This window comes from Schistocerca serialis, chromosome 6 (genome assembly GCF_023864345.2).
Source record: "Schistocerca serialis cubense isolate TAMUIC-IGC-003099 chromosome 6, iqSchSeri2.2, whole genome shotgun sequence".
Lineage (NCBI taxonomy): Eukaryota > Metazoa > Arthropoda > Insecta > Orthoptera > Acrididae > Schistocerca > Schistocerca serialis.
This window is the reverse complement of record NC_064643.1, coordinates 565,528,769-565,600,857: the sequence shown is the minus strand read 5'-3', so window position 1 is coordinate 565,600,857 and position 72,089 is coordinate 565,528,769.

Below are 72,089 nucleotides of genomic sequence, written 5' to 3'. Positions count from 1 at the left end.
CGATGACCTCGCTGTTTGGTTCCTTCCTCCATATCAACCAATCGACCAACTGGTATCGGTCAGTTTTACTCGTCCCTAGTTCGAGATGGGGCAGCCACATTCAGGCAGGGAGCGAGAAGCGTCAGGAGTGGGGGTGGTTCCACTCGCGCCTGCGAGAGCGCAACCCGCTAAGCGGCTGCCGTGGAGCCAATAATGGGGAATTTATAGCGGGGCCTGGTAGCGGCGGGCGAATGATAAATACTGCTTATCCGGTTTCAGGGGACACAGATAGCCGGGCTGGCCTCGGCTGGCTGGCTAATAATCCAGCCTCTCTACCGCTGACGTCACACTGGCTGGAGCTTCTCTTCCCGTTATTGCTTAATTTATACACTCGCCGCTCCGTAGTACGCGATTTACACACTCCAGTGCTTCACTGTCACAGGAAAAAGGAAGTTATTGTCCCGATAACACCACATATATGAAACGGTATTTGTGTGCAGTTTCATAGCTATACGACAGGTATATGTCACTATTCCGCTGACACCGAGTCCTTAATTCACTTCATTATCACTGACTTATTACTGAACGGCCTGAATATGGTTACTGCGATTACTTGTCTACGACGTTTTACAATTAATGTTTCACTCTGCGCTATTATTCAGAACTTCAGCGAAATTTGGAAAGGAAGAATGAGATACAAACTACATTGCTCAAAAGAAAAGTGGAAGTTGACCCTAAATAACGTAACGGGCGAGGTTATCCACGTGAGCGCTAAGAGGAACTTGTTAAACTTCGGTTACACGATAAATCACTCTAATCTAAAAGCCGTATATTCAACTAAATACCTAGATATTACAACTATGAACAAGTTAAATTGGAAGGAACACATAAAAATGATATGGGGAAGGCTAACCAAAGACTACGTTTTATTGGCAGGACACTTAGAAAGTGTAACAGACCTACACTACGCTTGTCCGTCGTCTTTTAGAATACTGCTGCGTGGTGTGGGATCCTTACCAGATAGGAATGATGGAGTAGGCCAACATCGAAAAAATTCAAAGAAAGGCAGCACGTTTCGTATTATCGCGAAATATGGAAGGGAGTGTCACAGAAATGACACAGGATTTGGGCTGGACATCATTAAAAAAAAGGCGTTCTTCGTTGGGACTGAAACTACCCACGATATTCCAATCACCAACTTTCTCCTCCGAATGCGAAAATATTTTGATGACTCTGACCTACATAGGGAGGAACGACCACCACGATAAAATAAGGAAAATCAGAGCTCGCGCGCTGTACGAGATTGGAATAATAGAAAATTGTGAAGGAGGTTCGATGAACCCTCTGCCAGGCACTTAAACGTGATTTGCAGAGTATCCATGTAGATGTAGATGTTAATTAGGATAGCATGAATTTGGGCTTCTGCCGTACTTCACTGAGAAGTAATTGAGGTCTGGGTGTATTACTAAATTACACCTTTATTTTTCACAGATTAAGTACACAACATTATTATATCTTCGATCATTTACATGAAAGAACTGAAATGTCCGATAGGTGTCGAAAACAAAGTGGAAACTCTGATTCATCCCATCATTCTGTGTACTTTCATTGACCTTTGAGAGCTTCAATAATGTGTTTGTTCGCTGTGAGTGTTTATCATTGCCTGACAGCTATGTGCCATGCTCCATCGACGGAGGGGACCCTGGGGTATCCGCTCCCATTCTTCAATCAGAGCCGGTTCTTGGAGAGTCTGTGCTGGAATAGGATGACCACGAATACGTCTATCAAGCACGTCCCACGTAATCAAGATTGGGTTGGGGTCGCGACTCACCGTCCGCCAATTCATTACTTCGATGTCCTGGCTTCGCAAGACATCCTTGCTGACGTCCATCACATGGGCCTCGCCATTAGAAAGAATTCAGGGCCGCCACCGTATGTAGGTGGCAACACATGTTCTAAAAGGATCTGTTAGATGTACTGCGTGACAAGATCCTTATGGCTGTCAACACTGAAGCCTCCCACGTCTTCAAAGAACCTTGGAAATCTGTGGATTTCATGAACAGTGTTTGGCAGGTACCGCTCATTGCGGGTCTCTGCACACGGAAAGGGTCATGGCCTTGCGCCAGATGATAATACTCGTCTGTGAATAATACGTTTCGCCAATAACGAAGTTGTCAGTTGGCGTGGGAGCGACAGTACTAGTTCGTAAGGTCCGTTCTCGTAAACTGTACATTACAATTTGAACTAACACAGCGACTCTTGTGGCCCTTCAGAAGTCGTCTTGTAGTGCTCTGGTGGTATCTGTACCACCCACAAAGCAGAGATGGTGGGGTTGTAGTGGTTTGACGACGTCTTACAACCCGCCTTGTGTACTGACCTGTCCCCTGTAGCGTGTCCACAAATCGTGGATTTCACATGGAGGGGCCTTGAAATATGCAGCAACACGACCGAAATTCCATCCTTTTTTAATCAAACCGACCAACCTGACAACTTGCATTGCATTTAGATGTCGCATTGCATGTGCTTAGTGATATACGACGTCCACAAATGACAATTGCCATTCGTGTACCTTATTAGAAAACACTGGCGCAGCGGTAGTCATTTCCTTCGGTGGGTTCACCTGGCACTGTAATATACACTGAAGCACCAAAGAAACTGATATAGTCATGCGTACTCAAATTCAGACATATGTAAACAGGCGGAATACGGCGCTGCGGTAGGAAACGCCTGTATAACACAAAGAGTGTCTGGCGCAATTGTCAGATCGGTTACTGCTGCTACAATGGCAGGTTATTAAGATTTAACTGAGTTAGAACGTGGTGTTATAGTTGGCGCACGAGCGATGGGATACAGCGTCTCCGAGGTAGCGATGAAGTGGGTTTTTCACGTACGACCATTTCACGAGTGTACCCGTGAAACATCAAATCTTCGACATCGCTGCTGCTGGAAAAAGATCTAGCAAGAAGGAAACCAAAGACGACTGAAGACAGTTGTTAAACGTGACAGAAGTGCAATCCTTCCACAAATTGCTGCATATTTCAATGCTGGTCTGTCACCAAGTGTCAGCGTGTGAACCATTCAACGAAACATCATCGACATGGGTTTTCGGAGCCATTCCTTGATGACTGCACAGCACAGAGTTCTACGCCTCGCCTGGGCCTGTCAACACCGACGTTGGACTGTTGATGACTGGAAACATGCAGCCTGGTAGGACAAGTCTCGTTTCAAATTGTAACAAGCGGTTGGACGTGTACGGTTATGGAAACAACCTCATGAATCCATGGACCATGCATGTCAGCAGGGGACTGTTCAAGCTGGTGAAGGCTCTGCAATTGGAGTGTTATGGATACGATTATGACAGGTGACACGTACGTAAGCATCCTGTCTGATCTGCATCCATTCATGTCCATTGTGCATTCTGACGGACTTGGGCAATACCAGCAGGACAATGCGACACCTCACACGTCGAGAATTGCTAGAGAGTGGCACCAGGAACACTCTTCTGAGTTTAAACAGTATGGCCACCATACTACCTATACATGAACATTATTGAGCATATCTGGGATGCCTTGCAACGTGCTGTTCCGGAGAGATCTCCACCCCATCGTACTCTTACAAATTTATGAAAGCCCTGCAGGATTCATGGTGTCAACTCCCTCCAGCGCTACTTCAGACATTAGTAGGGTCCATGCCACGTCGTGTTGCGGCACTTCTGCGTGCTCTCGAGGTCTCTACACGATATTAGGCAGGTGTAACAGTTTCTTTGGCTCTTCAATGTACAATATACCCAGTAGATGGGGAGTGATTTTAATTGTTACCTACATTGAAATCGAAAATCTCAAGCTATGCAATAAGATCACAGGTACTGCCTGTATGAAAATACATCTAACATACCGGAAGTTGACACATGTGTTACCCTCATTTTTTGAACAATGTATAAGGGCAGGTCGTGAGTCGTGTCGGATAAAACAGTCGGTAATGACATTTAACTGCTAAAAGTACGGTTCTGGATTCGAGCCCAGATGTGGCCCAAATATTTAACCTGCCAAGAAATTTAATTTTCATACAATCACTATTTACACGTTTTTCTGAAAGTTTAGCGACCATTCTGCGTATCACATAGGCTTCTGGCGTATTTCTGTCCATATATTCACTTGCCACGTATTATACGTGTCCATAGCAAGTAGAAGTCAGCCTGCTTAGCTGAGTAGTAACGTGCTTACCTAAAATGCAGGGGGCCCGGGTTCGATTACCGTTCGTGTTGGAGATTTTCTCCGCTCGTCGACTGGTTGTTGCGTTGTCCTCATCATTATTGCATCATCACCGACACGCAAGTCACCAAATGTGGTGTCATGTTCAATAAGACTTACAATTCGGCGGCCGAACTTCCCCGGATGGGGCCTCCCAGCCATCAATGCAACACGATCATTTCACTTTTTTTACAGCACGTAGAAAATCTTTCGCTAGCACCTGTACAACGAGACTAAATATGCAGATAATTTATGAAGCGCAAACTATGATCAAAAAGCTGTGTTTTCAAACTTTTACCACAAATTAAAAGAATAAACTGCAAAAAAGAATGTTAATTAGTTTCAGTTTTTAACAGCTGTGGAGCTATTGGTAATTTTACAGGAGCAGTGGTGCAAAGTGTGGTGATCAAGAACCTTACTCCGAAAACTATCTTCCCCTTTTGTGGTCACCCTTTCCCTAAAAGCAAAACCTCTGTAGTAACCACTGATGTAAACAAATTGTTATGATTATATTAAAACATTTCATGTATTGTATGGTTCTTCTTATTAAATTCTAGGCACATGTGGCACTTTAAATGGGGGTGTGATTGTTGGAAAGTGACCCCCTTAAAACAGAATTCTGGATTCGCTCCTGAAGAAATCACAGTCAATATACTTAAAGTACTTTTTGAATCACATTTACATTTACGGTATTTACATACATTACTGAGCTTCTCAGAATAAAATAAGGCACAAATTAGTTTAAAAATAGCAGTGAGGCACACATAATATTACAAGGCCAAAAGGATATTGTTCATTTCAAACAGAAAACATTGTTATGAATAAAGTAGGATGGACGACCACAGGACACAGAAGAGTTTTCGGCCAGCTTTCAAACTGCTCGGAAGAATGACGCTGGCTGGACGAGAAACTGAAACAAGTCTGCCGCGTATCTTCATCGGCCTGCAAAGAGGTACACGCCAGCACATGCCTGCCCTCGGTTACTGACGAAGCATGTCTTTCATAGCTCGCATGAAACCCACATTATTACTGCTGTTGTAATGTGATATTAGGCTGTGAGCCTCAGAACGACTCATGCAAAATCAAAAAAAGTGGAGGATGTACTATGATGTATGTTAGATTGTCTGTAAAACTGGGAGATTTCTTGGAATACCTCAGCAGCATCCCTAGCCACATCATATTTACGATGGTGGTTGAAAAAGACGTTGCCTTACTTTCCTTGATGTCTCTGTTTGCAGAAACCCCAATGGCTGTCTCGGCCACAATGTATACAGAAAACCATCTCTTATGGACTGGTGTCTGCACAGTTTAGCTTCCTGCACCCGGCCTAATGTAATATTGATCTAAAGACCTTTAGTTACCAAACGGAAAACGTCTTTGATGTCCAAAACTTTCCATACGGACTGAACCAATCACGAATTTGTTTTCGGTGAGAGTGATTGTAATATCTCACGCACTTTCTAGAAGTATCCGGAAGCATAATACTGCTGAGGAAAATAGTAAAATGCTTGTATTTGCCATTCCGTCATTCAACTGAAACTTTCGTTTACTGTCCGAATGTAATTTTCGTTCTTTTATTTGTTTCTGAATGGTAAATGAACCTCTCGTACTTGCACTTCCTTACATCTACATCTACATTGATACTCCGCAAGCCACCCAACGGTGTGTGGCGGAGGGCACTTTACGTGCCACTGTCATTACCTCCCTTTCCTGTTCCAGTCGCGTATGGTTCGCGGGAAGAACGACTGTCTGAAAGCCTCCGTGCACGCTCTAATCTCTCTAATTTTACATTCGTGATCTCCTCGGGAAGTATAAGTAGGGGGAAGCAATATATTCGATACCTCATCCAGAAACGCACCCTCTCGAAACCTGGCGAGCAAGCTACACCGCGATGCAGAGCGCCTCTCTTGCAGAGTCTGCCACTTGAGTTTATTAAACATCTCCGTAACGCTATCACGGTTACCAAATAACCCAGTGACGAAACGCGCCGCTCTTCTTTGGATCTTCTCTATCTCCTCCGTCAACCCGACCTGGTACGGATCCCACACTGATGAGCAATACTCAAGTATAGGTCGAACGAGTGTTTTGTAAGCCACCTCCTTTGTTGATGGACTACATTTTCTAAGCACTCTCCCAATGAATCTCAACCTGGTACCCGCCTTACCAACAATTAGTTTTATATGATCATTCCACTTCAAATCGTTCCGTACGCATACTCCCAGATATTTTACAGAAGTAACTGCTACCAGTGTTTGTTCCGCTATCATATAATCATACAATAAAGGATCCTTCTTTCTATGTATTCGCAATACATTACATTTGTCTATGTTAAGGGTCAGTTGCCACTCCCTGCACCAAGTGCCTATCCGCTGCAGGTCACTTATTGAGAATTAACACCACCTATCGGATGATCGCCATAAAAAATTTTCTTATAGTCCTGAAATGAATCAACAGTAAATTTGCTGAATGGAATCTGTCTGCCCTCCTGTCTTACTTCTTGCAGACTCATGCATCGATATACTTACCACTTATGGTGAGAGAAAGAACATTTATGTACCAGACGTTTGCAATGGTACGTAATATTTCGATAGCGTTAGGTCTACAAATGTTTAAGGTTATTGTATAATACTTGAGATCCACCATCTCTAACAGGAGTTGCCGCTACTGCCATCCATTGCAAAACGGAGGAAATAAAGTTGTAGACTTAACACATCAAAACACAAAAAGGCGAAATCGTGACTGTTAGTAAAGGTAGTCCGGGGATTACGGAACTATGAAGCGTGTGTGCGTAAACAGTAACCACAATTTCGAATTAATCTATATTGGGATGGATGTAAACACATTGGGATTCCAATCACGAGGTAAGTATGCACAAGGCCAGAAATTAAAAGCACATAGTGAGTGACCACGTGTTACATGACAAACTCTCACGAACTGTTAAATTAATTATAATCACAAGAAGGAATTGGAAAACGCACTGGGAATGGGTTTCGGAAAACGTTAAGAACGAATAGCGAAAGCAAGAGCGTCCATGTGGAAAGAAACACGTGTCGAAGTACCGAATATGCTTAGAATGTGTCTTATGTATTAACGGGTGATGAAAGTAATGAGAATGATGAGAAGCCCTTTCTTGAAACTTCGGCAAGGAAAATAAGAAATTACGCTACTTATAGCTTGCAGCGCAGCGCATCAGAAGTGAGTCCTCTAGGCGTCGCAATCAGTTGGAATGTCTCTTATTCACGTAAAACTTGTTACTTTGCCACCGGAAGTTCTCGTTCCCTTACTCTCTGACCAACCTACAAAAGACGCATGTGTTACTGACGCTCAAAGAGTTCCGTGCATCAGAAATATCTATGCTGACACTGTCTCTTTGCTTCAGCAGGTACTTCATCAGAAGGTCACTGAAAGTTAGTGTGGATAATGTGTTGTTGTTTATACTGGAAACACAGACAACTTGTACAGTGATAAGAAAGATCAGCTAGATCCTAAAGAGACATAATATCAAGTCAATCATGTTGCGTCTTGTTAAAATTCGTCAAATCATGTGGCATGTGAAAGATAGTTTAAAGACGCACTATGTACAAAATACCGTGAAAGTACAAACAATATTACGTAGATCACATCATGGACACGACAAAACAACGCCAGATTCAACGTGAGAGAGACTGCGCTATCCAGACAGAACACCTGTGTACACATGTATTGGAAAATGGAACATGAAATAAGATTCAACGACACTTTTGCACACGAAGGCTAATGGTTTCTGGGATCGCGTATTCAAACAAGCTGTAGAAATTAAAAGATGTGATGACAATTTCAATAAAGGTTGCGATTTGCCCTTGGATCCGGCTGATCGCTAGTTTAAGCAAGGTGCTGTAGACGCGGGACGAAAATATTCCCTGAACGGCGATTGACTGATGTCTGGTGACCTCGCGGCAAGCACCAAGGCGATATAAGAACGAGGGCAGAAACCACACTAAAGTCAACTGCCGTTTGATAACGGCCGAGCAAAAGCTGTTGGATGTATGACGAGGCTGGAAATCCGAGAAGAGTTTATTTGGTCATATCTCCGAGAAAGTAAGCACCATTCAGGAAGCTACAGTTCATGATCAAGCACATCTGGACAAATACACTACCCTCTATAAGCTTGGAAACACAAAATGATTGTGGACAATGGAAAGGAAAGACATAAAATTGCATTTTATAGTTTTCTAAATGTTTGTTAATTTCAAATAATACATAAGCAGACGCAATTATTGAATTTTAGATTCCTCAAAATAGCCACCTTTTCCTTTAATCACTGCCTTGCGTACCTTCTGCATCCGATGGGTCAACTTTGCCAAGGCTTCAGTTGGAACTTCCAGCTGGACCCTCCCGTAAGTATGTCCCACTCATGATTTCGGATCCTCCGGCCCATCTCATCCCATACTTACTCGTTGGGTTACGGTCACAGGACTGGCAAGGTCATTCCATGTTTTTCAAAATTTTCTGAACCTCTAGAGACTTCACATTGTTCTGGCACAAGCGGAATGCATGTTTCGGGTAATTGCCCTGCTTCAATACAGCCCCTTTCCCAATTAGACGCAAGCAAACCCTTTGGCCGGTATTACACTATCAAATTTCTTTGTCAAAGATTTGATCAAAGATGTGATCCAATATTCCGTCCAATATATTTGACAAAGATCTTTGACGTAGCGCTACAAGGGGTATTACGCTGTCATCAAATTTTTCGTCAAAGTTCAAGATGGCTGACAACAACTTGTTATTAACCGCAGCAGTTCTACGTACTCCAATTGCATTGTGTGCACATGCGGAAAAGAAGTGGGGAGAAAAAATGGAACCATACATAAGAGGTTGACAGTCTTAAAAGTCCTGGGATTACAACTTGATAATAAATTCAGTTGGGAGGAGCACACCACAGAACTGCAGAAAGGCCTTAACAAATCTATATTTGCAATTCGAGTGTTTGCAGACATAGGCAACATAAAAATGAAAAAGCTTGCATACTTTCATTCCATAATGTCATATGGGATAATATTTTGGGGTAAATCTTGAAGTCAAACAAAAGTTTTCAAGGTCCAAAAGCGTGTAATACGTATTATTTGTGGAGTAAATTCACGGACCTCCTGCAGAAACCTCTTCAAAGAACTGGGTATACTAACTACTGCCTCTCAGTATATTTACTTCTTAATGAAATTTGTCATATATAATATATCTCTTTTTCCAACAAACAACTCAGTTCATACATACAATACCAGGAACAAAAATGATCTGCACAAGGACTTAAAAGCACTTACTTTAGTTCAAAAAGGGGTCCACTACTCAGGAACACTCATCTTCAATAATTTGCCAGGAAACATGGAAAATTTAGTTAGAAATAAAGATCAGTTTAAAAGGAGCCTGAAAGACTTACTACTGGCCAACTCCCTCTACTTCATTGGCGAAATTTTTAATAGAAACAAATGATGTATTTATTCATACTATTAGTATTGTTATTTCAGCTTAAAAAAATCGACATGTTCCACATCCACGAGGATCTCCTCAGCACGGATCTATGGAACGAAAAACTAATCTAATCTGGGTGAAGCCGTGGGTTTTACGACGACACGATAAAAGCATTCAACAAAACTTGTTACGTGAGCTTACAGTGGAAGACGTCAAGTCGTACATCAATTACTTAAGAATGGATGAGCATACATTTCTGTATGTGCTCAATGAAGTGTATCCTCATATCACAAAGCACAATAATCACTTAAGAACTGCTACATCTTCAGAAGACAGGCTAACTATAACACTCCGATTCCTTGCTACATGAGAGGGTTATGTTAGGTTAGGTTAGGTCAGGTTAGGTCTCCAATCTTCTTAATCTATTTTTGTATTCAGGGTGCCTCACTTTGTAAAGCGCCTCATCAGCTTCAGACATTTCTATTAATTTTGTAGTTGTAGGCACACACCAATTGTATTTACCGGCAATGGTTATAAAAACACTACAGACGACAGAACGCTGCAGCGATGCTAGCGCTCCATGTGGTAACATGTCACATTGCAGTGAATAGAAGACAAGCGGTTTCTTTGATCAAATATACAGCGAGGCCCTAGATTTGATCAAATATTGGACGACATTTGACAAAGTCCCTATTACACTATCAAATATCTTTGACAAAGGTATTGGACAAAGATATTGGACAAAGAAATTTGATAGTGTAATACCGGCCTTTCCCAATTAGACGCAAACCAGTTGCCTTGGCATGACACTGGAGAATGCGCGATAATCCTTTTGATTCGTTTTCCATCTACTTTCACCGAATCTCCATGTTTATTCACTCTAAAAGATCTCCATACCATGACAGAAGCTCACCCATGCTTCACAGCTAGAAGTACACACTGAGTATTCAATCATTCAGGTCGTAAACAGTTACGAACTGACGACGTTCCGCACTTCGCCTCATCAGTCAATAATACTCTTTCCCAATCCCATGCTGTACAATGCTGGCGTCTCGTAACCGAATGAAGTCTTTTCTTGTTGTTAACAGGGCGCAGCAATGGTTTCCTTGGTGCTACATAGCAATGCATGTTGTTTGCTGCCAGGCGCCGCTTCGCTGTTGACTCACTGGAGTATTTCTAGTTGTGTTTAGTTCAGCAGACAATTCACGCACAGTATTGAACCTAATACGTATAGTGGTCACCACCAAATACGTTTCCTGGGTGCTCCAGAGAGACGAGACCGTCATAGGAACCCCTATCTCGATGCCAGTGTATGGTCTTGACAACTATGATATTTGTCGTACACTATTGCCTTCTTACTACAAAGTGATTATCATTAGCCGTGAATCATTACGAATCTGGCATTTTTGGGGCATTTTCATTTACTTTCGCTGCGTGTACTACATTCTTTCGCAGGGCGTCCTACCTTCATACAAGTGGAACTACAACTGAACAGAACTGTAAAGCCTGGCGTGTTTAGAGGAACTGCTTGTACAGGTGAAGTCAGTTTGTATAAAACTGAGCAATACTAGTATGAGCCAACATGTACGTATGTGTACAATAATTATCTGTACAATTCTGTAAGTGTCATTATTTATCGTTATTTGAGCGTACTGTTCTGTACTCTAACCAGTAACTGACATAGATCGCTCCCATCTTCCTCCGTTGTCATACGCAGCACAGCGTTTCCAAGCTAAATATATTAGTATCTTAATGGACGTTAGTATGGGGTGTATCAAGTCTGCACGTTTATGATGGCTTCAAGTCTGCTGGGGACCTTTCCAGTGAAATGTCTGAATGTCTGTCTGTGGAGGAATACCTGTTAGTTGTTCCTCAAGAGCCGAAATCAGAAAAGGTAGTGATGCTAGAAGTTAGGGTATGGAGCGAATTCGACATTCTAAATCGTTCCAAAAGTGTTCCATTGGGTTCGAGTTGGGACTTCGCGCAGGCCAGTTCATTTCAGATGTCCAAAATACATTACCCTACAGGTTCTGCTTTATGACAATGTGCATGGTCATGCTGATACAGTCAAAAATGGTTCAAATGGCTCTGAGCAGTATGGGACTTTAACATCTGTGCTCATCAGTCCCCTAGAACTTAGAACTACTTAAACCTAACTAACCTAAGGACATCACACACATCCATGCCCGAGGCAGGATTCGAACCTGCGACCGTAGCGATCATGCGGTTCCAGACTGAAGCGCCTAGAACCGCACGGCCACACCGGCCAGCGCTGATACAGTCATCATCTATGAGTTTTTCTACTGAACACAATACAGAATGCTGTAAAATGTGTTCATATCCTTCCGAATTTAACGTTTTCTTTACCGCAATACCTCCGCGGGCATCACCTCCTCAGTACTTCACCGCTGGTACTACACCTCATGGAAGCCTACGTTCCCCAGACATCCGCCAAACCCAAACCCTTCCATCGGATTAGCAAAGAATGTAGTGTGACTCATCACTCCAGATCTGTTCTTCACAGCCATCCACCATCTGCAGTGCTCTTTACACCTTCACAAGTGTCGCTTAGCACTGACAACAGAAATGTGTGGCTTCTGAGGAGCTGGGCGACCACTGCAAACCGTTCTCCTTAACTCCCTACGCACAGGCATTGTGCTAGTTGGACTGTTGGTAGCACTCTGGAACCCACGAGAGATTGCTTCTTTAGACTTCATACGATTTTCTTCAACCACCTTGCGCAATGCTCGGCAGTCCCTGTCCGTCAGTACACGAGGCCTTCCTGATCTTGGTTTAGTTGCGGTTGTTCCTTCGCGTTTCCGGCTCGCGATCAGTTCACGTACATTCATCTCGGATGCCTTTAGAAGGATTGAAATATTCCTGATGGATTTGTTACTCAGGTGACATCCAATGACTACTCGACTTTCGAAGTTACTGATCTCGCCCGACCTACCCATTCTGCTGTTACCGATTCTCTAGTGACAACACGACATTCCCCGCCTCCTTTTATACTGACGAATCCGCCTTGTAAGACATGTAATGATCAACTCCTCATTATAGATGGGTCTCCAGTGACTTTTCAATATACAGGGTGGTCCATTGATAGTGACTGGGCCAAAAATCTCACCAAATAAGCACCAAACGAAAAAACTGCAAAGAACGAAACTCGTCTAGCTTGAAGGGGGAAACTAGGTGGCGCTATAGTTGGCCCACTAGATGGCGCTGCGATAGGTCAAACGGAAATCAACTGCATTTTTTAAAATAGGAACACCCATTTTTATTACATATTTGTGTAGTACGTAAAGAAATATGAATGTTTTAGTTGGACCACTGTTTTCGTTTTGTGATAGATGGCGCTGTAATAGTCACAAACCTACAAGTACATGGTATCACGTAACATTCTGCCAGTGCACACGGTATTTGCTTCGTGATACATTACCCGTGTTAAAATGGACCGTTTACCAGTTGCGGAAAAGGTCGATATCGTGTTGATGTATGGCTATTGTGATCAAAGTGCCCAACGGGCGTGTGCTATGTATGCTGCTCCGTATCCTGGACGACATCGTCCAAGTGTCCGGACCGTTCGCCGGATAGTTACGATATTTAAGGAAACAGGAAGTGTTCAAAAAAATCGTTCAAGTGGCTCTAAGCACTATGGGACTTAACATCTGAGGTCATCAGTTCCCTAGAACTTAGAACTACTTAAACCTAATTAACCTAAGGACATCACACACATCCATGCCCGAGGCAGGATTCGAACCTGCGACCGTAGCAGCCGCGCGGTTCCGGACTGAAGCGCCTAGAACCGCTTAGCCACCGGGGCGGCAGGAAGTGTTCAGCCACATGTGAAACGTCAACCACTACCTGGAACAAATGATGATGCCCAAGTAGGTGTTTTAGCTGCTGCCACGGCTAATCCGTACATCAGTAGCAGACAAATTGCGCGAGAATCGGGAATCTCAAAAACGTCGGTGTTGAGAATGCCACATCAACATCGATTGCACCCGTGCCATATTTCTGTGCACCAGGAATTGCATGGCGACAACTTTGTACGTCATGTAGTCTACAGTTCTGCCACTGGGCACAAGAGAAATTACGGGACGTTGACAGATTTTTTGCATGCGTTCTATTTAACGAAGAAGCGTCATTCACCAACAGCGGTAACGTAAACCGGCATAATATGCACTATTGGGCAACGGAAAATCCACGATGGCTGCTACAAGTGGAACATCAGAGACATTGGCGGGTTAATGTATGGTGCGGCATTATGGGAGGAAGGATAATTGGCCCCCATTTTATCGATGGAAATCTAAATGGTGAAATGTATGCTGATTTCCTACGTAATTTCTACCGATGTTACTGTAAGATGTTTCACTGCATGACAGAATGGCGATGTACTTTCAACATGATGGATGTCCGGCACATAGCTTGCGTGCGGTTTAAGCGGTATTGAATAGCATATTTCATGACAGGTGGATTGGTCGTCGATGCACCATACCATGGCCCGCACGTTCACCGGGTCTGACGTCCCCAGATTTCTTTCTGTGGGGAAAGTTGAGGGATATTTGCTATCGTGATCCACCGACAACGCCTGACAACAGGCGTCAGCCCATTGTCAATGCATGTGCTAACATTACGGAAGGCGAACTACTCGCTGTTGAGAGGAGTGTCGTTACACGTATTGCCAAATGCATTGAGGTTGACGGACATCATTTTGAGCATTTATTGCATTAATGTGGTATTTACAGGTAATCACGCTGTAACAGCATGCGTTCTTAGAAATGACAGGTTCACAAAGGTACATGGATCACATTGGAACAACCGAAATAAAATGTTCAAACGTACCTACATTCTGTATTTTAATTTAAAAAACCTACCTGTTACCAATTGTTCGTCTAAAATTGTTAGCCATACGTTTGTGGCTATTACAGCGCCATCTATCACAAAGCGAAAAAAGTGGTCCAATTAAAACATTCATATTTCTTTACGTACTACATCAATATGTAATAAAAATGGGGAATCCTATGTAAAAAAAGCAAAAAAAAAACCTCAGTTGATATCAGTTTGACCAATGGCAGCGCCATCTAGCAGGACAACCATAGCGCCATCTGGTTTCTCCCTTCAAGATGGACAAGTTTCCGCCTTTGTAGTTTCTTTGTTTCACGCTAATTTCGTGAGATATTTGGCCCGGTTACGATCAATGGACCACCCTGTATAGCGTATATAATTACAGGTAGATGGATGGTGGTTTTTTTCCACGGTGTACGAACTCCAGGGATTGATCGATGAGAGGATGAGGAAGAAAGAAGGTCCAATGAACTTATGTCCCAAAATGCATGGTTTCCATGCTAGAGAGCATTTATTCAATCACACTTTGTTACAGAGACTGCGGTCTAATAAGCGCTCTTCCACGCAGCCACAGTTACAGTATGCATGGTTCCATCCTAGATGGTGGTACTCTTCCTAACACGTCATGCCCTACCGCCCTCTCCTGTCATTGTAGTTGGTAATGCTGTGTCCGATTCACTACTCTTGCTGATTAACCTTCTAGTGGATGTGATATAGCGTTGCACACAATATTTCCGTATTCGAATCGAGAGCTTGCCGACATGACGTTTACTTACGGAAAGGCAAATGGCAATGGGCAGCGGCCAGAAAGTTTATGTCAGGAGACATACTCCCGCCGACAATAATCACAGCATTCAATGTTTGCAACGGTGTATCACCGTTTCCCTGAGACAGGGTCGTTTCAGGAAGCAAGAAATCATGATGGACGTACCCGAAATTTTCGGACTCATCTACAGGAAAATATGATTAACCCCGTGGAAGGCGACCGCCGTGTCGGTACCAGGCACTTGGCCCGCCAGTACAGCGTAAGTCAGACGACTGTGTGGAACAGTCTCCACGACAATTGTTACTATCCTTATCATGTACAGTGTGTGCAGGGCTTACTAGCGACAGACTTTCCAAATCGGCAGCAGTTTTGCCACGAGTTTCTTCGCCAGTCAACCACGATTGCGGGACTTGTGCCATCCATCCTATCCAGAGATGAGGCCACCATTACGCGGTGTGGAATCTTCAACTTTCATAGCAGTCATCTATGGGACAGTATGTAGAACCCCCATGTAGAACCCACCATCGGTGCAGCCAGAATGTGTGGGACGGAATGATTGGAGACCATATTTTGGGACCAGTCTTCCTTTCACGTCTACGTGGCTCTTAACATGACTGTGCTCCAGGTACTTCGATGTTAACGCCCGAACGCATCTCAGTAGTGTCTTCCCTGGTCGATGGATCGGACGACGGGGGCTACTTGCATGGTCTGCTCGTTAAACAGATCTCAACCCAAGCGACTTCCGCTTATGGATCATTCGCAAAAGTATCGTGCAGAGCCATTACAGATGGGGCGACAATGAAGCAGCGTATTCGTGATGCCTTTGACACTGTTCGGTTGCAGCCTGGACGATGTGAACGCGTAAGACAGAACATGCTACGCCGCGTACATGCGTGCGTTAGGCGCATGGGAACCATTTTCAGCACATACTGTATCTGTGGCTGCATGGTACAGCGCGTATTAGACCGCAGTCTCTGTAACAATGTATAATTGAATAAATGGTCTCTAGCATGGAAACCATGAATTTCCGGACACTATACAAAACGGCCTTGCTGTGCTGGTACTGCGAATGGCTGAAAGCAAGGGAAAACTACAGCCGTAATTTTCTCCGAGGGCATGCAGCTTTACTGTATGGTTAATTAAGGAAAGACAAACCTACGTTTCTAGCATTTGTAGACTTAGAGAAAGCTTTTGACAATGTTGACTGGAATACTCTCTTTCAAATTCTGAAGGTGGCAGGGGTAAAATACAGGGAGCGAAAGGCTATTTACAATTTGTTCAGACACCAGACGACAGTTATAAGAGTCGAGAGGCATGAAAGGGAAGCTGCGGTTGGGAAGGGAGTGAGATAAGGTTGTAGCCTCTCCCCAATGTATATTGAGCAAGCAGTAAAGGAAACAAAAGAAAAATTCGGTGTAGGAATTAAAATCCTAAAAACTTTGAGGTTCTCCGATGACATTGTAATTCTGTCAGAGACAGCAAAGAACTTGGAAGAGCAGCTGAACGGAATGGACAGTATCTTGAAAGGAGGATATAAGATGAACATCAACAAGAGCAAAACGAGGGTAATGGAATGTTCAAAATGGCTCTGAGCACTACGGGACTTAACATCTGAGGACATCAGTCCCCTAGAACAGGACATGTTCTGAGGCATCACGGGATCACCAAACCTATCTAACCTAAGGACATCACACACATCCATGCCCGATGCAGGATTCGAACCTGCGACCGTAGCGGTCGCGCGGTTCCAGACTGAAGCGCCTAATACCGCTCGGCCACACAGGCCGGCATAATGGAATGGAATGGAATGTACTCGAATTAAATCAGTTGATGCTGATGTTATTTGATTAGGAAATGAGACGCTTAAAGTAGTAAATGAGTTTTGCAATTTGGGGAGCAAAATAACTGATGATGGTCGAAGTAGAGAGGATATAAAATGTAGACTGGCAATGGCAAGGAAAGCATTTCTGAAGAAGAGAAATGTGTTAACATCGAGTATAGATTTAAGTGTCAGGAAGTCGTTTCTGAAAGTATTTGTGTGGAGTGTAGCCATGTGTGGAAGTGAAACATGGACGATAAATAGTTTGGACAAGAAGAGAATAGAAGCTTTCGAAATGTGGTGCTTCAGAAGAATTCTGATTAGATGGGTAGATCACATAACTAATGAGGAGGTATTGAATAAAATTGGGGAGAAAAGGAGTTTGTGGCACAACTTGACTAGAAGAAGGGATCGGTTGGCAGGACATGTTCTGAGGCATTACGGGATCACCAATTTACTACTGGAGGGCAGAGTGGAGGGTAAAAATCGTAGAGGGATACCAACAAACGAATACACTAAGCAGATTCAGAAGGATGTAGGTTGCAGTAGGTACTGGGAGATGAAGAAGCTTGCACAGGATAGAGTAGCATGGAGAGCTGCATCAAACCAGTCTCAGAACTGAAGACCACAATAACAACAACAAGTTCATTAGACCTTTTTTGCTCCGTATCCTCTCATCGATCAAGTCCTAGAGTTTGAACACTGTGGAAAAAATCGTCCCGTTTAATCCGAACCCGCATGGCTGTTGGCCAGCTTTCGGAGGTGCGGCCGGCCTCGTGGTACACGTGGTACCGAGTGATCGCCACAGCAGGTAGGCCACTGGCACACCGGAAAGGCGGCGTGACGCGGCCTGTCCGGCTGTTTACGCAACCCGCGGTGGCTGCGCAAACAGTGTCGGGTCACCTCGCCACGAGCGGTGCGCTTCCCCACACTGACGCCTGACCGCGGACCGACGGACACATGTTATGCCACAAATCGGTGAAATCTGAGTGCGAAACTTAATTTCTTTGGCATTCAGGCACACTTCACAGTATTCATATGACTATACAGGGTGTTTCAAAAAGAATATGCGTATTACAAAGTATTATTTTGTCCAAAGTATCGATAGCTGCTCGGGGATTGGACAAACTACTACGTAGCCTAGTTCATATCAAGAGCCGCTAGATGTCAGTTGTCCTCTGTTTTGCTTGGTAACTCTCATATGTTTAAAATGGCTACCTCCGTGACAGAAATCATTTTATGTTCTCGAGTTTGCGAAGTGCATTTCTGTGATTACAGTGCAAAGACGCGTCAGGTTAAGGTACCAAATTGATCCTCCAAATGGGTGGAACATTCGCAGATGGTATTGACAGTTTCTAGGTACAGGACGTGTATGTAAAGGAAGGAGTCCTGGCCGCCCTCGAGTTCCTGAAGAAAATGTTGCACGAATTCAAACTGCTTTGCAACGTAGTCCTTCAAACTCAACTCGTCGTGCCAATCGGGAGTTACAACTGCCCACAACAACGAAATGGTTCAAATGGCTCTAAGCAATATGCGACTTAACTTCTGAGGTTATCAGTCCCCTAGAACTTAGAGCAAACCTAACTATCCTAAGGACATCACACACATCCGTGCCCGAGGCAGGATTCGAACCTGCGACCGTAGCGGTCGCGCGGTTCCAAAATGTAGTGCCTAGAACCGATCGGCCACCTCGGCCGGTCCCCACAACAACAATTTGTCATGTTTCGAGACGTCTGTTGGTTATGAAGCCGTACAAGTCATAGCTCTTACAAGCTCTGCGTCCTGATGACAAGCCGGCCGGTGTGGCCGAGCGGTTCTAGCCGCTTCAGTCTGGCACCGCGCCACCGCTGCGGTCGCAGGTTCGAATCCTGCCTCGGGCATGGATGTGTGTGATGTCCTTAGGTTTAAGTAGTTCTAAATTCTAGGGGACTGATGACCTCTGATGTTAAGTCCCATAGTGCTCAGAGCCATTTTTTGAACCTGATGACAAACGCAAACCTCTGGCATTTTGTAACGAGATTCTTGATGCTATAGACAATGATAACACTTTCGCACAACGCATCGTGTTCAGTGATGAAGCGACTTTTCCTGTTAGTGGTCAGGTAAACAAACACAGTTTTCGAATTTGGGGCCTACAGAACCCACATGCAGCCATTGAACATGTACGAGATTCGCCCAAAGTCAATGTGTTTTGTGCGTTATCCGGATCATCTGTTTACTGCCCATTCTTCTTTGATGGAAACACGGTTAGCGATCAGCAGTATCTCGCTATGTTAAAAAACTGGTTGTTTCCGAGGCTGCACGAAGACAACTTCAATATTCAACAACAAGGGGCACCCCTTCACTGGAGTCGCCAAGTGTCTCAATATCTGAATGAAACACTACCGAACAGTTGGATAGGTCGCCAAGGAGCATGTCTCAACTGGGCTCCACGGTCACCGGGTTTGGCACCCTCTGACTTCTTCCTATGGGGTTGCGTTAAAGACAACGTTTGTGTACCACCACTCCCACAGAATCTGGAAGAGTTGAAGAACCGGAGCCGTACTGCCATAGCAACAGTGACGAAGAACATGCTTGCCCGAGTACGGGAGGAATTTGAGTATCGATGTGATATTGTTCGTGTCGCTGATGGAGGACATATTTAATATCTGTAATCAAAACTTGAGAGGTTCGTAAATATGTGTGTAAAGTTTCATATTCGTATTTAAAGTTTAATAAATATACGCATTTGAAATATGTGTATTATTTTTGAAACACCCTGTACACTGACTGAAAACAAAAATATCGACACCGAAAATTAATCAATGTAGAGTATTGAATTACACTCCTGGAAATTGAAAAAAGAACACCGTGAATTCATTGTCCCAGGAAGGGGAAACTTTATTGACACATTCCTGGGGTCAGATACATCACATGATCACACTGACAGAACCACAGGCACATAGACACAGGCAACAGAGCATGCACAATGTCGGCACTAGTACAGTGTATATCCACCTTTCGCAGCAATGCAGGCTGCTATTCTCCCATGGAGACGATCGTAGAGATGCTGGATGTAGTCCTGTGGAACGGCTTGCCATGCCATTTCCACCTGGCGCCTCAGTTGGACCAGCGTTCGTGCTGGACGTGCAGACCGCGTGAGACGACGCTTCATCCAGTCCCAAACATGCTCAATGGGGGACAGATCCGGAGATCTTACTGGCCAGGGTAGTTGACTTACACCTTCTAGAGCACGTTGGGTGGCACGGGATACATGCGGACGTGCATTGTCCTGTTGGAACAGCAAGTTCCCTTGCCGGTCTAGGAATGGTAGAACGATGGGTTCGATGACGGTTTGGATGTACCGTGCACTATTCAGTGTCCCCTCGACGATCACCAGTGGTGTACGGCCAGTGTAGGAGATCGCTCCCCGCACCATGATGCCGGGTGTTGGCCCTGTGTGCCTCGGTCGTATGCAGTCCTGATTGTGGCGCTCACCTGCACGGCGCTAAACACGCATACGACCATCATTGGCACCAAGGCAGAAGCGACTCTCATCGCTGAAGACGACACGTCTCCATTTGTCCCTCCATTCACGCCTGTCGCGACACCACTGGAGGCGGGCTGCACGATGTTGGGGCGTGAGCGGAAGACGGCCTAACGGTGTGCGGGACCGTAGCCCAGCTTCATGTTGACGGTTGCGAATGGTCCTCGCCGATACCCCAGGAGCAACAGTGTCCCTAATTTGCTGGGAAGTGGCGGTGCGGTCCCCTACGGCAGTGCGTAGGATCCTACGGTCTTGGCGTGCATCCGTGCGTCGCTGCGGTCCGGTCCCAGGTCGACGGGCACGTGCACCTTCCGCCGACCACTGGCGACAACATCGATGTACTGTGGAGACCTCACGCCCCACGTGTTGAGCAATTCGGCGGTACGTCCACCCGGCCTCCCGCATGCCCACTATACGCCCTCGCTCAAAGTCCGTCAACTGCACATACGGTTCACGTCCACGCTGTCGCGGCATGCTACCAGTGTTAAAGACTGCGATGGAGCTCCGTATGCCACGGCAAACTGGCTGACACTGACGGCGGCGGTGCACAAATGCTGCGCAGCTAGCGCCATTCGACGGCCACCACCGCGGTTCCTGGTGTGTCCGCTGTGCCGTGCGTGTGATCATTGCTTGTACAGCCCTCTCGCAGTGTCCGGAGCAAGTATGGTGGGTCTGACACACCGGTGTCAATGTGTTCTTTTTTCCATTTCCAGGAGTGTACTTGATACAACAAGACCATTGCAAAAGTTTTCATTTTGCACTCTAGCCGACGTATTCGTCGCGAGCGAACAGCAACTGTATTAATGTTTAAGTCTATTCTTATATATCTTTAATTATTCCATCCAAGTTGCACATTTTTGTAATACATTACTAGTCTCAGTCTCCCTGAATCATCTTCAGATCTATGTCGTTGCATCAGCAATACAGCTACGTCAGAACCATCGCTCTACGGCATTTTTTGTGTTTGGTGAAATTCAAAGACACAAACAGAGTAACAGAAAGTTATTTGTATACCACAGAGCATTTTCTGTCTTTACGCATGGAACTACTTGTAGCCAGCAAGTGGTGTGTTTGAATAACATGATCAGACTAGCTCTTTATTCCCTCGAACTCTCTATATAGTTGAGGCGTATTTTAAAATAAACCGTGTAAATGATAAATATGCACGATGAAAAGTTTGTTTTGAAAATAATCTATTTTATGCCACAATCATACACAACGTGGAGCGAACTACGACATGCGTCTTATGATCTGAAGATGGTCAGGGTCTGTTGAAACCGATAATTTCGTAATGAAATTGTTTGTGATTGTGGCAGAAAATAAGCTATTTCAAAACAACCATTTAAAAACCGCTGGCGATCGACTTCAGTACGACAGAAATGTCATTCTTCCCAAAACGGTGAACTCTGAGTCACGACAACTGTGATCTCCCTTGAGCTAGTTGCGATAGAGTACGCCATTGTGATTAATACTAACCACTGCATCAGTTCCATAGTTAAAGTACACGTTGTCCTATTTGTTTTACAAATTGAACGAATATTTGTATTCTTGCTGTCGCAAATGGGCGCTGCAAAAAATGTGTTACATCTTATTCTACTTACGAAACTTATAATGGTCGTGCGGTAGCGTTCTCGCTTCCCGCGCCCGGGTTCCCGGGTTCGATTCCCGGCGGGGTCAGGGATTTTCTCTGCCTCGTTATGGCTGGGTGTTGTGTGATGTCCTTAGGTTAGTTAGGTTTAAGTAGTTCTAAGTTCTAGGGGACTGATGACCATAGATGTTAAGTCCCATAGTGCTCAGAGCCATTTGAACCCATTTGCACGAAACATATGCGGTGTACCACTAAACACCTTTTCCATCATTGCTGAAATCGCTGTATGTGTTAACATCGTGAACTATCTACATTCACTGTATATGATCACAGTAGTTGCACATCTCATTTCAAAAATGCATATATTGCGGTGTTCTTGTAGCACATTTGAATCATGTATGTCGTAGGATCTGCAAGTGACAATTCCAATAGCTGGGTCCGAAAAGATTCATCAGCAGCAGCACGGACACTTCGTTATTACTCAGTGATCTCGTATTCTATGTACCGTGTAGACCTGTCTGGTCACCCCCACTGCGATATCCTGAGTAAATTATGCTTCCATCTGTGTCCCCTTAATTGCGAAAAAAAAGGTTTCTGCAGGTGATACTTCATTTTTAATAACTCTAATACAACGCTATGTTTCGTAGAACAGGTTGTAACGGGGGACAGAGCCGCCTGCTTGCGTAATTACAAGCGAGCGAGGAACACCTGTAATTATTTAGGGGAGCCATTGTGTATGAACACAGAAGCCGAGTTAATGGAGCCCGCTCCAAAAACACCAGTGAATTATGGCCGTAAACTCGGGTGCTCTTTAATATTTGTGAATACGGTTCACAGATTTAGCGAATAACGTGCACCTTACAATAGCGTGTTTCAAGTGTGGTAATTGGTTTCGTGCTATAACGATAATTTATTTCTGGAATGGAGTGTATTGCTTATCAGTGTTGTAGTCGCTATACTGATTACATCAGTCTCGTTAAAACTGTCTTCCAAACGTGAACTCAGTTACGAATGCAGGTTCAGGCAAGTGAATAAAACACTAGATCGTAAGAGAATACATCCTTGAAACATTACAAATTGATAAGCTGCTGTTACCAATAGACAATGTTCCCGTTAAATTTTAGCCCTTGACATTTAAGAGAAGGATCTCGCTACAGAAGGCATCAGGATACTCGATACCGCGTGTGTAGGTGTGTACGGTATATATTTTTTCCACGTTTATTTAACATATTACACCCATTTTGATGGATAAATCAGCTGAAGTTGCAAGATTCAAATTTTTATTTAACATATGACTAGTTTCCGATTTTCAAATCATCCTGTGAGATGAAAAATTAAAATTACAATTTATGCAAGAAACCGTAGCAAAAACGGAGTGCCTATTACAGGATACACAACATATCGTACCAAGATATACGTACCAAACAGAAAAATGGTATATCCTGTTATAGCATGCAAACCCTGTTAAGATTGTACATAGGCGTACATCAAAGTCAAGTTAATTCTATGAACATTGGCAGGAAAATCATACAACTGACAGTCTAGTTCGAATGCTTCCACAAGAAAACCTCAGCTAGGGAGCATCCTATGAGGGTGCAGGGAATTTCTTTATTAAAGTTTCCAATCAACAAGGATAAAAAAATAATACATTCAAAGTACAAGTCAACTACCACATTTCAGAATTTTAAAATTTTCCAGAAACAGTGGGACATTTAAAATCTCTCTCAAATTTTTTCCAAATACAGCAGGACGTCTAAAAGCAATGAACAATAAACAATATCAACGCCACATACGGCGTATACAAGCAAAAGTCGTATTCTATAGCGGGACATAATATCGTTCAATGCGAGCCAAAAATAGTGTGGAAAGAAACTTAGTATGACGCTGATAAAACCATCACCTTTCGATTTACAAACAGAACATATATCTACACAAACCTTTCTAATGTCACTTCATAGGTAACACAGAAATTGAAACGCTAGCTTGCCTCTTTCACTGCACCAGATGCTAAAACCCATTATGGCACATGACAATATGATGTATCTATTTACTCCGACAGTAAAGTGGGGATTTCAAATCAAATGGTTCAAATGTCTCTGAGCACTATGGGACTTAACTTCTGAGGTCATCAGTCCCCTAGAACTTAGAACTACTTAAACCTAACTAACCTAAGGACATCACACACATCCATGCCCGAGGCAGGATTCGAACCTGCGACCATAGAACCGCTCGGCCACGCCGGATGGCAGGGGATATCAGATGCGTAAAATATATAAAGGCTCAAGGCTCCCGGAGAGCGGCGAGAAATGGAACCACTCCTGGGGAAAGAAGAGGGGGAGGCTATGGAAAGGGAAAGTTTTCGTTGGGGGGGGGGGGAGATGTAAGATGCAGGGAATGTCTTTATTACAGTTTAAAATTAGCAAGGATAAACCTATTTGGTACAATACAGTGCAGGTCAACTATCACATATATGGTCTCATTCCTTTTTTCTGAGAGAAGCATGGCATTTAAAATAATGAACAGTCAACAACAGGAGCGTCATTTACGGTGTATATAAAGAAAAGTCATACGCTATGGCGACACATAACACCACGTACTGTGAACTAAAAAACAGTATGGAAAGAAGTCAAATTAGTATGACGTTGAAGATCATCACCACCTTCCGAATTATATCATTCTCGTGAAACACTTAATCGTAAACGAATCTAACAGAATGTTTAACTGTAAAAACTGTTTTAAAGTGACACTTCACTGCTACAAACAGAAGTAAGAACACTAGATTGTGTCTTACACAGTACTAAATGCGACTGTTCGTAATGATGAATGACAACATGACGTATCCATTTAATCCAACATTATATAAGATACAGATAGAATTAAACCAAAATGGCAACACCAAGTCCGGGGATAGACGACTGGAACAACTCCTGGGAATTTCTATTTTATATATGAACAGTCATCAGAGTGGTTTTTATAGATATATTTTATCTTAAGTTTGATGCTGGTTAACTGTTCTACAATCATGATGTAATTCGAAACATGATGTTGTATTCAGTGTCTTACTAAGTGTCTTTCCATACTTTCTGTGGTTCGTAATGAACGATGTTATGTGTCACTATAGCATACAACTTTTGCTAGTATGCGCCACATGTGGCGCTGCTGTTGTTTACTGTTCATTGCTTTTAAAAGTCTTGTGGTTTTTGGAAATAAAATTAAAGAGCTTTTAAATATACTGCTGTTTCTGGAATATTTTGAAGAACTGAAATGTGGTAATTGACTTGTACTTCGATTGTATTAATTTTTTTCCTTGATGATTGGAAATTATAATAAAGAAATTCCCTGCACCCTGAGAGTGCACCACCTACCTGACGTTTCCTTGTGGTAGAGTAGGAACTAGACTATGAGTTGTATGTTTGTCCTGCCAATGTCTATAGAAAAACTTGACATTGATGTACACGTATGTACAATCTTAACATGGTTTACATGCGCTGTATCCTGTAAGATGCACTCAATTTTTGTAATTCTTTCTTGGATAAATTGAAATTTTAACTTCCCGTTTCATAGGATTAGTCATCAATTAAATAAAAAAAATTAATCTTATGACCCTGGCTGTTTTCTAACTCAAGCTGGTTAACACGTCTTGCTATACCGTTAGTAACATATTGGAAATCGATATTTCACTCATATTTCTACATATACTCTATCTGTATTTGTAGCGAATTTCGTCTTGCAGTTTTATTTGAATCCTGACGGAACTTGTAATAATACCTGGGTAAGAGGTGTGCAAAGAATCGTTAACAGTTCGACTTTTACAAATGAAAATGAAACATACACTTCTTAAATTTGTAACAGAGTAAATGTTTCATCTCATTTCTTCCGATTCTGTCATATTTCTTCTTCTTTTTTTAAAAAGAAATGTTCATTGCAAGAGTCTAGGTGTAAATGGAAAAGAGTTTTTATAGCAATCTTTATTTCAACTTACAAACAATGCATGTGCAAAGTTTAATAGAACTTGCTTCAGGCGTTGCACAGGTATGCTGATATGTCACTGTCGTTGCACAGCTAGCCCAACCACTCGGAGTCTAACGTCATTGGGACAGTCATTAATGAGCCTAGCCACCCAGAAAACTATCTACTCGATACTAGTATTGGTCATCCTTGAATATTTTTACGTGTCGCAACTTTATGTAATTGTATTTTCATTGATACTGAGCCCAAACAATTTCACACAAACTTCCAGGTTTATTTTTACATGTTTCATTCATAAATACAGTTGCTTTTTATGGTAGACGTTTGTTTTCGACAGAATTTAATAAATATTTCTTACTAACTGATGACATATTATTAGAGTACTAATTTCGTTACAAACAACATTACAAAAAGGAACTAAAATTATTAATTGTATAGTCATCAGTATTTTATGGCATTACATTATTCCTTTTCTTCACTAAATAACACGCAAGACCTGTATTTGAATAACACAAACGCAGAATCGATGGTATCAGACAGTTCATAAACTTTCTATAGCGCCATATATGGCTAAAGTACTGTTTTCAATATCTGGTCCGGAATTTTTAAACCGAACGTAGAGACACTAGATGACTGGTCCATATGCAGCACTACCAGTTTCCTCGCGACTGTCCTACTCTCGCTGAAACAGTTCAGATGAGTTGTTGTCACCATCCATTCTGGAAAATTATGGTTCAAGTCTCAGCAAAGAATCGTTTAGAAATTGCTCCAGATCCACTGAAAAGTCAAGGGAACTGGTAAACCTGCCTAATATCGTATAGGGAACTCGCGAGCAAGCAGAAATGTCGCAACACGACGTAGCATGGACTTACCTAATGTCTGAAGTAGTGCTGGAGGGAACTGACACCAAGAATCCTGCAGGGCTATCCATAAATTCGTAAGAGTGCGGGGGAGTGGAGGTATCTTCTGAACAGCACGTTGCAAGGTATTCTAGATATGTTCAATAATGTTCATGTCTGGGAAGTTTGGTGGCCAGCGGAAGTGTTTAAACTCGGAAGAGTATTCCTGGAGCTACTCTGTAGCACTTCTGGACGTGTGGAGCGTCGCATTGTCCTCCTGCAGTTGCCCAAGTCCGTCGGAATGCACAATGGACACGAATGGATGCAGGTGATCGGGCAAAATGCTTACGTACGTGTAACCTGTCAGAGTCGTATCTAGACGTATCAGGGGTCCCATATCACTCCAACTGCACACGTCCCACACGATTACAGAGCCCCACCACCTTGAATAGTCCACTGCTGACATGCAAAGTACATGCACTCATGAGGTTGTTTCCATGCCCGACACGCCCATCCGCTCTATGCAATTTGAAACGAGACTCCACCGACCAAGCAACATGTTTCTAGCCACCATCAGTCCAATGTCAGTGTTGACGGGCCCAGGCGAGGGGTAAGGCTTTGGGTCATGCAGTCATCAAGGGTACACGAGAGGGCTTTCGGCTTCGCGAAGGTGTTTCGTTGAATGGTTCGCGTGCTGACACTTGTTGATGGCCCAGCAATGATATCTGTAGCACTTTTCGGAAGGGTTGCACTTCTGTCACGTAGAACGATTCTCTTCAGTCGTCATTGGTCCCGTTATTGCAGGAAATTTTTCTGGCCGCAACGATGTCGGAAATTTGATGTTTTTCTGTATTCCTGAAATTCACGGTACACTCGTGACATGGCCGAACGTGAAAATCTGGAGTTCATCGCAACCTAGGTGATGCTGTGTCCCATCGCTCGTGCGCCGGCTATAGCACCACGTTCAAACTCACCTAACTCATGATAACCTGCCATTGTAGCAACAGTAACCGATCTGACAACTGCGCCAGAAACTTGTTGTTTTCGACATAAAAGTGTTCTGGGTATGGTATCGCGTCATATTGTGTAAAACTACTGCTGCAGAAAACCAACGTTTCGGACACGGCCACAGCGGCCTTCTTCTCGGTCTACTGGTGCGTTCTCGCAATGCAGTGTCCCTTACATTTTGTTAATGCTGTTTACTGCGCATGTCATTACGTCATAATTTTAAGAAGATAGTTCATTTCATTGGTCACTTAAGGAAGCAGGAGAGGGAACTTTATTTTAATAGGTTACTGCGGTGGAGAGAGAGCGTAATCTCTGTTGTCTATTGGCTCTTAAATTATGTGCCATAATTGGTGGTCACCGACGAATGAGAAGTTGCCTCCTGTTTACCAAATGCTGGACGTCGGCTGCACGTCGGCAGTTACTCGCCGGTAGTGCTCGCACCTCGTGTTTATAGTGAGGTCTGTTGGGCTCTGATCGCTGGCAGCCAAGATGGGGCGATCCTGAATCCATCGTCTCCATTCATGTTCTTAGTTTACATACTTAGTCGTTTCGGAAATGCTTCCATCCTTGGCCCGAACGCCAATCATCATGAACTGTTGAATTTTTAGATATATCACTCTATTTCCGAATTACGAGAACAACTGCACTGCGTCCCACCGAAGCGCTTTATACAGCCTATAGTGCTAGTGCTACCACTTATAGTGTGTGCGTGGTTACTACATGTTGACATCGAACACAGTCAATGGTCACATTAATGTGACTGTACGGTTACAACTATAATGAACAAAACCAACAACAACAACAACTACTACTACTACTGCTGATACTACTACTATTCACACGTCTTCAAACATTTAACTAAGCGAATTGGCGCAACTGAAGTCAATGGACTCATACTCTAGAGGACGGCGGATTAGATACCTGTCCTGTCAACCAGATTACGATTTTCCGTGATCTTAATAATTTCACTTAATGCAAGTGCCGAGAAGGCTCCCTGGTGAAGGGCATGGCCATTTTTCTCAATCGTCCTTTCCCAGTCACTACTTGTGCTCCTTCTCTAATGATATCGTTGTCAACGGAACGTCAAACGAAAAACTGAAACTTCACTCTTTCAAGTATGCATTTGACCATGTATTTGTCCTTAATTCATGAAACTATATGCAACAGCGCCCCCGTCGGAGTTTCGAGTCCTCCCTCGGGCATGGGAGTGTGAGTTAGCGTAAGTTAAAGTAGTCTGTAGGCTTAGGGACCGATGACCTCAGCAGTTTGGTCCCTTAAGAATTCACACACATTTGAATATTTATATGCAACAGCACCCAATAATTTGTAATCATGCGGAGTCAACACCTCTAACGATTTATCCCATTAAATATTACATACAAATAACTTTTTGTTGTGAGCCGAATTACTTATAAACTCCATTTCTCTCTTTGTTTTGCAGGTAAGGAAACAGAACTTCAGCAGCAGTTACATTGAAAGGACTTCGTGCAGATGCAGAAATAACCCATCATCTGAAATGTGATGAGTATTAACGCATTTTATTATTATTGCGTAGAATGATACGCACTTACCTCCCAGTTGTTGCTTAGGTTGCTATGCAAGTACGTAAATAAATCGACCTGCATTTAAATGTTAACGTGAGGGGCGTTAATGGATGTCATGGAAAAGAATACGTGCCATAAACATGCGTGTATTTCGTAACTTGCACGCCCTTATGAACCCACCTTGATATGATGAATAACTTCATGCAGCTATTGATTTTACTGCGAAATATTGCTATTTGGGTAGATGGATGAAAATGATATCCCAGACTGCCTAACCGTAGCCGTCGTTAACCTTAATTCGGGCCGGTTTCTTAATTAGTGAACGCGTAAATAGGGATGGAGCACTAGTATTTTATACGAAATAGTCTCGTCAGCCGGCCGAAGTGGCCGTGCGGTTAAAGGCGCTGCAGTCTGGAACCGCAAGACCGCTACGGTCGCAGGTTCGAATCCTACCTCGGGCATGGATGTTTGTGATGTCCTTAGGTTAGTTAGGTTTAACTAGTTCTAAGTTCTAGGGGACTAATGACCTCAGCAGTTGAGTCCCATAGTGCTCAGAGCCATTTGAACCAAGTCTCGTCAGAATAAACAGATTCATGTTTGACTTCTAATATTTCTAAACGAATAAAAGTAAACATTTAAAGTAATTGTGATAGTTTTTTATACCTTTACGAGCTACTAGAAAACACCCGAATGAGTTAATGTTAGAATGACGTATTATGAGAAATAACAGACACATCCTAAAGCTAAATTAATGCATTCTGCAGTGTGTTGTGACTACAGAGGGTAGACGAAAATATGGGAACACCAAAAGACAACACATTTCCAAGCGTAATGTAGTGTAGGAAACCAGTTGGCATTCAAAATAGGTTCCAGTCGTCTCAGAATGGATCAGTATAGGACGTGTATGCTTTCAAAGTACTCTTGTAACATTCTTCCCGCAACAGTTGCAAGTTAAGTTAACGGAAATGGAGGTGAGTAGTGAACGCGCACCCTTCTCTGCGAAGCAGACCACAAAGTTTTAAAAACGTTGAGAACTTGTCACTAGAGGAGATGCGATTCATCCTCGTGTTGCAAAACCAGTCCCAGATGGTGCGAGCTATGTGAACAGGAGTTCTATAGTCTTGGAACACAGCTACATTTTTGGGGGACAAACATTGCACTGTGGAATGGACCTGATTACAAAACTGGTCACATAATCCTTAGCAGTGATTCAGCTTTGTAAAATAACCATAGGACTCGTGGAATACTATGATATGGGTGCCCGAATCATCACGAAACCCTCACCAAGTTTCACTCTTGAGGTTTAACTTGGCCAGAAGTTGGAAATAGTGTGAAACAAGACTCATCTGACCATATGAAATTCTTCCTTCTGTAGGAGTCACCCACTCCTGGGGTGAAAACTCTTACTGTTTTCTAAGGATAGTGCCCTGAACTGGAACGGTGTTGGTGGACCTATGGACTACTCACCAATGGCAGCTTCCCTCCTGGACACCAGTGTCAGTTATCCGTGATTACAGAACTGCTGTCATTATGCCAGGTAGTTAGAGTATGACTGGTACAGTGTGACAACACGGGAACAACTTTACGCAAGATGTGACGATACAATTATCAGGGAATCGTGTGTGAATGACGTGGACGCTATTGATCCTACAGCTTGACTGAGCCTAAGCTAGCTGGTCAGGGTACTGTACGAACTGATCAGAGCCTTTTCTGTGCAATGTAATTCGCAATGACTGAATTGATCCATCTTATCAGAAGTTGTCAGCGATCTCTAGTTCTGCTACATTTGCTTAACATGTTTTTTTGAGTACCGTAACTCCTCCGTCAGGTCCCTGCTAGGCAGTATTACGCCCTGTCTAGTGCATCTTAATGTTATCAGAGCAACCAAGGCAGTTCCATATGCGTTTTTCTTACACTTGCTGGTGAGATCGCTCGCAGTCTCACACAGAAGTGTCATACAGATGTGTTTATGACCAACTAATCATGTCGACATGTTTACACTTTGTTCAAATGGTTTAAATGGCTCTAAGCACTGTGGGACTTAACATCTGAGGTCATCAGTCCCCTAGACTTTAGAACTACACTCCTGGAAATGGAAAAAAGAACACATCGACACCGGTGTGTCAGACCCACCATACTTGCTCCGGACACTGCGAGAGGGCTGTACAAGCAATGATCACACGCACGGCACAGCGGACACACCAGGAACCGCGGTGTTGGCCGTCGAATGGCGCTAGCTGCGCAGCATTTGTACACCGCCGCCGTCAGTGTCAGCCAGTTTGCCGTGGCATACGGAGCTCCATCGCAGTCTTTAACACTGGTAGCATGCCGCGACAGCGTGGACGTGAACCGTATGTGCAATTGACGGACTTTGAGCGAGGGCGTATAGTGGGCATGCGGGAGGCCGGGTGGACGTACCGCCGAATTGCTCAACACGTGGGGCGTGAGGTCTCCACAGTACATCGATGTTGTCGCCAGTGGTCGGCGGAAGGTGCACTTGCCCGTCGACCTGGGACCGGACCGCAGCGACGAACGGATGCACGCCAAGACCGTAGGATCCTACGCAGTGCCGTAGGGGACCGCACCGCCACTTCCCAGCAAATTAGGGACACTGTTGCTCCTGGGGTATCGGCGAGGACCATTCGCAACCGTCTCCATGAAGCTGGGCTACGGTCCCGCACACCGTTAGGCCGTCTTCCGCTCACGCCCCAACATCGTGCAGCCCGCCTCCAGTGGTGTCGCGACAGGCGTGAATGGAGGGACGAATGGAGACGTGTCGTCTTCAGCGATGAGAGTCGCTTCTGACTTGGTGCCAATGATGGTCGTATGCGTGTTTGGCGCCGTGCAGGTGAGCGCCACAATCAGGACTGCATACGACCGAGGCACACAGGGCCAACACCCGGCATCATGGTGTGGGGAGCGATCTCCTACACTGCCCGTACACCACTGGTGATCGTCGAGGGGACACTGAATAGTGCACGGTACATCCAAACCGTCATCGAACCCATCGTTCTACCATTCCTAGACCGGCAAGGAAACTTGATGTTCCAACAGGACAATGCACGTCCGCATGTATCCCATGCCACCCAACGTGCTCTAGAAGGTGTAAGTCAACTACCCTGGCCAGCAAGATCTCCGGATCTGTCCCCCATTGAGCATGTTTGGGACTGGATGAAGCGTCGTCTCACGCGGTCTGCACGTCCAGCACGAACGCTGGTCCAACTGAGGCGCCAGGTGGAAATGGCATGGCAAGCCGTTCCACAGGACTACATCCAGCATCTCTACGATCGTCTCCATGGGAGAATAGCAGCCTGCATTGCTGCGATAGGTGGATATACACTGTACTAGTGCCGACATTGTGCATGCTCTGTTGCCTGTGTCTATGTGCCTGTGGTTCTGTCAGTGTGATCATGTGATGTATCTGACCCCAGGAATGTGTCAATAAAGTTTCCCCTTCCTGGGACAATGAATTCACGGTGTTCTTATTTCAATTTCCAGGAGTGTACATAAACCTAACTAACCTAAGGACATCGCACACAACCATGCCCGAGGCAGGATTCGAACCTGCGACCGTAGCAGCTGCGGACTGAAGCGCCTAGAATAACTCGTCCACAGCGGCCGGTTTACACTTTGTGACTGGGTTGTGTTGGCACCTCCCTGTGCTGAAGCAATGCTCACCTGTGGGAACACTGAAAATGTTTTAAACTCACATACTCTCTCAGGGCGTAGCACTTTGCTCCAAATTCCAGTTTTTATGGCTTCGGCACCACGTTTTTCTGTTAAGACGGATTGCCCTGCCCATTCAGTTCTGAAACAATTTTTTCAGCTGTCATGCTCTTATTTTTTGTTACAGTCTTCTTCAGTGATTTTCGATAACGATCACGCATCTCACAACTCAAACTTTCGCCAGCGTTGTGACTTCTTAATTGATGTTTCTGCAATTTCCTTATACAGGGTGTAACTTTTAAGTTGACAGACCAGAACAACTCGAAAAATAAGCTTCACACGAAAAAATGTGTAGCATCCAAAGCTGATTATTTTTGAGTGAGACATCTGCTGGTGCTAAAATTAGCCCGCCACCCCAATTAAAATTTCAAATTGGAACCCACGTTTTTATTGCAGAATCAGAATCTACATAAAAACTACGTACATTTTGTCTTAAACATTTCTTTTGATTCTTGGTTATTGGCGGTGTAAGTCAAGAAAATCCATGTTCTCATTTTTGCATAGAAAATGGTTACGGATAGATAAAAAATGCTTATTTACTTCGTAAAGTTTGATTCGCTAAAACTAAATCTCTCCCTCTCTCCTCATAGGGTGGGATTTGAGAGAGAGGAATTAGAGTTTTGCAAATGTTGACCCATACATTAATTTTTTCCGCAGATTCGGATAAGTTTTGTTTGTTTCGTGGTCATGAGCCACACAACTTTTAGTTATCAAACAAATCATCTGATATTCCGAAATAAAATAAAGATGTGAAAAATGTGATTTAAATCAATAAATCTATGATTATCGTTTTCTGTGTTTTTTCCGTCCGAAACTAAAAGACTCAAATTAAGCAAGCATCCCAGTTGTGAGACTTCTCGACAAACAAGAGTAATTACTCCGAATCTAATAAATAATTATGTTCGTGAGTCAGTTAGTTTCCTAGTTAATGAGTTCACTCGTTAGTAAGCAGGATGTTTGGTTAGTTAGTTAGCTAGTCAGATGATTTGTTAGATAATTAAAAGTTGTGTGGTCTCATGACCTCGAAATAAACAAAACTTATCGGGATCTGCGGAAAAAATTAATATTTGGGTCAACATTTGCAAAACTCTAATTCCTCTCTTTCAAATCCCACCCTATGGGGAGAGAGGGAGAGTTTTAGTTTTAGTGAACCAAAATTTACGAAGTAAATAAGTATTTGTTATTTATCCTTAACCATTTTCCACGCAAAAATGAGAACATGGATTTTCTTGAATTACAGCGCCAACTACCAATAATCAAAACAAATGTTTAAGACAAAATTTACGTTGTTTTTTTTATGTAGAATCTGATTCTGCAATAAAAATGGGGGTTCTCATTTGAAATTTTAAAGTTGCCTCCCAAACCCCCCCCCCTCACCCAGGGGGCTGGGGTGCCGGACTAATTTTAGCACCAGCAGATGTCCCCCTTGAAAATAATCAACATTGGATTCTACACATTTTTTCGTGTGAAGCCTATTTTTCGAGTTATTCTGGTTTGTCAACTTAAAATTTACACCCTGTACAGCAGAATTTATCTTCGATACAGTATCTCTTTAAACACTGAACACTTTGGCTACGTTGGGTATAGCAGCACCCAAAATACGGACGCCAACTCGTTGCCCTTGTTCGAGTACACTTAACTCTGACATAATGTACTAACAACCACACAAAACACTGTTTTGAGCCACAGGTGCCGTTCTTGGTTATTGTTGTGTTTTAGCGCGCAAAAGCGACTACAGTGATAGCCCACAGGCTTGACTAACATCTGCATTTACGTTCAAGCATGTATTTGTTCCACTGTGTCAATAATTTTTTTTCCATTTCCCGTATTCAGTATGACTGCTATGAACGAATTTATTGCAGGGTAATTGTCTGAATATAAATTATTTAAAACAACTGATACAGAAACAAATCTTTACCATGTGTCACGTCCGTGGAAAGAGCTACCCGCGATTTACTAGTTAATTTTACTTATACTTTCGAATTGTTTCTTGTCATCATTAACGTGTTGCCACAAAGGTTGCGCAGCATCTGCGTGTAAATGACACACTCTTCACCCTTTGTGTTACAATATTTTAGCTATTATTTTATGTGTTGCGTGTCCATACTGTAGTCACAACCACGCACCTGCAGCAGTACCAAAAGCCGTGTATAAGAGCAGCGCGCACCTCGCAGACGTTCGGGCTGGAACTCGCGCCTGCGAGCCGGCTGCCCGCAGAGCAGAGTCCTGGGCCACTCCGGCAGCGGTGGAGCAGGTCGCAGGTCGCGCTACCTGTCGGCGCGCAGGTCGATAGGCAGCCGGCCGTGCCAGTCGTAGCCGCGCAATTTGCTGCTCGCTACGAATTTATGGCAGCCAGCCGGAGCTGCAGCCGCTTGCTGTAATTGCAGACCCAGCCCTCGCAATCGATACCTGTCGTCGCAGGCGGAGCTCACAGCTGCGCCCCGTCGCTCCGAGGTCTTCGGCGTCTCTGAAGTAGGGATGGGAAAAACCGACCGGTTAAAACCGATACCGGTATTTTAGTTCTGAATAACAGGTATTTTCGGTATTTGTTTGGTCTTCATTAGAACAGGTGTTTTCACTTTTACCGCATAAAAAAAACGAAATATCAGTGCTAAAATTTATCATTTTTAAATTAACATTTTTTAGAGACCGAGTAATTTTTATTCGTAAAATTTGCATTGCTGTAAAACATTGCGTTGTTATAGAAAATGGGGAAAACTGTCAATGCTTATTAACAATGTCCACAGAAATGAGCAACAAACACATGACATAAGAATTTCTGAGACAATAACGTACCCGTTATCATCTAATAAGATGCAGTGTGCAAGACATTCTCCACCTGTTCTATATGGTAGTTTCTCACTGTCGTCATCGGAGATCAGTTTATTGCAGAATGGCACCATCCCTAGTCTGGATGTATTTTACGAAATGTGATTTCAGTGAAGTACCACGCCCTTTTTGCAAGAGGGAGGAGCTACAACCCATCTGAGACGTAATATAAGGAAAAGACGAAAACATAACAATTTAAATAGAAAGCTGCTTATTTGCTCCCTGTGTCAACATAACGTGCTTGTATCTGCTTGTAGCCCTTGAAAACGGACAAATCAACGCGAAAAATAGAGTTCTTCAGTCTCAGTTGTCATCCTTTAGCACTGACTATTCGTGATGTCCAAATAGTGGTATGTACTTTACTAAAACATGATTTTTGAGCTGAATTTCAAATAATTAGAATCGATAAGAGAATACTGGTGATTTTTTTTAGTAGTCAACCACTTGTCACTTTTCGAGAAAAGCAGCAAATGGTGGACATACTTCGTTACCTTTTATTTGCATATTTAATATTTTGATTGTATGTATCTTGAAACTGAGGGAGTCAAAATTTTCCAGTCGTTATTCGATTTGTGTGTTTATCACCGGAAATAATAGCAATAAAATACCGAAAACCAGTCATTTTAGAAAACGGTTATTTTGGGTGGTTTTAGAAGTCCGGTTAAAATACCGTTGAAGAAAACTGATATAATCGAAAATCGGTTGTCTGAGCGATAGACGCCATCCCTATTCCGAAATGGACCTTTAGGCTTTTCTTCGTCTTTATTTCTGCTAGAACTGAACATAAATATGTAGTATACAATATTTGTTGTTTCATATTAGTAGTATGCACGCGTATAATCATCTAAAATTAAACAAAGCATTTTTGACACATTAGTAAATACTTCGGCAGAAGTATCGAGAATCGCTTACAAAGCAAATGTTTCCGTCCAAGTAGAAAAGAAGGTGGGTTGGTTCTTTTTACAAAAAATGGGAAAAGATCGACTAGCAAGACGATACGAAGCATATAAAATAATGAAACCTCTAAACAAAGAAGATAAGGACAATCTGCTAACAAACACAATATCTGAATCTAGTTGAATGAAGTACTATGAAACACACTGGAAGGATGTGCAAGATATACAGGTTGTTCCTTCTGAACCAGTTAGGAACGTAGACTTAATAGCATAGGAGGAACTGCGGGATGCAGTAACGTCTGAATCTAATTGACTGAAGTGCTACCAAATACACTGGAGGGATGTGCAAGGTATACAGGTTGTTCTTTCTGAACCAGATAGGAACGTAGACTTACTAACACTGGAGGAACTGCGGGAGGCAGTAACGTGTAGCAAGAACAGGAAGACCTCAAAGTGCACCCACCTCAGAACGGTAGCACGTTTGCATACAGTCTTGAATGATTTCCGTGAAATATCTTTTGTTTATTCTTAAAACAAGCTGTGATTTCTTGAAAAACATTAATATTGTTTTTAAATACCTTGTTTAAGACGAATTCTACAACTTAATTTTGTCTGAGTTGTGTTCCTCAGATTATATGGCCTGATTTTAACTACGTAGTTCTGTTGCTTTCGTCACACTTAATTTTTGTACATATGATCTTATCGAGTTTCCCTTCGAACTTCATAACCGACCTACTGGTTGCTTCTGGACTGAGCAGTGGTATTGCGAAATGGCATCTAGTTATTTGTACTTTTTGGCTTTCTATACACTCTGTTTTCTGATACATAAGGCATGCTAAAATGTGGTATTGAGTACTGGCTGATTCCGGATTGAGTATTGGTGTGAAGTGACATGTAAATATCTATTTGTGTTTGTAGGATGTCTATATCCTCTGTGTCCTAGAACATTGTCTCATCATCTGCAAACCCAAACATCAAGGAACAGGTGAAGCTGATATTGGAATGGATGTTATTTAAAGCGTTGTCGTACCTAAACTGTCTGATTTAAAGTATGCAGAATACCCATTTGTATTGTGAAATTGACAACCAAGACATTGTTGTTGTTGTTGTTGTGGTCTTCAGTCCTGAGACTGGTTTGATGCGGCTCTCCATGCTACCCTATCCTGTGCAAGCTTCTTCATCTACCAGTACCTACTGCAACCTACATCCTTCTGAATTTGCTTAGTGTATTCATCTCTTGGTCTTCTTCTACGATTTTTACTCTCCACGCTGCCCTCCAATGCTAAATTTGTGATCCCTTGATGCCTCAGAACATGTCCTATCAACCGGTCCCTTCTTCTTGTCAAGTTGTGCCACAAACTCCTCTTCTCCCCAATTCTATTCAACACCTCCTCATTAGTTACTTGATCTATCCATCTAATCTTCAGCATTCTTCCGTAGCACCACATTTCGAAAGCTTCTATTCTCTTCTTGCCCAAACTATTTATCGTCCATGTTTCACTTCCATACAAGGCTACACTCCATACAAATACTTTCAGGAACGACTTCCTGACACTTAAATCAATACTCTATGTTAACAAATTTCTCTTCTTCAGAAACGCTTTCATTGCCATTGCCAGTCTACATTTTATATCCTCTCTACTTCGACCATCATCAGTTATTTTGCTCCCCAAATAGCAAAACTCCTTTACTACTTTAAGTGTCTCATTTCCTAATCTAATTCCCTCAGCATCACCCGACTTAATTCGACTACATTCCATTATCCTCGTTTTGCTTTTGTTGATATTCATCTTATATCCTCCTTTCAAGACACTGTCCATTCCTTTCAACTGCTTTTCCAAGTCCTTTGCAGTACAATATCATCGGCGAACCTCAAAATTTTTATTTCTTGTCCATGGATTTTAATACCTACTCCGAATTCCTGTCTCTCTCCCTTCCCAATCACTGCTTCCCTTTCATGCCCCTCGACTCTTATAACTGCCACCTGCTTTCTGTACAAATTGTAAATAGCCTTTCGCTCCCTGTATTTTACCCCTGCCACGTTTAGAATTTGAAAGAGAATATTCCAGTCAACATTGTCAAAAGCTTTCTCTAAGTCTACAGATGCTAGAAATTTAGGTTTGCTTTTCCTTAATCTTTCTTCTAAGATAAGTCGTAAGGTCAGTATTGCCTCACGTGTTCCAATATTTCTACGGAATTCAAACTGATCTTCTCCGAGGTCCGCTTCTACCAGTTTTTCCATTCGTCTGTAAAGAATTCGTGACTTATTAAACTAGTAGTTCGGTAATTTTCACATCTGTCAACAGCTGCTTTCTTTGTGATTGGAATTCTTATATTCTTCTTGAAGTCTGAGGGTATTTCGCCTGTCTCATACATCTTGATCACCAGATGGTAGAGTTTTGTAAGGACTGGCTTTCCCAAGGCCGTCAGTAGTTCTATTGGAATGTTGTATGCTCCTGGGGCCTTGTTTCGACTCAGGCCATTCAGTGCTCTGTCAAACTCTTCCCGCAGTATCGTATCTCCCATTTCATCTTCATCTACATTATCTTCAATTTCCATAAAATTATCCTCAAGTACATCGCCCTTGTATAGACCCTCTATATACTCCTTCCACCGTTCTGCTTTCCCTTCTTTGCTTAGAACTGGGTTTCCATCTGAGTTCTTGATATTCATACAAGTGGTTCTCTTTCCTCCAAAGGTCTCTTTAATTTTCCTGTAGGCAGTATATATCTTACCCCTAGTGAGATAAGCCTTTACATCCTTACATTTGTCCACTAGCCATCCCTGCTTAGCCATTATGCACTTCATGTCGATCTCATTTTTGAGACGTTTGTATTCCTTTGTGCCTGCTTCATTTACTGCATTTTTATATTTTCTCCTTTCATCCATTAAATTCAATATTTTTTCTGTTACCCAGGGATTTCTACTAGCCCTCGTCTTTTTACCTACTTGATCCTCTGCTGCCTTCACTATTTCATCTCTCAGAACTACCCATTCTTCTTTACTGTATTTCTTTCCCCCATATGTGACAATTGTTCCCTTATGCTCTCCCTGAAACTGTCTACAACCTCTGGTTTAGTCAGTTTATCCAGGTCCCATCTCCTTAAATTCCCACCTTTTTGCAGTTTCTTCAGATTTAATCTACAGTTCATAGCCAATAGATTGTGGCCAGAGTCCGCATCTGTCCTTGTAAATGTCTTACAATTTAAAACCTGGTTCCTAAATCTCTGTCTTACCATTATATATAGCCGGCCGAAGTGGCCGAGCGGTTCTAGGCGCTGCAGTCTGGAGCCGCACGACCGCTGCGGTCGCAGGTTCGAATCCTGCTTCGGGCATGGATGTGTGTGATGTCCTTAGGTTAGTTAGGTTTAAGTAGATCTAAGTTCTAGGGGACTGATGACCTCAGCAGTTAAGTCCCATAGTGCTCAGAGCCATTACCATTATTTAATCTATCTGATACCTTGTAGTATCTCCAGGATTCTTCCACGTGTACAACCTTCTGTTATAATTCTTGAACCAATTGTTAGCTATGATTAAGTTATGCTCTGTGCAAAATTCTACCAGACGGCTTCCTCTTTCATTTATTACCCCCAATCCATATTCACCCACTATGTTTCCTTCTCACCCTTTTCCTACTCTCGAATTCCAATCACCCATTATTATTAAATTTTCGGCCCCCTTCACTACCTGAATAATTTCTATTATCTCATCATACATTTCATCAATTTCTTCATCATCTGCAGAGCTAGTTGGCATATAAACTTGTACTACTGTAGTGGGTGTGGGCTTCGTGTCTATCTTGGCCACAATAATGCATTCACTATGTTGTTTATAGTAGTTTATCCGCTCTCCTATTTTTTTTATTCATTATTAAACCTACTCCTGCATTACCCCTATTTGATTTTGTATTTATAACCCTGTATTCACCTGACCAAAAGTCTTGTTCCTCCTGCCAGCAAACTTCACTAAATCCTACTATATCTAACTTTAACCTATCCATTTCCCTTTATAAATTTGTAATGTTGAATATCAAATGATTATTGGTTTGTTATCTAATGTGAACATAGCAATTACAACGAGAACAAAGAGTGACAAAAGGTACGAGACGAACTATAATGAGGGCGTTTGTAACCACAAAGTTTCATAATCATCCAGAGCACTGCATTCTCGCGGCAGCGTACTCTGTTACACAACTCTGTGGGAAGCACTTTGCTTGAGAGGTAACTGGCACCGCGAGTTGTCCGCGGAGCTCGCGTTACCAGCCTGCTGAGGGGCGGGGCGCCAGAAAGGCCAGTGGTGAGCTCCAGGCAGGGGAGGGCCGCGTTGCCGGCGGAAGGTCAGAGGTGGCGCGGGGCACAGCCGGCTGCCGTTTGCCGGGCCGGGCCGAGCCGCGCCGTTGTCGGCTCTCCTTATTGTGTTTGGCCCCTCTCCCTCCTCCCACGCCTCCTGTCCCGCCGCCAAAACTTGGGCGCGCACCAGCGAATTTCCGGCCCAGAAATTGCTTTAATATTCCGACGTGGGGGCGGCGCGCAAAAGTTGTCCTCTCAGACGGCTCGGATGCTCCCACGTCTCTCGTCCTGCCGATTACTGGACTGCCGGCGTGCACACACAGGCGGAAAACACTCCGGGGAAACTGTCTGCTCACGGACAAACAAACACGGCGCTTTCTGTTTCGCCGTATGAACGTAGACTCCAGTGTGGAACTGTTACAGGGAAACTACACATTTAAATCAAAGGAATGATAACTCAGAGTGCCGGGAACGGTAATCTTTCATTCTCAGCATACCGAAATTTGTAATATTTGAAGTAACAGCAGCTCTCAGAAGCGTGTAATCAAAAGTTTCTGTCATATCTTATAAGCCTGTTTTTCTCTGTGTAGTCAAACCCATTATGCGTGTAATAGATAACGTGCGAAATATTTGACATCATCACCCTTTTCAGTTCGTAATTCCTAAAACACGACAGCTCAACGCACTAATTACAAAGACGAGCTTCAGAAATGGTTCAAAGGGCTCTGAGCACTATCGGACTTAACGTCTGAGGTCATCAGTCCCCTAGACGTAGAACTACGTAAACCTAACTAACCTAAGGACAGCACAGACATCCATGCCCGAGGCAGGATTCGAACCTGCGTTCGCAGCAGCCACGTGGTTCCGGACTGAAGCGCCTAGAACCGCTCGGCCACAGCGGCCGGCAGTTTCAGAAATCTACCCCAGCATACATACGTATTTCATAACGAATATGAGTCGCCGGCCGTAGTGGCCGAGCGGTTCTAGGAGCTTCAGTCTGGAACCGCGCGACCGCTACGGTCGCAGGTTCGAGTCCTGACTCAGGCATGGATGTGTTTGGCGTCCTTAGGTTCGTTAGGTTTAAGTAGTTCTAAGTTCTAGGTGACTGATGACCTCAGAAGTTAAGTCCCATTGTGCTCAGAGCCATTTGAACCAATTTGAGTAGTTGCTTCTCGATTTACTTATTTATGTTCTCTATATACCTGTATAAATCATTATTTGTTTGTACATACAATGAAGGGCCAAAAAAATTAGTACACCTGCTTAATATCACATAGGCTCCCGCGACCACGCAGAACTGCCGCAACACGACGTGTCATGGTCACGACTAATGTCTGAAGTAGTGCTGAAGAGAACTGACACCATGAATCCCGCAGGGCTGTCCATAAATTCCTAAGAGTTCGAGAGGGTGGAAATCTCTTCTGAACAGCACGTTGCAACGACTCCCATGTATGCACAATAATGTTCATGTCTGGGATGTCTGGTGGCCACTTGAAGTGTTTAAACTTAGAAGAGTGTTCCTGGAGCCACTCTGTAGCAATTCTGGACGAGTTGGGTGTCGCACTGTCCCGCTAGAATTGTCCAAGTCCGTCGGAAAGCACACTGGACGTGAGTGGATGCATATGATCATACAAGATGCTTACATACGTGTCACCTGTCAGAGACGTATCTAGAAGATTCAGAGGTCCCATATCACTCCAGCTGCACACGCCCGACACCATTACAGAGCCTCCACCAGCTTGAACAGTCCCCTGTCTACATGCAGGCTTCATGGATTCATGAGATTGTCTCCATACCCGCACACATCCCTCCTCTCGATACAATTTGAAATAAGACTCGTCCGGCCAGGCAATATGCTTCCAGTCATCCGCGGTCCACTATCGGTGTTGACGGGCCCAGGGGAGGCGGGTAAAGCTTTGTGTCGTGCAGTTATCAAGGGTACACTAGTGGGCCTTCGGCTCCGAAAGTCCATATCGATGATGTTTCGTTGAATAGTTCGCACGCTGACATTTGTTGGCCCAGCATTTAAATCTGCAACAATTTGCGGAAGGGTTGCACTTCAGTCACGTTGAACGCTTCTCTTCAGTCGTCGTTGGTTCCGTTCTTGCAGATCTTTTTCCGGCCGCAGCGATGTCGGAGATTTCATGTTTTACCGGATTCCTGATATTCACGGCACACTCGGTAAATGATCGTACGGGGAAACCCCGACTTCATCGCTACCTCGGAGATGCTGTGTCCCATCGCTCGTGCTCTGTGTATAACACACGTTCAAACTCACTTAAATCTTGATAATCTGCCGTTGCAGCAACAGTAACAGTAACGGATCCGACACTTGTTGTCTTACATAGGCATAGCCGACCGCAGCATCATATTCTGCCTGTTTACATATCTCTGTAATTGATTACGCATGCCTCTACCAGTTTCTTTGGCTCTTCAGTATATATTGGTATAAATCATTGAATGTTTGTATATATGTATGTGTGGATCGATGGATTGTGTATGTACGTTTCACACCTCCATCTAAACCACTTGATCAGTTTCAACAGAGCCGCGCGGGATTAGCCGAGCGGTCTCAGGCGCTGCAGTCATGGACTGTGCGGCTGGTCCCGGCGGAGGTTCGAGTCCTCCCTCGGGCATGGGTGTATGTGTTTGTCCTTAGGATAATTTCGATTAAGTAGTGTGTAAGCTTAGGAACTGATGACCTTAGCAGCTAAGTCCCATGAGATTTCACGCACATTTTTTGAGTTTCAACAGAACTTAGTAGACATATCACTATTTCGAAAGAATCTCCTGGTGGATAAGAACCATTGGGATGCAGATCAAAAGGGGGTAACATAGAACCATCTGCAGCAATTTCCGCCTTACGTATGTGATTCGGTATTCGTATTATTTCTTTATTATTTGTATAAAAATAATAGTTGTAATGTATCCCTTCCATCCGTATTGGTGTAGATGAGAATTTGTGACATGCACAAATAATCATTAACGATTGTTATTAGTAACAAATCCACAGTTTTCACGTATGCTAGGGTCTTTGGTGAGAGTCTCAATGAAGTTTCACCCTTGCAGGGGGGAAGGGATTGCGAAGATAGCAAAATACCACTACATCTGTATAAATCTTCAAGCAATTTCTGTTTGTATGAAGCTTGGTACACATACAACTCATTATCTGGAAAAACCTATGACGGTAAGATGCCACGGAACCCATATTTCGTGTGCAGGAACGTCTTCAATTCTCGTTAAGTTCTTTGGACATACGGTGAACTCTGATCTTGCATAGAGCTGCTTCAATATTCCTTCTGCAGTCCCAAGTCGGTAAAAGCTATCTTCCGTCACGTTCATAACAACTGGCAACACGCTGGGTGACTCTCCTCGCCCGTTGTCGGCGCAGGGAATCGCAACTCACCCAAGGCACCCAAAGCCAAAGGAGAATTTTTTTGTCAGTAAACCTTGTCACTTTTTTTCTCTGAATCTCAAGATTCAGTTACGATTTCGTTTTACTTTGGATAGCTTTCTCAATATTGAACAAACACTGCACAAAATGTTAACCCCCATAACCTCGTACTTCGTCGCCGACATCACCTTTTGGGGAATGTCCACAGATGGCATGAACGTTTGAGCCACGCTTGTGGCATGCAGGAGCACCTCTGGTTTCTTCTTATTTTCGGTGACCACGGAATGGAAGGCTCTTCGATAATTAAGGCTTTACCAATGTTTAGGTTTGCTCCATCATGGATTGCATTCTCATTTAAGTCTTCTTTTGGGACCTGTGCCTCTTACATTGATCCTTCTCGTCTTTCTTTCCAATATTGTGTTGTTTGTACGCTCTGTTATTTTTTCCAGCTCTCCTTCAGTCTCTAATCTTGTAAAACGACGTCGAACAGGGACGACGTCTAGAAACCTACTCTAACTTTGAGGCCGAATACAGCTTTGAATGGTGACCGGTTAATCCCAGAGAGGAAAGCTCTGTTTTTCAAAATTTGGTCGAACCGCAGTCCGTCAGTCCAGCAGCTAGTCTTTTCATCTTGCATCCATCACACAGCACATTTTCAGTGTCCTGATTTGCTCTTTCGACGGTCGCCTGACTTTCTGAGTAGTGCGGCTTACCGTAGACGACCTTCAAGGTGCACTAGTGCTCCTTTGGGCTGCTTACCCCATTGTGTACAATCGTTGGAGCAGCAAGCAACGTAAATATGTCGATGAGTTCGTAGGCTACTTCTTCCGCTCTTTTTGATGTAAGATCCCTGAGAACTACTTATAAAACCTTAATGAGATGAGCTTGGTAGACTATTATAAACTTGTACTCTCTATCAGCATGGGACTGAAAATCGATAAGATCGACCCGACAACGGGAACTGAATTCCCAGAAATCCACTGACTTTATCACAACGCCTTTCTTAACAACTTTTTGCTTCTTCTGTCAAGGCTCACAAAGGTCAATGTACAGCTCAGTATCATGACGTTCTTATACTTTGGTGAAAGGTTTTTCAACATCCTGACCCGCCCTCGATGACCAAAAGCCAAATGGGCCTTATGGAGCATGTCAGATAATGCAGAGTCCGCGACCTAAAAGTAGATACTACTCGTACCTTCTTCACCAGTACAGATTAACTTGGTCTTATTCTGAGCATCGTTGTGTCATAGAGTTCCGGCTGCCGTTAGTCCCGTGGTTCCTTGTTCACGGCCGTCTTAGCCCGTTTAATATCCTTGGATAACTCTTGGGATCTGGTTTCGCTTAGGAAAACACAGCTTTTGGTGGCATTAGCTCTTACTTGAGACAATTCATCGGAGAAGCGTCGTTGCATGACAGCATGGTGTGATTTCTGTCCTGGCACTACACTGCCTTCCGACGTGGTGATACCAGACAACGAGAAAGGACGACGGTAGAGCGTCTGGTGGAACTTCAGCCAGATGCTAATCACTGGAGAATTATTATGGCGCTAGACGTGGGGTGACAGTTGAACATCGTTTAACAATACGCTAAGTTCGCAACCATTAAACAAAGTCCCAAACACCACCGCGAAAAGTGCTGGTGGGAAAGGTGGGACAAGTCGTATTATAAACTTATAAACCTTTCCAGCAGACAATCCGGCAATGTATAATATGCCTAGGCAATGTACCAATATCAATCTTATCATTCTTTGGCTTTCGATTTTAGGTATTCTGAAAGTTACCCTGCCATTCTATAAAATGCAAGATGTCACACAATGCATATATATATATATATATATATATATATATATATATATATACACACACAGGGTGGTCCTTTGATAGTGACCGGACCAAATATCTCACGAAATAAGCATCAAACGAAAAAACTACAAAGAACGAAACTCGTCTAGTTTGAAGGGGGAAACCAGATGGCGCTATGGTTGCCCCGCTAGATGGCGCTGCCATAGGTCAAACGAATATCAACTGCCTTTTTTCAAAATAGGAACCCCCATTTTTATTACATATTTGTGTAGTACGTAAAGAAATATGAATATTTTAATTGGACCACTTTTTTAGCTTTGCGATAGATGGCACTGTAATAGTCACAAACCTACAAGTACATGGTATCACGTAACATCCCGCCAGTGCGGGAGGTATTTGCTTCGTGATACATTACCCGTGTTAAAATGGACCGTTTATCAATTGCGGAAAAGGTCGATATCGTGTTGACGTATGGCTATTGTGATCAAAATGTCCAACGGCCGTGTACTATGTATTCTGGTCGGTATCCTGGACGACATCATCCAAGTGTCCGAACCGTTAGCCGGATAATTACGTTATTTAAGGAAAGAGGAAGTGTTCAGCCACATGTTAAACGTGAACCACGATCTGCAACAAATGATGATGCCCAAGTAGGTGTTTTTCCTGTTGTCGCGGCTAATCCGCAAATCAGTAGCAGACAAATTGCGCGAGAATCGGGAATCGCAAAACCGTCGGTGTCGAGAATGCTACATCAGCGTCGATTGCACCCGTACCATATTTCTATGCACCAGGAATTGCATGGCGACGACTTTGGACTTCGTGTACAATTCTGCCACTGGGCACAAGAGAAATAACTGAACGATCACAGATTTTTTGTGCGCGTTCTATTTAGCGACGAAGTGTCATTCACCAACAGCGGTAACGTAAACCGGCATAATATGCTCTATTGGGCAACGGAAAATACAATATGGTTGCGACAAGTGGAACATCAGCGACCGTCGCGGGTTAATGTATGGTGCGGCATTATGGGAGGCAGGATAATTGGCCCCCCATTTTATCGATAGAAATCTAAAGGGTGCAATGTATGCTGTTTTCCTACGTAATGTTCTATCGACGTTACTACTAGATGTTTCACTGCATGACAGAATGGCGATGTACTTCCAACATGATGGATGTCCGGCACATAGCTCGCGAGCGTTTGAAGCGGTACTGAATAGCATATTTCAAGACATTTGGATTGGTCGTCGAGGCACCATAGCATATCCCGCACGTTCACCGGATCTGACGTCCTCGTATTTCTTTCTGACAACATGCTCCAGCGCATTGTCAACGCATGTGCGAACATTACGGAAGGCAAACTACTCGCTGTTGAGAGGAATGACGTTGCACGTATTGCCAAATGCGTTGAGGTTGATGGACATCATTTTGAGCATTTATTGCATTGATGTGGTATTTACAGGTAATCACGCTGTAACAGCATGCGTTCTCACAAATGATAAGTTCACAAAGGTACATGTATCACATTGGAACAAATGTTTCAAATGGCTCTGAGTACTATCCGACTTAACTTCTGAGATCATCAGTTGCCTAGAACTTAGAACTAATTAAACCTAACTAACCTAAGGACATCACACACATCCATGCCCGAGGCAGGATTCGAACCTGCGACCGCAGCGGTCGCTCGGCTCCAGACTGTAGCGCCTAGAACCGCACGGCCACTCCGGCCGGCACATTGGAACAACCGAAATAAAATTTCAAACGTATCTAGGTTCTGTATTTTAATTTAAAAAATCCTATTTGTTGCCATCTGTTCGTCTAAAATTGTGAGCCATTTATTTGTGACTATCACAAAGCGACAAAAGTGGTCCAACTAAAACATTCATATTTCTTTACGTACTACACGAATATGTAGTAAAAATGGGGGTTCCTATTTAAAAAAAAAAAACAAAGTTGATATCCGTTTGACCTATGGCAGCGCCATATATATATATATATATATATATATATATATATATATATATATATATATAAAACATCTACATAAGCACGGTTACACCTAACTAGCTAGCACAGAGGTTACCACAGTTAACACCATGAATAATATTGCTTCAGTGTCATCCATAGTTGTATCTTATTCTGCTGTTACAGATAAAAGTGGGTATAGTGTTTCCATATAATATAAAATATTGTTTTATGGTTTCAATTTTTAGGTCAGATTGGAAAGTGTTCATAAGCGTTCGTTAGGTATAATTTTCAAAAGACGGAAACTTTTACCCTCAAATATTGCACAATGAGTTCCTGAATATAACACTTCCAACGACAAAAACGTTCAACTGTTAACAAATACTGTAGATTTCAGTAAACAATGTCCGTGACCACTATCCCCAGCATAATTGGAGGCAACTTGCTCACCTCCTGTCTTGTAAATATGTAGCTGTCGTGCGAATTGGTTTCTTCTTCGTGAATGCCTAAAACAGTGTATAACGAAGTTACAATGGAAAAGAATTCAGTGCTATTAAAACTGTAGAGACAGAGTATTGGGATGCCAGTGAATTTTATTTCTATTTATAGAAGCCAAAAAATCAAGAAAAAGATTTTGAGAGCCCATCTATCTTTAATATTCATAACGAGACTCCCAGTCTTTAATCACTTGGTGCCGAGCACCGTAAAAGTCACAATAATAAACTTCACACTGTTATGTTATATATATAAAGAAAAATTATATATATATATATATATATATATATATATGTATATATATATATATATATATATATAATTTATCAGGTGAACTTTTCGTTTGTTAGAGCATGATTCTTTCTCTCGGGGACATTATCTTTTCTTGCATAAGCGCCTAAGTAAATATGAAGCGGATTCTTGAAGGGCCGCTGTTATTCATGTACTAACTTTAGATTTTGAACGTGATGACTAAAATATAGTTGCCGTTAACTGAATTGAATGTAATTTTGTTAATTTCTATTTATTGATTGCAAAGCAAGGCTCTAGAGAGTTTCGATTGTTGCCGTGGAGCGGCCAAGATAAAACTTATTGAACTCATGGAATCCGTATAATTTAAAAAATGAACTTTAACGTTAAATTAATTATCTGTCGCAATTTAGAAAGGTTCTTACAACGAATTCTCATGCATTTACGTTTACTGTTAACACTTTGAAAAATAAATTAATACTTCGGCGCGTAATGCCCGACCAGAGGCTGCAACGGAAGATGAGCGTCCTGCAGCTCAAATTACTGAACAAATGCTTATTAAAAATAACTAGGCGCTGCGACCATTTGAGGTGACAACTATTACAAAGAAATTCATTTTTTGATAGCAATAATTAATTTACTTTAGCAGAATATCGAATAACTTACATAAAATATGTGTAGCCGCTCAATGGCTGACTTTCGTATCGCGAAACAAAACAGTGAGAGTACCATAAAGTACGTCCTTCCTCCTCGGCCATACAATCGCGTCTCTTTTCGATCATTTTTTACTTTCATAGACATGTTTAAAATAAAGCTGCTACTTTTAAATTATCGCTGCATGTCAATTGTTTATAAAATATTTAAGTGTTTGTTCACCCTTAACACTTCACAATATTGTTCACTGTTTACAACCGATAAAAATGTCAATATTTATGTGACGTACCGACACAACACGTTCTGAAAATCAACATGGGATCACACAAACCAGTTTTCAGAGATAAATTTAACAATTAATTCCGTTTTTACGCGCAGCTGCACTTCACACACTAGTTACCGTGTTGACACCTCTGAAACCAAAGACTGCCTTGAAATAACAAATCATCGCAGAAGTACGTCATCCGAGGCAAGTTTTCAAGAAATTGTTCCGTCTTTTTATTAGATCATGTTTCATGCCAGGATTCATGCATTACCTGCTCGGAAACAGATTGTAGTGGCGCCTCCCCTCTCAGGGCACTAAAAACACTGACAATAACTAAAATTTGTAATTAGCATTTCACCATGAACTGGGTGATATTGCAATTATTGTTAACAATTATCAATGCAAGTAATGTCACCAGAACGGATGGAGCTGCTTATTAATGGTTCCTACTATGGGACTTAACATCTGTGGTCATCGGTCCCCTAGAACTTAGAACTACTTAAACCTAACTAACCTAAGGACATCACATACATCCATGCCCGAGGCAGGATTCGAACCTGCAACCGTAGCAGTCGCGCGCTGCTTATTAATATTTAAACGGTAAGTATAAATAATAACAGATTCAGGACTTGGCGCGCAGCATTGTAGATGAATCCTTACTGTCTCTCTCTGCTCCAGGAAGACGCGGCTCTTGTCCACCCGGCCGCTCTCACGCTGTCTGATCGTCTGGCGCGTCGTGCGAAGAGTCTGCCTTTTAATCCTACCTACTGGCCAGCCTCCCATGATAAAATCTTCCTACAACGTCCGTTAAAACATACACTACTGGCCATTAAAATTTGCTACACCGCGAAGATGAAGTGCTACAGACGCGAAATTTAACCGACAGGATGAAGATGCTGCGATATGCAAATGATTTGCTCTTCAGAGCATTCACACAAGGTTGGCGCTGTGGCGACACCTACAACGTGCTGACATGAGGAAAGTTTCCAACCGATTTCGCATACACAAACAGCAGTTGACTGCCGTTGCCTGGTGAAACGTTATGATGGCTCGTGTAAGGAGGAGAAATGCGTACCATCACATTACCGACTTTGATGAAGTTCGGATTGTAGCCTATCGCGATTGCGGTTTATCGTATCGCGACATTGCTGCTCGCGTTGGTCGAGATCCAATGACTGTTAGCAGAATATGGAATCAGTGGGATCAGGAGGGTAATACGGAACGCCATGCTGGATCCCAACGGCCTCGTATCACTAGCAGTCGAGATACAGGCATCTTATCCGCATGGCTGTAACGGATCGTGCAGCCACGTCTCGAACCCTGAGTCAACAGTTGGGAACGTTTGCAAGACAACAACCATCTGCACGGACAGTTCGACGACGTTTGCTGCAGCATGGACTATCTTCTCAGAGACCACGACTGCGGTTACCCTTGACGCTGCATCACAGACAGGAGCGTCTGCGATGGTTTACTCAAACACGAACCCGGGTGCACGAATAGGAAAACGTCATTTTTTCGGATGAATCCAGGTTTTGCTTACAGCATCATGATGGTCGCATCCGTGTTTGGCGACAACGCACATGTAGTCCTAAGTTCAAGGGGACTGATGACCTCAGACGTTAAGTCCCATAGTGCTCAGAGCCATTTGAGCCATCTGAACGCACATTGGAAGCGTGTATTCGTCATCGCCATAGTGGCGTATCACCCGGCGTGATGGTATGGTGTGCCATTGCTTACACGTCTCGCTCACCTCTTGTTCGCATTGACGGCACTTTGAACAGTGGACGTTATATTTCAGATGTGTTACGACCTGTGGCTCTACCCTTCATTCGAGCCCTGCGAAATCCTACATTTCAGCAGGATAATGCACGACCGCATGTTGCAGGTCCTGTATGGGCCTTTCTGGAAAATGCTCGAGTGCTGCCCTGGCCAGCACATTCTCCAGATCTCTCACCAATTGAAAACGTCTGGTCAATGGTGGCCGAGCAACTGGCTCGTCACAATACGCCAGTCACTACTCTTGATGAACTGTGGTATCGTGTTGAAGCTGCATGGGCAGCTGTACCTGTACACGCCATCCAATCTCTGTTTGACTCAATGCCCAGGCGTATGAAGGCCGTTATTACGGCCAGGGGTGGTTGTGCTGGGTACTGATTTCTCAGGATCTATGCATCCAAATTGCGTGAAAATGTAATCACAAGTCAGTTCTAGTATAATATATTTGTCCAATGAATACCCGTTTATCATCTGCATTTCTTCTTGGTGTAGCAATTTTAATGGCCAGTAGTGTAGCATCAAAATACAGGACACGTGGGCAGCGATGTGGCATAAACGCCACAATATGCCTGGATATCATTGTAAGTGAACATTACAACGGTTCTTTCATTTATTGGAACGAACGCATTGTTGAGGAAGGGGGAGAGGAAGAACTATTGTTTTTATTTCCTTAATAAGATGATTTCATCTAGCACGGGGGCAGTGTCAGATATGGAGAGAATATGATCATTCCATCTTACAAAAATATGCAAAAGCTTGGCCGTCACAGAAATGTCCAAAGATTTGGAGCATTAAAATTTTATTTCATTGCAGTCCTGTCTTGTTTCACAATTACTTGAAATTGTGTTCACGACCCCCTCTAAAATATTTTTTTCTGCTTTACTGATACGCCATTACGCTACTCCGCTTTCTGCTGGTTCGGCGTTACCTGAAAATTCCTTCGCACCGCGGCAAACACAGTCCAGCGGTGCAATAAAAGTTCCGTTGTTTGGTTTCCGACTTATCTCTTGTGCACTGTACAGCCACTGTTCTGAAGCTGATGAAGCTGGTGGCAGATATCGTGAATTACGGTGCCGGGCGGAAGAAATAGTCCGCTGCGGCATTCAGAGAGGGGGGTGGGGAAAGAGAGAGAGAGAGAAAGAGAAAGGAGAGAAGAGAGAGAGAGTTAGTGATGGGGAGGAGGGTTGGGAGATGTACGGTTACATCCCCCGGGGCAGCGCGTGATGGCCAGTCGTTAGTTTCAATGACCCAGTGAGGCTCCACACAGACCTTTCATTCTTCTGCGGGAGTAAAGTACGCTGATGCATCTCACAACAAGAGCGTAGCTTTGTACTTCTAACACTGCTGTCTTTATGTCCACTATGCGATATGTGCATCGTGAAACATAAAACAACTTTTTCTTGAGAAAAATTCTTACATCTGATCACTGGAATGCCTTTCCTGTTAGTAGTACTTTCCCAAAGTGGTATATTCCTTTTTGTGCGCTGTTATCAAGTTACTTCACAAAAAAGAGGTATAACAACACTACAGGTTTATCGAAAATTACTGCCACCATTTGAACATTTTTCAGATATCCATATACGTTTTATTTTATGAACAGTTAATACAGAAAACTAAAAACAGTTTGAAAATCATGCAATACTCTCAACTGCTCAGGTTGTTTTGATCTTGACTGAAGATTTATTAGAATTAATAAATAATAATTTGTTGCCATTGGCAATATTATGCGACACTTTTAAGGTGTTTGATTACATCAACTGGGAAATTCGCATGCAAAAACAAAACTTTTGTGTTACAATTCATGGAGTTGGTTTCTAACTTATTTGCATGATAGAAATCGGAGGATTTCAATTACGCAATCAGCACATAGTGGTTAGCACTCTGAATTTCAAGGACACAGACGCGAGTTACAACAGGAATATATTATGGATCCTTTCATGTACTAATACTCTTCGACTTTCAGCATTACAAGATGCAAATTATGTCTTTCTTGTTTGGGATACATGTATATTAATAAAAAAATGTCATTCCTCCTACTGAAAAGCTACGGAATGAAATATGGTTAAAGGCTGTAACGATTCCCTTCCTGCTGACTATAGTGATAATAGACCTACTCGTGTTTGGTGAACTATCTTGATTCCTAAACGCCTGTTACTACTCTTATTTTAATACCTTCTAAATTTCTATTTGAACACTGTTTATTAGTATCAGTCAACTCTCCATCGTATGAGTTTTTCATAATACACACTCATTGTTAATACTATGTGTCACTAAATAGGAGGCAAAAAGAGTCTTTCGTCGGAGACCGTCCGTGGATCACAAACTCAGTCGCAAAATGATCCTTGTTTGCTGAGTTTGCTACTAGGCACTACTGGTAGCAGCGACAATATTAAATTTATAACATGCAAAGGTACTGTACCCATATACGTGAGGTAAATGAACTGCAGGACACCAAATGAACTATGGTTCATGGTAAATGTGTTGCCATTAGGTTGGTTTGTTGATTTGAGGGTGGGGGCCAATCAGTGAGGTCATGGGTCCCATCGCGTTAGGGAAGGATGGGGAAGGAAGGCGGCCGTGGCCTTTCAAAGGAACCATCCCGGCATTTGTCTGAAGCGATTTTGGGAAATCACGGAAAACTTAAATCAGGTTGGGTTTACGTGGGTTTGAACCGTCGTCCTTGCGAATGCGTGTCCAGTGTACTAACCACTACATGTTTCCATTACATTTTGATAAGACTCTGTACCAGAACGATGGTGAAACTTGATTGATTTGAGAAAACACAAAACTGAAGGTGAGACAGAGTGGTAGGACATGGAACAGGTATTTGATAAAGAAATTCGCCGAACAGCCGTGCAGATTGAGAAGTTATTTTACTTTGTTTCCGCTACCACTTTCGGCAATTCAAAATGCCATCTCCAGGCCCCACATACACTTCTCAAAAATTATCTATATTGACATACGGGGGCCATCTTTTTCTGGATGTCGTGAATTCTCTAGTGCTTGCCTGGAAGGAAGAACTTAAGAATTCTTGGCATCCAGAAACAGATGGTATAAAGGTTCACAGTATCTTTGCCAGCATGACTCTAAGCCGACTATTTCCCTTATCTGCTTACTCTAGTTATTACACATTAATCGAACAATTTAATATTGTCGTATTTCATGTTCTCTGTTGTTCATTACTTGCTTCTATATTATTACTTGCAGAGAAATCAGCTGTTGTCATTTATTTATAGTGTTGCGTCCACGGCCGTCACACGTAGTAATTGGCCTTGTGCTTAATGTTTATGACACCATGTTATTGTTGTTGTGGTCTTCACTCCTGAGACTGGTTTTATGCAGCTCTCCATGCTACTCTATCCTGTGCAAGCTTCTTCATCTCCCAGTACCTACTGCAACCTCCATCCTTCTGAATCTGTTTAGTGTACACATCTCTTGGCCTCCCTCTACGATTTTTACCCTCCACGCTACCCTCCAATAATAAATTGGCGATCCCTTGATGCCTCAGAATATGCCCAACCAACCGATCCCTTCTAGACACGTTGTGCCACAAATTTCTTTTCTCTCCAATTCTATTCAATACTTCCTCATTAGTTACGTGATCTACCCATCTAATCTTCAGCACTCTTCTGTAGCACCACATTTCGAAAGCTTCTATTCTCTTCTTGTCTAAACTATTTATCATCCACGTTTCACTTCCTTACATGGTTACACTCCATACAAATACTTTCAGAAACGAATTCCTGACACTTAAATCTATATTCGATGTTAACAAATTTCTCTTCTTCAGTAACGGTTTCCTTGCCATTGCCAGTCTACATTTTATATCCTCTCTTCTTCGACCATCATCAGTTATTTTTCTCCCCAAATAGCAAAACTCATTTACTACTTTAAGCCTCTCATTTCCTAATCTAATTCCTGCAGCATCACCCGATTTAATTCAACTGCATTCCAGTATCGTCGTTTTGCTTCTGTTCATGTTCATCTTATATCGCCCTTTCAAGAGACTGTCCATTCCGTTCAACTGCTCTTCCAAGTCCTTTGCTGTCTCTGACAGAATTACAATGTCATCGGCGAACCTCAAAGTTTTTATTTCTCCTCCATGGATTTTAATTCCTACTCCGAATTTTTCTTTTGTTTCCTTCACTGCTTGCTCAATATAAAGATTGAATAACATCGGGGATAGGCTACAACACTGTCTCACTCCCTTCCCAACCACTGCTTCCCTTTTATGTCTCTCGACTCCTGTAACTGCCATCTGGTTTCTGTACAAATTGTAAATAGCCTTTCGCTCCCTGTATTGTATCCCTGCTACCTTCACAATTTGAGAGTAGCCCAGTCAACATTGTCAAAAGCTTTCTCTAAGTCTACAAATGCTAGAAACGTAGGTTTGCCTTTGCTTAATCTATTGTGTAAGATAAGTCGTCGGGTCAGTATTGCCTCACGTGTTCCAACATTTCTACGTAATCCAAATATGACACCATATCTTCCGAAATAGGTGTCCTACAATGATATAATTTTGTAGGTACATTCAGCATCATATATGAATACTGTCTGCAAATCTTATTACGAAAGCATGTAGTAGTAACGAAGTAATAAGTTTAAGCGTCATGCACGACATGACAGTTTTCGACACATCTCACCATTTTCACATCATGTCTCCTGAACTATGTGTCGTACAATGATATAATGTTGCAGCTACATTCAGTGCTACATGTGTGTATTGTCTGCAAAATGTGTCGCGAAAACAGTTAGCAGTAATCAAGTAATAAATTATAATGTCATTTCTCAGAGAGTATTCTTACAGCATGAACAGCTGAAGAGTAGTAAGCGATTTTTTTCATCATTTTGTAACCAATGTCAGAGAGAAAGATTCCATAAAGGTTCTAAATTATGTGTAAAGCTTGTTGAACGTAGCTAAGTGCTATCATTCTCAAACACTGGGTGAATTAAGTATGGCAATTCACGCGTCGTGGGCTATGCTCTTTTTCCGCCCCTACCCCCATCCCATCTTACCACCACAGCGATTGTTGCGTGGCAGTAGATATATGTCTACCAAGTCTGGATGAGATTGGTCCAGTGGTTTAGGAAGAATTGTGGAACATACGTACACGCACATATGCACATAAATAAATCGACTTTAATAATACGCGTGGATTCTAGGAGTTGTGCTCCGTCTATAGAGCTAAAAGAATCTTTGATTTGTGCCATACATGTTTTGCATATCTCCTATTATAAAGTACACCACTGGCCATTAAAATTGCTACACCACGAAGATGACATGCTACAGACGCGAAATTTAACTGACACGAAGAAGATGCTGTGATATGCAAATGATCAGCTTTTCAGTGCATTCACACAAGGTTGGCGCCGGTGGAGACACCTACAACGTGCTGACATCAGGAAAGTTTCCAACCGATTCCTCATACAACAACAGCAGTTGACCAGCGTTGCCTGGTGAAACGTTGTCGTGATGCCTCGTGTAAGGAGGCGAAGTGCGTACCATCACGTTTCCGACTTTGATAAAGGTCGGATTGTAGCCTATCGCGATTGCGGTTTATCGTATCGCGACATTGCTGCTCGCGTTAGTCGAGATCCAATGACTGTTAGCAGAATACGAAATCGGTGGGTTCAGGATCCCAACGGCCTCGTATCACTAGCAGTCGAGATGATAGGCATCTTACCCGCATGGCGGTAACGGATCGTGCAGCCACGTCTCGATCCCTGAGTCAACAGATGGGGACGTTTGCAAGACAACAAGCATCCGGACGAAGAGTTCGACGCCGTTTGCAGCAGCATGGACTATCAGCTCGGAGACCGTGGTTGCGGTTACCCTTGACGCTGCATCACTGACAGGAGCGCTTGCGATGGGGTACTCGACGACGAACCTGGGTGCACGAATGGCAAAACGTCACTTTTTCGGGTGAATCCAGGTTCTGTTTACAGCGTCATGATGGTCGCGTTCGTGTTTGTCGACATCACGGTGACCACACATCGGAAGCCTCTATTCGTCATGGCCATACTGGCGCATTACCCGGCGTGATGGTATGGGGTGCCATTGGTTACACGTCTCGGTCACCACTTGTTCGCATTGACGGCACTTTGAACAGTGGACGTTACATTTCAGATGTGTTACGACCCGTGGCTCTACCAATCATTCGATCCCTGAGAAACCCTACATTTCAGCAGCATGATGCACGACCGCATGTTGCCCGTCGTGTACGGGCCTTTCTGGATACAGAAAATGTTCGACTGCTGCCCTGGCCAGCACATTCTTCAGATCTCTCACCAATTGAAAACGTCTGGTCAATGGTGACCGAGCAACTGGCTCGTCACAATACGCCAGTCACTACTCTTGATGAACTGTGGTATCGTGTTGAAGCAGCATGGGGAGCTGTACCTGTACACGCCATCCAAGCTCTGTTTGACTCAATGCCCAGTCGTATCAAGGCTGTTATTACGGCCAGAGGTGGTTGTTCTGGGTTCTGATTTCTCAGGATCTACGCACCCAAATTGCGTGAAAATGTAACCACAGGTCAGTTCTAGTATAATATATTTGTCCAATGAATACCCGTTTATCATCTCCATTTCTTTTTGGTGCAGCAATTTTAATGGCCAGTAGTGTATCTTCAGTGGTCTGAAACAAATGTTTCTTTTGTATTCAGAGTGATTTTTCTGTGTATATGCAAACTTCGGGAGACGATCCCAAACACCGTAAGGGGTAAAAAAGATCGATTGACCTATGGTCGAAAATGAGTTCTAAGACAGCGGAGATAGAATGTCTTTGAGAGTCGCCACTAGGCAGGTGGCTCCCCCTAGCGTACCCAAGAGGACTACGTGTGCATGACAAATGTCACCGCCTATCCCACTTACAACGGTGCAGGGTTCATTCCCTACAGACCTACCTCTGCGGCATGGATATTGCAACTGGTCCGTCACACATGCTAGCACTATGCTAGGATGTCTGTCATCCATCCGATTCATATCTCAGTCTACCTTTACGAGGGCGGCGTTGACAAACATCAAGCCTGTGAACTACGGAGTGAACCATCAGCAACTGTTCAGTCTCAGTATGTGGGCGGGACTACTGGCGACCGAATCGTGAGACCATTCATCCTTCCACAACGCCTCACATGCGAGGCACATCTGCGCTTCCTGCGGGTGACGCGATTGCCCCTGCTGGCTGACGTGCATTTGAACGTACGATGAGTGACGTGGGTACTTCGGGATGGTGCCCCAGTTGACTGCTCTTTCGACTGTGGAGCTAAACACTAGCACGGACAGAATATTCCCACTTGCCTGTAGTGTTCTCATGTGTCCTTTCAAGTCGCTGAAACTTACATTGTCAAAGGACTTTATCTCCACATTCAAGTGAGTGCAGCTCCAGAAAGCATGTCTGGCCATACTGACGTTTGACGTTCCTTTGCTGCCTTTTCTCTCAAGCACCATTTCCTGCAAATTGTTTCCATTTAGCAAAATCACCAGTACATAACAACTGCTTTATATAATGATCACTCCGAAGAGCTTGTTGTAGTGGTGACACCGGGTCCCGTCGCGGCGCCGAAGTTAAGCACTGTCGGACTTAGCTACCACTTGGACGGGTGACCGTCTGGGTGTGCCGAGCGCTGTTGGCAAGCGGGGTGCACTCAGCCCTTGTGTGGCCCCTGATTGGGTAGCGGCTCCGGCCCAAAAACTGACAACGGTAGTGAGATCAGTGTGCTGCCCACATGACTCACCGTATCCGCATCGAGTGTCGCCCATGCTCTGAGGATGACACGGCGGTCGGCCGTCGGCCAGTACAGTTGGGCCTTCAAGGCTGTTCGGACGGAGAGGGATTATAATGTTCGCAGATATGTTACTGTACTAGTGTTTCTCGTTATTATCTTATTGTTAGTTAAGAAGCAACATTTCCTAACCTTAAATTACCATTTGCTTCTGTTTACGATTTTGTGATCTCGCCAGGGGATCTATGAGGAACTTTCACACTTTTATAGTTTTGAACAATGATAGCATTTGGAATAAGTGTAGTTGTTGGCCTCGCGGGATTAGCCGAGCGGTCTACGGCGCAGCAGTCATGGACTGTGCTGCTGGTCCCGGCGGAGGTTCGAGTCCTCCCACGGGCATGGGTTTGTGTGTTTTCCTTAAGATAATTTAGGTTAAGTAGTGTGTAAGCTTAGGGACTGATGACCTTAGCAGTTAAGTCCCTTAAGATTTCTCACACATTTGAACTTTTTTTTGTGATAAGAGTACTTGTGAAATAATACTGTCCTGGTCTATATATTTCCATGTGTCCAAAAATTTATTTTCTATTCGGCACGTTTGCCCGGTTTGTACGACCGATTGAAATCAGGGACTGTTGGTAGGGCCACGTAACCTACATTTTCAGTTACAGTAATAAGCTCGTTAGGCTGTAGTAGTAACACATAAAACACTCTTCAAGGCAAGTGTCAAATTTGTTTCTCATTTCGGAAAGTACATTCATTTAGAAACTTCTACGACAGGTAGAGATAATGGACTACCACATGGTCGCATTTATTATCTATGACAATGCTGTACGCAGATTACACAGTTAATAGCAACTCTAAAACAAATAAAAAGGCATTTTAATACGATAATAAGTAAAAGGAGTCTCGCAGTGGGCATTAATAAGTTATCTTTGTAAAACATAGGTATTAAGCTTTTGCCGCAGATAGTTAAACGTCTCCTTTACGTTAAAATTTTCCGCAAATAGTAAGTTTTAGTGCAAAATCGGCTTGCAATATCAGAAACCTGTTAAAAAATCCTTTCTAATGGCGCCTCAGTCAGCCTTTTACGATTACTATATGTTGAGGAAAAAAGATGTTTACTTCAGAAATAATATATATGATCATATTCTATATGTGTTATTATGGAGTTGTGCTTAGTTGTGTGTACACGAGCATGTCCGGTTTACAGTGTTCTTGATCACATTTTCGTTGAATACTTCATTTTCACTGTATATAAAGTTGCCAACTATCGTTGAGTGTTTTTCGGTCGTCTGTTATTTGAGTTGTGGTTTTTGGATGCAATCTGATATTCGTTTGTTTATGATGTGGGTGTATTTGATATTGTGTGTGTGTTGGGTTCTGCTTTGAGCAACAGAGAAATTTTCAGTGGAAGGAAACACAGCGTACAGTTTCTGTACGCTGCACGCAGAGGCTTCGCGTGTCTGCAACGCGATCTTGTAAATGTCTCTATGGCAATTCCTCTTCATAACTTTATAGACTGCAATTGTTTTCGCCTACGGCTGTTTGCGCTTCGCAGTTGAAAGCTGTCAAGAGTGCTACTAGGTGTCAGGGTTTTCGTTAAGTTGAGGTGACTGTAGGTGTGTCTTAGTAGTAAAGAATAAATGTATTAAAACTTCATTCATGATGCAGCAGTTTCTCACGCATCTCTGTGCTTACGTCCGTGCCGGAGAGATTGAATGAATTATTATTTAGTCTTAGTTCATTGTTTTCTCCACTCAGGCTTGTTATTGTTTTAGTGACCAACATGGTCAGTGAACTGTTACTTACATTGATTTCATTATTCTTACTTTATCAGTCCAATGAGGTGACTCGATGCAGCCGTCAGGAATTTGAGGAATTGCATATTTGCAATAATCTGCGCAAATTTATTATGTACTAGCTGACAAACCCGTTATTTCCCGGGTATTCATTTCACCAGTTTTCTATTAGAAACGAAAAGAAACACTGACCTTTGTTTGTAGTGTAATCATCCCGGACAGTTTCTGTACGCTGCACGCAGACGCTTCGCGTGTCTGCAAGGCGATCTTGTAATTGTCTCTATGGCAATTCCTCTTCATAACTTTATAGACTGCAATTGTTTTCGCCTACGGCTGTTTGAGCTTCGCAGTTGAAAGCTGTGAAGAGTGCTACTAGGTGTCAGGGATTTCGTTAAGTTGAGGTGATTGTAGGTATGTCTTAGTAGCAAAGAATAAATGTATTAAAACTTCATGCATGATGCAGCAGTTTTCACTCATCTCTGTGCTTACGACTTCATATCAGCTGAACCATATGTGGTACTATTATATAATTTCGCATGTGCATTTAGCGGCGTATGTGGAAAGTGTCTGCGAAATATATTGCTAATAGAGTTAAAAACACAGAAAAATACATTTGTACGTCATTCATGATGCGGCAGTTTTCCACGCATGACGTCATCATATCTCTTGAAGTATGATAGGCACGTGGTTCTTAGTGGTTCTTACCCCGGAGGCGATTGTTGCGTGACGGTAAGCGAAATGTGTACCAAGTTTGATTGAAATCGATATAGGGGTTTCGGAAGAGATGTGGAACATACATATACACACACACATACACACACGCTTTTTATAAAAATGTTTGGATTTTTACCGGTTTCGACAGTAGTGACCTTCTTCACAGGGAGGAAACGGATATGCAATGAGATGGATATGCAGTTCAGCTTCATGCTGGATAAACTGAAAACGATCAGAGTGATAAAATGTTTACAGATCCACGTATAACAGGCCATGGTCTCGATACCAGTACGAAATTGACTTCACTATGATTAAACAGGAAGATCATCAAGATGACAGCATAAAGACCCGATCCGTCGTGGTACCACTTGAATTATTTTTCTGTTTAATCATAGTGAACTGAGCATGTATTAGAGTGTTCGTGCGAAAAGCGATCCACAGGGAGATGTAGACAGTGAGAATGGCGGAGAGGTAAAGGGGGAGGGTGATAGGAATAGGGAGAAGTTAAATAGAGAGAGAGAGAGAGAGAGAGAGAGACCTATGTTTATGATCCATAAGAAAAGTCTAACCCCCAACTCAGTACAGCACAAATTCTTCACCAACCCTCGTAAATGTAACGTGGTTTGTTTGATGGCTGCTATTAATTCCAGGTCTCTGTTGCCGAAGTTTACTTGCACTGTCAGGTTTTATACCTATGTTGATGTATAAAACATGTTTTTAAAGTTCAGCATTTAATTTTCTAAACAACTGTTAGAAGCAGCATATGATTGACAACGACCACGTTTATACACTGTTCCTGATCTGCATGTGTTGAACATCGAAAAAATTACAAGTAATGCAGGTCTATCGACCTACCACAATATCAACTCACTCTCAAGTGACTACACAAAGGTATTTAAATACGATAGTCTCTCAACCAGCTTAAACTATGTGATGTCACAAGACCAAGTACAAATATATTTATAATTATGGAAATAAGCTATCTGAAGTCTAGCATTATCTTTATCTATATCAATGTTAAATTACAAAAACTTTTCTGTTACATATTAAATCTGCTGTAATGTACATAATGTGGAATCAATCATACCTGAATTCACTACTACATCGTGAAAGTTGTCTGCAGTCTTGTAAAAATAAAGTGAGTGTAGTTTTTTATGAAATTTCAAAGGGAATTTCTGAACAATGTACCTCACTTAAAGGCATTTTCGTATCGTTCCCAAAGCTGCTGTTAGATTTCCGGAACTATGGCGGAATTAAAATTCAAATTTTTATTTTAGTAACAGTAATTCAAGTGATACATATGGGTTATAGTTGTGGGCTTATGTGTAGGTCATGATCTGTTGTCTTCCAGTATCAGCTGAAAAAACGTTATTTTTCAAAACAGTCATTTACTTCAATGAATATTATTGCAATAACTTCCTTTGTTCATATGTGATGCAATGTGGGACTTGGCCCCTATGTCACCTGTTATCCCATTATGGTCACTAGTTGCTGCAGGTCTTCAACTCATGGCAGTAAAATATGGGGTGGCGTATTAAAGTGATTTCAACACAATTTCGCAAGGATTGAATGGAATCAGCAAGGGATCAGCAATGTTATACTGTTGTGAAACTTCCTGGAAGATTAAAACTGTGTGCCGGACCGAGACTCGAACTCGGGAACTTCGCCTTTTTCGGGCAAGTGCTCTACCATCTGAGCAACCCAAGCACGACTCACGACCCGTCCTCACAGCCTCAATTCTGCCAGAACCTCGTCTCCTACCTTCCAACCTACAAAGAAACTCTTGTGCGAAACTTGCAGAACTAGCAGTCGTGAAAGAAAGGTTATTGCGGAGACATTGCTTTTGTTCTGTTACAGTCATAGTTTGGTCCATTTTTTTGAGAAAAGAGTAGTTTAATGAACATCAAAAAGAACTGATGAGAATATGTGTTATAAAACAGCTGTAAAATTGTAATTTCTTTTAGCAGGTTTCTGCCACACGTTATAAGTTAATGCCAGAAATAATCGTTTTAAAAGTCTGGTTCGAATTTCGTCTTTGTAAATGTAGTTTTTCCAAAAATTAGATCTCCTAACTCATTAGCGAGTTATAGTACGCACAGGAATTAATTTCTTTATTGTTATCAACCAAAGCTAAAAACATGCCCGCTATAAATGTAGCTTTAGTATGGCGCTGCAGTAAACAAACAATAATGGTTCGCTGTCTGACGTTATTACCTGTTTTTAGCACCATGAACTGACCAGTATATGTGATGATCCATTGTGGACGTGGAACAGCAGCTGGTCGAACTTTAACAGAGGAATTCACTCGCAAATCACTATACCAGAATACTACTCAAATGTGTAGGGTCCATATCGGGTGTGACAATCAAAGGACACGGACTGCGTATGGAGAACGACAAGACGATTGGTCACTGATTTATTTGCCTGCAATGGAAGAGTGACAGAAATGCTACAGAAAAGGAAAACATAATATTCAGGTACATACAGCTTCTCTCAAAAACGTGCAAAAAAAAAATAATAATTTGAGAGTCAGTTTTCCAGACTGGGTTTACTATACTCCGTTTAACCCCCAGTGAATATAAAGTACTAGCTTGCCTGTCGCCTTATGTGCAATCATTTCTCCTCGCTTCATCCGCCAAAAGAGGGCGAGAATAAAAAGTACTCCCTAGAACGCGTTTTGCAGTAATTTTTCAGAGGGTGGACGTTGACGAAGGAGTAATACCGCGGCAGAATAGCAGAAGTGACACAATTTCTGGAAATAGGACGCGGGTTGTCAGTAGCTCCTCTTTAAAAAGGAGCCCGAAGGTATTCGCCGTCCCCGTTCCATCCCCTAATGAAGGGCACTTGGCGGCACAATGTGCCGTCGTCATTACGACACAATTTACCAGTTTATGAAAGGATGCTTCAGGCGATTGTTCTGCCGTGAAATGGCGACAAAAGGAGCGGGGCGGCGCTGCATCGTCGCGCGCCGGCCTGAGTTCATGAGCCGTCTATTAGCCCCATCTCGGAATTCCAGCGCCGCCAGCTGCCGACTCTCTCGGAGTGAAACGTTCGCCGGGGAGGAATCGTGGCGACGACCGTGGTTTCAGCGCAGACCGTACGGAACCGCGAGCTAATTTGCGGTCTAATAAATTGAAGAGGGGCGACAGGACTGTGGGCGTGGATTAGAGCGTTCTTGTGAACAGAGAGAGAGTGTGATGCCTTCTATTGCTGCCTTCTGGCACTTCCACGAGCAGCGAACGTGTAATGTCCTTTTTGTACACCCATTTAGTATTCTTCACATCGTCGAGATACGTGAAAGACGCCACAACACTGCTATTGCAGTCAATATTTGTTGCTTATGTCCGCTAATTTGAGTCAGACTCTTTTTTTAACAAGTTTAGATTCAAATTATTTCTATCGCTTCCTGCCAAAGATACTCATGAACAGTTACTAGGCGGTCTCTTCTCTTTTCAAAACTAATTGATATCTTTGATTTGTGTAGCACATATACATCGAATTAGTTCCTTCAAAAGTCATAGGATTCATTTCACAAAGCACGATGTTTTGTCCGTTGAAAATTATTCCCTTTAATTTTTATGCAGCATAAATTTTTACTATTATTATTGTCATTGTCCAGAGATAATACAATACACAGTTCACTTCTCGTGATACTCTGTTCGATATCGTAAGACACTACAGTTTTTCCTTAACTCGGTTTTTATTAACACAATTTCTTTTATATGGTTTCCTACTGTGAATAGTCACACTTAAGTCCGATAGTAAATGTCCAAAAAGGATCTTTAAAGGAAAGTCAATTTGCGACGCGATGTTTGAATAGTAACTTAGGCAGCAAGTGAAGTTCTTAAATTGGAATTAGAGATATCGACCTGTTATCGATTGAGATGTTCACTGGATCTTAGTGTTATCTCAGTTCTATCAGTTTTCGTACTTTTGTCAATAAATTCAACGAACTGAGTTTTACTTGTAATTAGCCCGGCTTCCAATGAAGTTAACCATTTCACGCCGTGGCGCATGAATTTATGAGCTTTTACGTTTAGGGAACTTTTGTACAGGTAATAAGAGTAATTTTCTGTGCATTCAAGAGATGAAAGTAGTGAAGGGCATTTTTTATTCCATAATTACTTACAGTAATGATACCATGTTCCATATCTAACAAGCTAGATCAGTGTTATATAAAAATAGTTTGCAAATTAAATATCGTACATCCACAGCAGGAAATCTTTCAGTATTGTGCGTATCCCCACATAATAGGTCAAAGTGTATAGAGTTAAAACGTTTTCAACTGCAGAAACTAATGGTGAAAATCGTATTTTATCTGTCGCCCGCATCTCGTGGTCGTGCGGTAGCGTTCTCGCTTCCCCCGCCCGGGTTCCCGTGTTCGATTCCCGGCGGGGTCAGGGATTTTCTCTGCCTCGTGATGGCTGGGTGTTGTGTGATGTCCTTAGGTTAGTTAGGTTTAAGTAGTTCTAAGTTCTAGGGGACTGATGACCATAGATGTTAAGTCCCATAGTGCTCAGAGCCATTTTTTTTTATCTGTCGTGATCCCAACAATAAGAAATATAAAATTAATTAAAATATTATGCCATATAAACTGCATATAAAGTAAAAAGGGTGTGCGGTGGAGATTACGCTACAAAACGATAACTCCCGGGACACTTGAATCACAAGACACAAAGACTCCCAGGTGCTAAAGACTCCCATACGCTGAAGACGTTAACAGTACGTGCGTTAGGTTTATATAGCGGTTGTGAAACAACACGGACGTTCGTTAGAAACCCTTTGAATGAAGACCTTTGCTACAGTGCATTTAATACCCTATTCTGTTGGCTCTTATTATTCTTTTATTTAATTCTCTTTACTTTAAAACGGGAATTTGTGATTTTGTATGAAGTATTGGAATTGTTCATGGCCATTTCGAATAAATTTTAGTTTCAAGAAAGACCATATATGTAACGAGTGGTTACAAGAGGTAGACAGTGGGAGTGGAGGAAAGGTAGGGATCGAGGAGAAGAGGAGGGAGGGAAATGGGAAGAGAGAGAAAAAGGGAAGGGGCTTGTGGAGCTATGTACGTTTGGGGTCCACGAAAAAAAGTCTGACCGCAGTAGGTATAGCACAAGTACTCCACAAATCCAACTTGTGAGTGCTGGCAATGTAATGTGATGGATTTGCTGGCTGCAGTTAATCCCAGGTCTTTGGTGATGAAATTCATTGTTTTGTCACGTTTTATAGCTATGTGCAAGGTCAGGGCTAGCAAATGAACCTGCAGATAACAGACTACTATAGGAGCAAAATTAACCTACTGAGGATGATGAAACTTTACCGAAACATGCATGGGTGATAAAGGAGAGGCTGTGTTTCATGAAGGCTGCGGTGTTGTCTAGTACCGAGGAGCGGCGCAAGAAGTGTCGTCCACCGCTGAGATACTGCACAGCAAAGCCGTAGCAGGAGGCGTCAATGAGATGCCACGAAGAAGCGGTGCCTCCCGTAGTTGCGAGGCGCCACCGCCGCACCTCTACCATGAAACAGCGTCGACAGACGCCAGAAGAGCTGTTCTGTTCCGAAGTAGAATACTGCCCACTTCCAGGTATTTCCTGTAATGCAGGCTTCTATCAAGTGACATGTGTCTATCAAGTGTATATAGGTGAAACGGGAAGAACTGTTAAGGAACGCATTAAGGGGGGTAGGAGGTCAAACGGGCCGACTTGGAGCAGGAGAGACACCACAGGACATTTTAATTTTCACTGTCTATACTTTTACAAGTAAATTCATAAAACTTTGTCAGCATGAGCAGGAAGGATTCAGGATTCACACTCGTAGCAGCGGAAGTTCAAAAACATAACAAAATAATTTTTTTACATGTGAAATTTCATCACTTTTTCACTTACTATTGACTGCATTTGTTGCTATAGGTACACTTTCCTTCATAAGTAAGAGAGACTGATCGATAAATTTTGCACAGCTTAAAAACCATACTTACAGGTGTCTGAAACTCTAGAATCTATTTAATTTATGAAAAATGAATGAGCTGTTACGTTTTTAACTTTATGTTTAGAAAGAAATCAAATTTTGTAGTTAATTATCTCATTTTTTACCACAGTTTTTAATAGATTTGGAAATATCTAGAGTTTCATACACCCGTAAGTATGGTTTGTATGTAGTGCAAAATTCATCAAAGAGTCTCTGTTACCTGTGAAGAAAAATGTACCTCTACCAACAGATGCAGCTAATAGTAAGTGAAAAAATGATGAAATTTCACATGTAAAAAAAATTATTTTGCTATGTTTTTGAACATCAGCTGCTATGAGTGTGAATCCCGAATCCTTCCTGGTCATTCTGACAAAGTTTTATGAATTTATTTTTAAAATTATAGACAGTACAAAATAAAATGTCCTGTGGTGCCTCTCCTGCTCCAAGTCGACCCGTTTGACGTCCTACACCCCATAAGGAACACGAACGGCACATGCGGCTAAAACAAAGCGCGAAATCGGCAGTAGCGGAACATCATGAGAACTGTGGCTCTGACATCGATTTCAATAACGTACGTGTACTGGCTTAGGAAACAAACATTTATAGAAGGAAAGTCCGAGAAGCGTTTGAAATTTCCAAGAATGCATGTAATTTCAATAGAGATGACGGCAGTAGGCTTCCGGCATCGTGGCTCCCCGCCATCAAGGAAATGAATACGCGGCCGCGGTGTGCGAGCGACTTAAACAAATGATTCAAATGCCTCTAAGCACTACGGGACAACATCTGAGGTCATCAGTCCCCTAGAACTTAGAACTACTTAAACCTAACTAACCTAAGGACATCACATACATCCATGCCCGAGACAGGAATGGAACCTGCGACCGTAGCGGTCTCGCGTTTCCAGACTGAAGCGCCTAGAACCGCTCGGCCACCGACTTAAACAACGCACTGCAAGTCACCTCGGCGGACAATAATATTTTGGGTAAATATTCCCCCTCTCTTGCTCTGCCCGTTTCAAATCTAGCCAATGATGACTACCAACCAATAGTAGTAGCAGGCCGGCCGGTGTGGCCGAGCGGTTCCAGGCGCTTCAGTCTGGAACCGCGCGACCGCTACGGTCACAGGTTCCATTCCTGTCTCGGGCATGGATGTGTGTGATGTCCTTAGGTTAATTAGGTTTAAGTAGTTCTAAGTTCTAGGGGACTAATGACCTCAGATGTTAAGTCCCATAGTGCTCAGAGCCATTTGAACCAAGTAGTAGCAGGAATTTCAACCAATACCCCTTTTACAGTGTAATTGCGGCATTGTGTCTTTCTAGCCAATGACGATGGGCCGCCAATGGTATCCACAGACGATTAGCCAACAATGCCCCCTCTTCTGCATCAGAATGGGAATGTTAGCCTATGACTATGGCCCACCAATGGTAGCCATATGAATTTCAACCAATACTATCATTTCTCCAGCACGAACGCGAGGAAACTCCCCTTTATAAGAGGACGCGACACCCGTCTCTGACAGTGTTCTAGCAGTGGTGGGCACCATAAGATCCTGATGAAGATACCAGCGGAGTGGTCGAAACGTCGATCATTTTAGTAGAAATATGATGCGGCCTAATAACCCATAAGATTTCAACTTCAGGCCACGAAAGCTTTCGGAATTACATATTTGATGGTGTCCAGCACGCGTGAGAGAATGCAGTACCTCGCTTTAGAAGTTTGTTGCTTTTACTCGGAAACATCTTGTTTCTGAACATTAATTACTGTTCATTTCATTATTTATCCAGCATCTTAAATATCGGCAAAATCTGTGATAAGCATATGTAGAAAATCCCTGTATCGTGCACGGTAGCTAGTTAAATGTGCCTCACATCTGTTGTTTAATATTTGCGAGAATTTTTCCTTGTTTAATAGTTCCTCGCTGTTGCTGACATAAATCGGAATAATTAATTCTCTTCTTTGATAGCTGAATTTTACTTTGGCTCGTAATGGGCCATCTATCGCCTAATTACTTTAAGTATTTTAAGTGGTACGCATTTCTGATGTCTGCTACAAAACTCCATTGGCTGTTTTGTAGGTCTTTCCAGACTTAAAACGACGAAACTACGTTATGTCAGTGTATACTTTGAACTGCACTGCACTGAACTTTGTTGCAAGGTCGGATGACAATCGTCGCATTTAGCAGATAAAGACAAAAACATGGGTAAATGCTATAGATAATTACAAGAAATATGCCAATTTAAGAAACAAAATGAAATTGAGTTGCGAAGGTTGAATAATGGTTATTCTTTAAATGACAAACAATTTTAATGTACAGTTTAGCTTCAGCAACAGTGGCCACGTATAACTTTGCATTCAGAAATACATTTCTAGTCTTATGAAGAACATTCATAGTTCAAAGAGCGTTGGATTTCAGTTACAGTCAGTATCTACGAGGTGGACTATTTATGACTTAATATGTTAGGTGAGTTTAGAAATGTCACTATAGCGTATGTTTGTTGTAAAATATAATGTGAGTGTACACGTAAAACAATACACAAGTTTGCTGAATGAACCAGTTGTTTGCCTTAAATTATTTCTGGTATCAACGTCAAAGTTTAATGAAAATATCCAGTAAAAGATTTCAATCCTCTCTGTTCCTGAATACGTATCCATTTAGAAAGAGAAGTTGTAATGAGTAAAGAATATTTTTGTAAATACAGATGTCTACATAGTGTAATATGGTTCAAATGGCTCTGAGCACTATGGGACTCAACTGCTGTGATCATCAGTCTCCTAGAACTTAGAACTAATTAAACCTAACTAACCTAAGGACATCACACACATCCATGCCCGAGGCAGGATTCGAACCTGCGACCGTAGCAGCCATAGTGTAATACATTTCTTTATTTATATTGATGTTTTGGCGTTGCCATCGTCAGATTAATTCTTAAAAATCATGAAAAATACTCACTGTGGATTTCAATAAAAACTGGTACTGAATATTGTTTAGAATTTTCTTAGATGTGATCTGATGATACCAGTAGTCAAAACGTCGTTATAAATAATGAAATATTTTAAGTGATCCAAACGTAATTAGAAACGAAATCCGCAACTACCACAGATTTATTTAGCAAATTTATTTCCTTTGTTAGTGAGTTAAGAACAGTTGCGGTTGATATAGAAACGCCTGTAATTGAAGCTTTACCTTAAAAATAAGAAACTGGGAGCAAGAAATACTAATGACTTAATTAAAGGTGTGGCGCAGTCCGAGCTACACGAATCTCTCAAATCAACGACAAGTTTTTGCACGTTTCTCGCCTTTGAAGCTGTGAACGAGTTATTAAAAGCGCAATTTCCCAGATCAATATTCTTTTCACGGGTGCGTTACCAAAGTCTCGCGATATTGCTTCTGTAAACCAGTTGCAGGTTTCAGAGGATGGAAAAAAAAATTAAAACCCTCTCTCGGCCGGCGTAGAAAGTGAAAAATTGGACAGCGCCTTCGACGTCTAGATGGCGAGAGGTTAACGGGAAATCCGTGTCGAGGCGTCGCTGGCGGCCCACTGAGCCGGAAAATGTCCATCAGCGGCGGCGGCGACGGAAGCAGACGTAGGGGTAGGCGCGGCGCGCAGGGGTGGGGGCGGCGCCGCCGCGGGCTTATTGCAGGAGACGCGACGTTGCAAAAACACGCCCCCCCCCCCCCTAACCCAGCCCAGACCGGCTCACAGGCCGTCGCTCGCGCTCATAAGATTTCTCGCAAATCCTTCAACGACCGCCACCTCTCCACCTCGCTATTCAGTCACCACATTCCACGCCTTACGTTTTCCCTCTGTTTCTCGACATATCCTGATTAGAAGAAGTGGAAAAGCTAAATGACAAATCACGCTGACTTCCTTTCAGTACCTCATTTTATTCGCCAGTTTATAAGGCAAAGCAATAATACTGTCAATTTCATCCCTCATAAATGTTGCCTCACCTTGTAAACAAAA